Source organism: Chinchilla lanigera, unplaced genomic scaffold, assembly GCF_000276665.1.
Source record: "Chinchilla lanigera isolate Chin_1 unplaced genomic scaffold, ChiLan1.0 scaffold00130, whole genome shotgun sequence".
NCBI lineage: Eukaryota > Metazoa > Chordata > Mammalia > Rodentia > Chinchillidae > Chinchilla > Chinchilla lanigera.
In genome coordinates this window covers 2,647,006-2,719,094 of record NW_004955531.1, presented here as the reverse complement: position 1 = coordinate 2,719,094, position 72,089 = coordinate 2,647,006, and positions in this window count along the sequence as shown.

Sequence of the window (72,089 nt, the reverse complement as noted above, 5' to 3'; positions counted from 1 at the left end):
CTCTTTACAGTGTGGAGTGATCATATTCTCCTTTATCACCATCCAACCCTACAAAATGACTCATTTTCTTCACAACAACCCTGATCAGAATCTTACTTATGCCCTAGCATTATTTCTTATTGGAGTGATCTTGTCCTCATCCATTTTCTCCGTCCATTTTCCTTTTCATCTCACTTTCTCAATGGAAGTCTTCCTCCACTACATTGGGAAATAACAGGCACGTCTTCCTTCTTTAACTATACTCATATAGCATTTTTCCATTACTTTTATTGTATATTACTTAGTGTTTGACATGGTTTGGATGTGATTTTTCACCACCGAAACTTATGAAAATGGATTCTGAGACTTGGTGGGACCTTTAATAATAATTAGGTCATGGACACTCTATCCTAATGAAAGAACAAATTTAGTTATCCCAAGACAAACTTGTTATACAGTAAGCTTGGTATTTCGCCTCTTACTCAGAACTCTCTTACTTTCCTTCCTAGCAAGTGGTCACTTTTTCCACACATTCATTTTTCCTTGCACTACGTGGCTTCCGCCTGAAGCTGAGTGGGTGTTGATGCCATACCCTTGGATCTGTAGAACTCTGAGTCAAAATAAACCTTGTTTATAAATTATCTCACTCCAACTATTTTGTAATAGCAATAGAAAATACTCTTAGTACTGAAATGGTTTGTTGAATCACTGAATGTACTGAGGGAATAGGTCTTAATTTAGCTTTTTATATTCAGGGTATACTCCAAAACTAGATAGATACTATTGGCACAAAAATATAGAATTATTTAATCAATTATCTATACATTGCCTCAATCATTCTGAGTAATCATCTGCTCCTTTAAATGACAATTACTGAAAAATGTTGAATAAATTTAACTGAATGTTGATTTTCCCAAGCATTTTTTAACAATTGATGTTGTTATAATTTTTCTAACTCTGTTGGACAGCTAATGTCTCTTCAGAGTGCTACTTGAAGTGTCATTATAACTTCGGAGAACATACAAAATGATTTGGTTTAACCAATGATAAATGGTGTTAGTATAATAAATGTATGAGGCTGATAGTTGGACTTGTGCTATCAATTTAGTATTCCAGCCTTACTTACTTGCCTAAATTTGTGGTGTCAACTTTGTCTATCATGTCTACTTTTTCATAGAAGTCAGATGCAAAGAACAATACATGAGGGAAAGATAAAGCTAAGAATTTCATAGCAAATAGTGCTTAAATTAAGTTTTGCTAATGTCTAAATTCTAAATATTTTATCAAACATACCCAAGATGTAGTTTACAATCTGATCATGCTATACTGATTTCTGTCCGTATGTGATCGAGCTCTTTGACATCATGTAGTTCTAAGCGATTTACTACCAAGTAATGGCTTTTGAAAACAACACAGTATAGTAAAATAATAATGTCTTATCTTTTTATTTCAAAAAAATGAAACCACACAGAGACAAACTGTCATGAACCAAAGAGTACGTGATACCCATAGATCAGTAACTTTTCAGAGTCATTGAAATGTCATAAGGGGATCTGGTTATCTGAGTAACCACTTTGGAGATAAAAATACGTGGTACAACAGCTATTATTAATTTCCTACCATCTTGTTTTGAAATTCTGTATCTTTTTTATTGCTTTTGTGTTCTGTTTGTCTTTGTTTTTGTTGGTTTTGTTTTTTTCTCTTTAAAACAAAAAAAAATGTCATAAGGGGAAGAGGAATTATTTATTTATTTATTTATTTATTTGGTTTTTCTCCGGTACCAGGAACCGAACTCATGACCTTGCGCTTGCCAGGCAGGCGCTTTTGCCGCTGAGCTAAATCCCCAGTTCCTTATTTATTTATTTTTGAGACAGGTCTCGCTATGTGGTTCAGCCTGGCCTTGGGCTCACTTTGTCGCTCAGGCTGGCCTCGAACTTTCAACGATCCTCTTGCCTCAGCCTCCGGAGTGCTGGGATTACAGGCATGAGCCACTATGCCCAGCTTGAGGAATTATTTATAAATGCTCAAAAATCTCTTCTCTGTAGGTTTTACTGCCTAAAGAGAATTGAATCACTGCCTAAAGAGAATTTTATGGGAAGTGCATGGTCTCTGAATCTTACTCAGACTCAGAATAGCTCTCACAGATAACCTAAGGACTCTTTATGGGTAATACATACTTCATTAGAAGTCTCAAAAGACTACCCCTTGTCGGTGAATTTTGATTTCCATCCACTTGCTCCACAATCTAAACTGACAACAAAATGTTCTATTTTCCGGAATATTTAGTATGTGTCCTTATATATCATGTTTGCTTTTCTTTCCCTCCTGTTCCCTTACCGTTATAGAAATTGTCTTTAAAGGCAACGTGTCTAGTTATAAAAAAGTGATTAAGGGGATTTGACAACATTCATACATTTTTGACTAAATATTAAAAGAATATACATTATGTGTGAGAAAATATTTTTAAAGGAAATATTAAACTAGGCTTCCCTTTCATTTCCCAAGTGGAAAGTGAATTTTCAATGCATCCAATTCTGAATCATGTATTTGTAAACTATTTGTTAAGCAGAGATGCTGCCCATTCTAGAGAAATAATGGATATTTAATGAAGTTAAGCACATATTAACAATGTAAAAGTTAACTATTTTGAAATTGGTGCTCACCTAAATCCCTTCCTCATACTCAAAAGCCTGATGGAAACATGAACTCGTCATGTTTACATTCTGCTGACCATCTGAACCTGCTTACGCTGATGTAGCCTAAGTATTAGCCTTACTACAGTGTAGTTTTGAAGTCTTAATAACAAATTTACTATTTTTGGCAAAATAAAGAATATATTATATTTCATTAAATTTATGTTTTGTAAAAAAACTAGCACATACACACACTCATAAAATTCACACAACTCTGCAAGAATGGGAATCACAGACATCTAGGAATAGGGTTTGGTACATGTATATGTGACAAAAATGAACTTTTCACTGGAAGATAATGTATATTTTGTAGGAAAAGAAATGCTTAATTTCTAAAAGAGGCACATATAGTTTAAAGATTGATGCATCTTAATCTTTTATTCTTACATCTGGTAATCTGAGCAATGTAGTTGAGGATAGCGATATGTAATGTAACAACCACTGTGTATTTGCATTTTTTTGTCTTTAGACCCTGTATCACTTTGAATGTTCTTGCTCTGATTTGATTATGTTTGTGATACTGGTATGCTGCAACTGTTTTATTTATTTTTGTTTATTTGTTTCTCATTTACCTCTCTCTTTAGAATTCAAAAAATTGATGCATCTTGTACCATATGAATTTTAACACCATCTTAGATGACCAGCTTTTATTAAAAGAAGTGAGATTCAACAATTATCAAGGGATTGTTATTGCATCCTAGAGAAAGATTGGAGAATGAGGCTTTAGTTAAATTGAATTCATCACTTAACAAAAAAAAATCTCTTATCTGTTAAATGGAATAGCTTAAGGCAAGGCACCAATGCATAAGTTATTGGAACATGGACCCAAAAACACCTCATGAGTAGTTAAATATATTGCTTGCTCTCACAAGTTATTTCCTTTTAGAAATATAGCACTTACCAGCAACAAATCTTTAATATAGTGAACCATATCATCAACCACAAAGTTGAAAGTGTGGTCAAAAATCATAAACTTCAACTTATTCCCTTTGGTGTCTTAACAGACTAAGTAACCTGACCAAATCTTTCAGTGAAAACAAACAAACAAAGAATATGTTGAGTACTTTACAATATTTGAATTGCCTTCATGGGTTGCAAAATTGCTAACCAAATACTCAGAAATCAATAAAATCCATATAAACTGGAACCTAAGGGAAAAGTAAATTGACAGATGACTTTTAATCTAACAAACACCAAACATGTGAACTTGGATTTTGGTTTGCCTATCTTCTCAAGTCCCAAGGAAGAATAGGGAAAACTCAGAAGTTATCTAGGGCAGGATATCTTACAGGAAATATGCCCAACACAGTTGCAGAACCCAGAGAACTATTACTTCAAAGTAACACTACTATAAGCACTGCTTCACTTTCTCCCTACCTCCAGAATAACACAAGAAAAAAATTTCAGTCAAATTTTGACACTGCAAACAAATTTTCCTTTAAAATGAGTAGTCAAATTATAGCCTCTGCATGCATCTACACTCTGAATTCCAACTACTTGAGTACAGTAATTTGAAAAAACTCTAGCAAAGAATTTAGTGCCTTCAGTGATATATGTACACCAATGTTTATAGCAGTACAGCTTGTAATTGCTAAATCTTGAAAACCACCCAAATGCCCATCAGCCAAGGAACGGATAAAAAGATGTGTTTTTTTCTATAATGAAGTACTACTCAGCCATAAAGAAAGATAAATGTGAGACTTTTATAGGTAAATGGATGCAGCTCAAGACCATACTCATAAGTGAAATAAATCAGACCTACATGTAGAAACATCATATTGTCTCCCTAGTGTAAGAATCTGAAAGAGTAAACAAGGTCCAAAATGTACAATAGATATTGTGAATAGGGAAGAAACTCTTAAAAACAAAAAAAAGTGTGGTGGGAGAAAGGAGAAAGGAAGGAAGGAAAAAGGAAAAAAAATACATATATACATAAGACAGTTAGGACAGTTACATAGCTGGTTTCTCTTGGTTTGTTGAGGGGAAAGTTTTGTGCTAGTAATTTTCTGGACAATGTTTCATGCCTATATCTTGTACACTAAACAACTACATTGAATAGAACAATGTGCAATGTGTTTATTAGTATTACTCTTCTACTAGCCTGTTTGTAAACTCTGTTTTATTGTTATTTTTATTTTTTTCTGTTTAAAATGAAAAATAAAAAAGAATTCAGTGCTCAGAACAGGTAGAACTTCTGGGTAGATTGCTAAAGATAGTACAAATCCTCTCTGAAGAGGCTCACCTAAAACCCAGAGTACAAAGAATTCCCAGAGGCAAACTTCCCAGAAATGTGAGCTCAAACTCAAAAATCACCAAATGCAAAATAAAATCAAGTACCATGTGTACAAACCAGCAAAATCATTGTAGTATGGACTCATGTTTGCAGACACTCCACATATTTGCATTCTTAGAAAAAGAATGTAAAAATAAGTAAAGTGACAGATTTCAACAATAAAATACTGATGAAATAAGAGAAAAATAAGGAAATATCAAAAAGGAACATAGGTAGACAACCATATTCAACTTAAAAGTCGAACAAAATAATATTGGCTTTTAAGAATCAATAGGTATAGAAAACATGATGTATGCAACTTCACTCCATACTGTTAAGTGAAATAAATCAGACATACAAGCTTAAATATTGCACAGTTTCTCTTATACGGGAAACACAAAATATAAAGGAAGAACAAAATGAAGGATAGATAATAAGAAATAGGGAAGCACATCTTTCTCAAAAGGAAAGGAGAGAGACAGGGGTGAGAGGAGGAAAGGCTGTGAAAGGGGGTGAAAAAGGAACTGAGAAGTGTTATGTATGTGTACCATCTCCTGACGAGGAATATAGTCAGTATCTACTGCAAATGTAAAGTAATAAAAAATAAACATTGGAAAAAGAATGATTTCAAAAGAAGCAATAGAAGGAAACTTCTTTAATTGGATTAAAAATACCTCCACAAATCTACAATAGAAACTACAGTTAATGGGAAATATGTTTCCCACAAAATGTTCTAAGTTCAGAGATATATTACATCTAGTTTACATACTGAACTTAAAAGACAGCGCAGCATTAGAAAAATAGATCCAATGATTTAAAGGAGAGAAACAGCATCATTTTTCTTGCATGAGGTTGTATTTGAAAAATCCCATCCTACAGGTTATTACATTTCATAAGAATTATTTTTTAAATTACACAATAAAAATCAACATACGAAAGCAGTTATGCTCTAATCACGAGTTGTAAGAGGATAGAGTGTAACTTGTCAACTTGCAACTTGAATTTCAATGTGGAGCATAGACCTATATCCCCACAGGTAAACACACATTAGTGAAATGAAGAACTGCATCAGCAATACGTTAGTTACAAAGCATAAGGTGGTCAGTGCGGCTGCGCTGCCATCTCTGCTCCTCTTTGACCACAAAGACCTCCTTCCTTCTTAGTGCAGCCACAGCTCATTCGGCTTTGAGGTATGAGAATTGTCTTATTTTTACTGGTGGTTTTTAACACACGAGTTGGCCCCCAAAAGCTGTAGAATTTAGAATTGCTTGGTTTTCATCTTTACATAATTGAAGTAGTCTTTCATGTGTTGTCTCTTTCTTCATCAATAAGACAAAGAAAGTACACTTGAATAGGGGATTTAAACATAAATACTGTAATGACATAATCTTATTACTGATAAAATATAAATTAAAGCCACAGTGAGATGTCATTTCATGCTTTACATATTGGAAAATGTTTAAAAGTCAAGTATAAGCCAGGCATGATGGCCCATGCCAATGATTCTAGGACCTGGGAGGCTGTGGCAGGAGGATTGCAAATGTGAGTTCAGCCTAGGCAACTTAGTGATACCCTGTCTCAAATAAAAATTTAAAAGGGGATGTTTCTCCATGTGCATTCCCTGTGTTTAATCCCCAAAACCACAATTTTCAAAAATGAAATAAAACAGTTAAGCATATATGGGGATATGTATTAACTAAACCATTATATACTGTGGTAGGAATAAAGTTTGGAACAACCACTTAGGAAAATAAATTGGTTTTATAAACATATATATTCTATGTACCTAGTACGTGGCTCTCTGGTATATAACTTACAAAACTCTTATTTACCTAATCAGCCTAATTGTTTGTAGAACAAACCCCAGAAACAATGCAAATGGATATCAACAGCAAAATTGATACTTGAAATAATATAAGAATCACAATACAATGTATAATACTATATAAGTGCTATAAAATTGAGGAGTTAGTCAGGCATGGTGGTTCAAGTCTTTAATCTCTGCTATTCCAGAGACTGAGGCAGGAATATTGCAAGATTGAACCAGCCTGGGCATCTTAGTGAGACCCTACGAGTTCCAGTTACGAATAATGAAATGATGAATGCTATAGTCATAAGATTTTCAATACAGGTCAATTCAGGATATATTATGCAGATTTAACTGGCTTCATTAATGTAGTTTGTTACATAACTCTTTCATTTAATCAAAATTTTTGCCTACAAAGGGTGAAGATTGTGTGGTTCATCACAGACAGAAGTCATGGTAAAGGTCAGTTTCAAAGCTGACTAGTCACAGGATTTACCCAGAAATAGTTATCAGGGAAGGGAATTGAGCAAGTTCCCTCTCCAGGGAGATCCTGTAAGTTCAGAACTGAACAGACAAGAGAAGTGCAGAGAGAGAAGCAGTTGATGAGTAACATCTGAAGAAGGTAAGCTGCAGACATGGTATGTTAAAACATACTGGAAGGGAAGGCGCAACATGAATAAGGTAGTCAGTCCTGTTATTTCTAGTAAAGTTGTTTCATTACAGTGGTGGGACAACACTGGATACTGTGAATGACCTTCAAACTGTAAGATTATCCAAGTCTACTTGAGAGTTTGAGGCAAGGAGAGGAAATGGATTTTCACCCATTCATACATTGAACATTAATTTCCAGTTACTTTTAATATTTTTGAAAAATCAAATACATAATCAGTAGCATGATGGAGAAGCAATGGTATCAAACAAAGATGAGAATGCAGAGATTATATCTAGACACAGGAATATGGATCAGTGCAGTAAATGTCTGCTCAATCTTTTGATTTATTTTTAATGAAAATTTAACTACTGAGCATTCAGGTCAATTTGATTGTCTACTGGCTGACAAGGATCTCTGGACAATTCCATATTGTGCTTTTGAATGCTATGTTTGAATACACTCTCCAGAAGTCATGTTGAAATTTAATTGCCATTGTGATGGTATTGAGAGTTGGCAATCTTTAAAAGTAGATTAAATCATTAAGGGTTTTCTCCTTGTAAATAGATTAATACCATTATTATTGGAGTAAATTAGTTATAGAGAAGATATTAGCTTCTCTCTCTCCCCCCCTCCCCTGCTCCCTTACTCTTTCCCTCCTTCTCTTCCTCCCACTATTTCATACTCTGTCCATGGATACTTTGCCTCCTTGTTATGATGCAACAGTAAAGCCCTCACGGGGTGCAGCTCCTCAGTCTTGGACACCCTCACCTCCTATAACCTTCTATAGTTCATGATTTCCCTGATCAGTTATACTTTGTTATAGTAGCAGAAAACATTCAACTACTGGCTGTTAGATTACCAGCCTATAATTTTATTGTTTTGTATCCAAAACCATCTTTGCCCCTCATCACCTGCAGAAGTTTGTTTTTGTACCTTCTCATTTTCCCTCTCATTCTCGGTTCCAGACCAAAGAAGAGCCACTCAGATTTAGCATTTTGGGTCATCTCTATAAATTGATCATGGTCAGATCAAAGGACTCAAGCCCCTTCACCATAATTTATTATTAGCCTCATCCTATATAGGCAGAAAGGTATAGCAGTTCAATATCATTGTTTCTGCAAAACACAGAAAGATAAAAGACAAACATTACCCACAAATAACTTACTATATAATTTTAGGAGTGTTGAATTGGTTTTCCTAGAAATAAATGCTGGTGGGGATTCTTGAATAAATTATTTATTCTTGTGGTACTCTAGATGGAAGTAAGTTAAGGGTGCAAATACAACAGGTGAGGAAAGTTAAAAAACTTAGGATAATCTGGAGTCTTGATGAAGCCTAACCCCACAGAGCAGGTAGAGTAGGGACTGCAAAATAAAGTATAGCATTGAGACAAGGAGGCAGCTTTTAGTATGTACCTACCGCTCAGTTATTGGTCAACGGCAGGCCCTAGGAGTAGGAGGCAGAAAAGGAGAGGATAGACTTGGCAGAGATAATGAGAAAGTGTAGTCTTCCAGGCAAGATGAGAAAATGTCCCATCTAGCTCTTTCTGGAGAGGGACCAGCTATAAATGTTGACAGTGAATGTTCTTAGCAATAAGGGATACCATCACTTGCCAGTTAATGTGGATCTCGGTGTGGCACAAAAGATGATAGGCCAGAAGTTTTCAGAAATACTTGCAGTGTTTGTTAGACCATGGAACCTATATGATAAAACTTGCCTAATTTGAATTCTGTATAATATGCTGCTGGATACTTCGTATGCGTATTTCACTTTACTGGAATAAGAGACTGAAATTTTAGAATAATTTCAGCTTAAATTGAGAAAGTATCTGACTTTTAGGGCATAACTACTAATAGGATTTTACCAAGCGAAAATACTTACAAACTGAATCACTGGTAATTCTCAGCTGGAAGAAGGCATACCAATACAAATTACAACATTTTGATATAGTGGACAGAATTGTGAGGATACTGCATATTTCAAGACTTTCATACAATCTTGGAAATATAATATTTACAAAATAAAAGTAAATTGCATTTATTAGACCAAACAACAAGGAAACTTCATAAAGGGATATATTTCCCTGGAGAACTTGGAGCAGAAGCATACAGCTTTTCCTCGAAAAAAAATTTGTAAAACCAGTATTTATCGTCCATCCTAAATCAGATATAATCTTAAAAAGACCTAGTGTTAATGAGTTTTATGATCATTTATGAGCAAAAGAGAACACTGATTATCATAATTCATACCAATTAGTCTAAAGTCAATCAAGATTTTAAACTGCAGCTAAGGCTCCAGCTGCTGCCCAGTCTTTTAATACAGGGACTCTAAGTCTTAGCCATTTTCCTTTCCTCCCGCTTCATGTGTCTCTCTTTCCATGCTCCCTAAAGCGGGATCCGGAAGCATCCTGGTTCTACTATTTCTTGAGCCTTCAATGTTCCAGACACATGAAACATTGACCTATTCTGCTTCAATCCATAATATTTCTCTGTTCAAAGCAATAGTAACTTCTTTTCATGGGCAAAGTGGAGGGTACCAATATTTGATGAGTATCTTCTAGAAAACAGTAAATTTACATGTCTTTTAATGAAGCAGTAATATTCTGATCCATGATGTTGGAAATAATCTTATAAAATGTTATCTTATTTTATCTCTATGTTAACTCATATTAGGTAGAGTTAAATAACTCACCATAGGTCATACAAATAATAAATGATGGGACAGACGTTGAAGCCCAAATGTTGACCTTTAAGAAAAATCTATGTCCTTTTTACTATACCAGTTACCAAAAGATGATGCCCATACCACCGGCCTCAACATTACCTCAGAAATTCTTGAAAATACAAATTTATGTAAACTGGTAAGAACTAATTAATTAGATGATGCCAGAAGCGGACCCAAACATATGTGGTTAAATACATTCCTCATTATATTCTGATGCATTTCAAAGTTTGAGAATCTCTGTCCTGCTGATATATTGGTTTTCCATTCCAACAGAAAGAAACAGAAACTATGACACCAAAGATACTGTTGAGAGTTAAACACTTCAACAAGTATTTTCAAAGTTTTGTTGACTTTGATATTTTCGTGAGGCTGGCAAAGAGATCTGTTCTCTGGATATCACCTTCTGTCACTTTGTGCCTACTTATCCATGCATTCATCCACGGACTCTTCCATGGAACAACAATTACTTGAAAGAATTTCATGCAGCATGAATTCTGCTGGGCAAACTAATGTCCCCCAAAGATGTCCATATCCTAGTACCCTGAAAACTTATTTTTTTTATTTTAAAGATAAAAGAACAAGCATGTTAACATACACAGAGACATAAACAAACAATACAAAAAAAAATAAAAGCAATGCAGAACTCCAGGCAAGGTGATAGGAAATTAACTGTTCCTTTTCATAAAGCAATAGAAATTAGTAGTACAATTATCTTAGCTATCTTGTGTATACATATATACATATTTCCCCTTCTTTGTTTTTTTCCCTTTTCCCTCATCCCAGTTGTTCTTTCCTTTTGAGCAGTTCCTTTCCCTTTCATAATATCTATTGTACCTTTTAGATTTTATTTACTCTTTCAGACTCTTACACTATTGAGACCATATGGTATTTACACATGCAGGTCAGATTTACTTCACTTATGAGTATGAGCTCTAGTTGTGTCCATTTACCTCTAAAAGATGTGAGTTTATCTTTCTTTATAGCTGAGTAATATTGTGTAATAATACCACATCTTTTTTATCCTTTCCTCAGTTGATGGGCATTTGGGTTGCTTCCAAAATTTGGCTATTATGAATTGCACTGATATAAACATGGGTGCACATATGTTGCTGTGGTATGATGTTTTTAGTTCTGGAAAAATACCCAAAAGGGAAATAGCTGGCTTGAATGGGACCTCTAACCCTAGTTTACTGAGGAATGTCGAGACTAATTTCTAAAATGGTTTCACCAGTTTACACTCCCACCAACAGTGGAAAAGGGTTCCTTTTTCCCCACAGCCTCACCAGCATTTGTCATTGGTTGATTTCTTGATAATGGCCATTCTCATGGAATCTCAGTGTTGTTTTAATTTTCATTTCTGAAATGACTAATGATGTTGAACATTTTTTCATGTATTTATTTGCCATTTGTATTTCTTTCTGTGAGAAGTGTGAGAAGTGTGTGTTCGTCTCAGATGTGTTTTGTTACATGGGAAAAGGGGAATTAAAGTTGAATGTGGAATCTAGGTTGTTAATCAGTTGCCTCAAAAATAGTGAGATTTTCCTGGGTTATACCAGTAAATCCAATGTAATCACAAGGGTTCTTAAAAGGGAAGAGAAAAATATGATAATGGAAAACAGACCTAGCAGGACAGCAGTATAGAAAGGACTCAACTAGTTATTCCTGCCATTGATGATGGAAGAAGTGGCCATAAGCCAAGTAATGCAGGCAGGTCTGGAAGATGAGCAATGGTAAACTAACCTAGAATTTCTGGAAGGAACATGTCTATTAAAATCTTGGTGTTAGCACAGTGAGATCAGACTTTTGTTCTCCACAAATGTAAGAGTACGTAAGACTTCTAATTTCCAGAAGTGTAAGATACTATTACATTTGTATTTTTGAAAGCCATTATGTTTACATTAATTTGTAATAGAAGCAAGAGGAAACTACTATAGTTGCACACCTTATCACTGGAGATATGGAGTAAGCAAGACAGATTCAGCCCTAATGCTCAACTAAGAGAGAAATTTATATTCTAGTAAGTGAGATAAACCAAATGATTAACTATGGTATGATAAATGTTATACTAGGGATCATTTGCCTTGACGAAGGGTAATTGATACCCCGATGTGAATACTGAATAGAATAATAGCTGCTAAACATGCAAAGAGTGGTCATAGGAAATGTGCTTGTGAAACTGCATGTTCAAAGAACTGGAATGAAAATAATTCCTGTTTGAAGAAGTGTCAAATTATGTTTAACAACCCACGGAATCCAAATTAGATAGGTAGAAAAAGTATCTTCCATAATTCTTGAGAGAAATTCCAAATCATTACAGATACTTATAATTTAAATTTCTACATCAATATAATTCAAATAGTAAGCTAGTTATTCTGTAGGCCTCATCATTTTTTTTATTTTGCTATTTGCTATCATCATTCTGAAAGAATATGTAAGAGACAGGAAAGGTGAAAATAATTGAAAATATTTTATTACAACTAGTCAGGGTAATGATACATACATACAGGACCAAACTGAAGAAAAAACAGTGAAAACTGGTATTTACCCATTCTCCATTACATATCGAATTAGGATGGATAACAGAGAAAAAATAAGTTTCCAGTAAAATATCAGTTTGATCCTAGCTACAGCTGTTCTAATCCATCTGAATATCATGATGTTGCAGAAAAAATTAAATGCCACCAAATATTAAGTAGTAGAATAAAAACTATATATCGATTTTGGGCTTAGCACTTTTGAAGAGCAATAGCTCTGCTCAGAATGTATATTTGTGTGTGTGTGTGGGGGGGTACTGGGATGGAAATCAAGATCTTTCCACTGAGCTGCATTCTCACCTCATTTTTTGGACTTTTTATTTTGTGATAAAATCCTGCTAAGTTGCTAAATTATCCAGGCTGGGATCAAACTTGTGGTCCTCCTGCCTCAGCTTCCTGGAGTCCGAGAATACAGATATGTGCCATCATATTCCCAGAGCAGAATGAATATTTTTATTAAGTATAGGACATAGTTTCTTAGGGCAAGTGCCAATAAACTGTTACTGTAAAGACCCAGAGGATAAGTAGTTTTCGTTTTGTAGGTCATCCAATCTTAGATGCAACTACTACCATTGAATTGCAAAGGCAATCGTAGACAATATATGCTAATAAAACTTTATTTGTAAAAACAAGTTGCAGGCTGACAGCTTGGTAACTTCTGTGCTAAAAAATAGTCCCTTTCTTCATTTCTTCGTTCCATTACTCCTTCCTCCCTTCCTTCCCTTTCCTCCCTTCTTTTCCCTTATCCTAATAATTCCAGTATGTGATGAATTTTTTCACTAGAGGGGAAAACCATTCTTCATTAAAAGAAAAAGCTTTATTTCAAAATCAAATTTAGGTCGCTTTAATACCAGTTTCATCCTTAACATTTCTTTTGCAAATATGAGTGTGTGGGACAAGAAGCTGTTTTCCTAAATTGCTTTTTCTAGCTACAGACTTTGAAAAACATTTAAAACAGTTTCACGGTGTACTCTCCTGGATGACACCTTTCCTCTGATGCAGAGGAGTGACTTTTTAAAAGTACTTTTTAAACACTTGCTATCCGCAAGGCAAATCTGCCTCAGTCTAATATCTTCTCAGCCTCCTGACCCGTTGACTTCCTCTGTGTTTTCAAGTGTTTTATCACTCTTGATACAATTTCCCTATATTTTATTAAATGGGCTGCACTAAATGAAATATTTTATTTTCTGTCGGTGTCAAAGTAAAGATCATAAAAAAATCATGTATATCACATGACTCAATTTTTATCTGCACTTGATCTTCATTACACGTTCTAATGAACTCATGCTTTTCCGACTTTTGTTTGCTTTTTTAATAAAAAAGATGAAAAGCTTACCTTTACATGTTTGGAAGTACTGACATACAGGGGAAAGATGTGTTTGGTTCAAATGTGCAACAACTAAAACTGAAGAAAAGTAATGTTCTCTCAGCATTTCATTGTAGTATTCACAGTAGCAAGAGAGAGATTTCATTCTTACTATGTATTTTCTTCATATTTTACCAAACTTCATAATTTAACTTGAACTTTTTATGTTTAGCTAATAGTACAGAAACATAATATATGTGTATAAATTTCTTTTGAGAGAGTTCAAATCTCTTTCATAACATTTTCTTTAACCACATCAATATTCTCCTTGGCGGGCTTGGATATGTATTTTTTTTCCAATGCTACAAATGAGAAAATGATGGAGATAGTGACTCCATCATTTTTGACTGAGGATATTTGACTTGCATTCATAAGTCTGAGAAGTGGTTGAATCAAAAAAAAATTTTCAAGCTAATTATCAATTCAGCATTCATTCTTCCTAAGTTTAAAAGTAACAACTTATTCTTCAGGGTGAGATGCTTGTTCTTGTTTTGTGACTGGATTTGCCTCCCTCCATAAAATAAATTTAAAAAGACAAAAATAGGTGTTTAAAAATGGTTTACAGACACTATGTATCAAGTTGCATGAAACAGTGATCCCTAAAACAAGGGAAAAAATGATGTAAGCCTGTGATTGTCCAAGCTGAGTGTCAGAGATAGTTAGGCCTCCACATAAGGAAGAGGAGACTAAGCAAGACCTGTGGTCACCTTGCATTGAAAATATAGAGCTAAGGATCCCGAAAGTTTGCCTGAGGAAAAAGTTGCACAGAAATAACTCCATGGATATTCATGAGTCCTTCTGCTAAGGATAGGTCAATAGGTATATTTGAGGAAATTACCTGACGTCAGGGAAATAACTGTTTACAGACAAATCTCTGTCTGTGCATGTGTTAGTCCTTCAGGGCTGTGATCAAAATGCCACAGACTGGATATTCTGAACAACAGAAGTTTTTTTAATCTCACAATTCTGGAAGTTCCAATTCCAAGATCGAGGTGCCATCAGCTTTGATTTTATACTGAAACTGTTTTGCTTGGCTTACAGATGCCTGGCCTCTTTTTGTGTCCTCATACAACCTTTGCTCTGGATGAGTTTATAGAGACATCTCTTTTTTGTTCTCCCTCTTCTGATAAGAATCTCATTTCAACTTAATTACCTTTTTAAATGCCCTGTAGTCAGATTTAGAGTCACACTGAAGGTTAGAATTTAACATAAAATTTTAAAAGGACATAATTTATCCCATAATGTTCTTTCATGTTTGCATGTCTTATAAACAATCACTAACCGCTTTTGCTCTTGTAGATCCTGTCATAGATGTCTTATATTGCATTATCTGAGAACTTGGACACAGTATTCCTCTTGGATGCCAAGGATAACCCTGCTTATTGTTCAGTATAAAATTCATACATTTACTAAACTCAGAGGTTCTTTGCTGTGATACAGCTTACCCCACATGCAGAAGTTGTCTAGTCCCCTTCACATTGCCCTGTAATATTGGAGGTTTAAAAAATTGGTGAGCTCTTCTCTAGGTCTTGTGTTTCCTCTTAGCATCCATGAAGATGGGGCCAGCAATATTCTTAGCTAGTGAGTATGGCAAGAGCTCATACTCTTTATCAATCTTAAAAAAGCTTCTTCATATAAACAGAGAAAATAATAGCTAAATCATGTTCCCACCAATCAAACTGGAAAACCTTTTGAATTGCAGGGTATAGGGGAGAGTACTCATAATGACATTGTTGCTGTAATGTAGAAAATCTATCCATAGAGGAAAACCACTCTAGTCTCATCTAGCAAAACTTAAAAGCTAACCTTGAAAGAATCAAACTACTTCAGAGTAAGTTAAGAATAACCAGGGCCTGACAGCATTATTCGCAATTTCTGGCATCCAAATAAAATTACATCTTTCAAAGAAGTAGGAAAATATTGCCCAAAATACAGAAAAATAAACCAACAGGAATAGTTCAAGAAATCACAAAAAGATGTCAGAATTACTAAGTAAACCCTTAAAGCAATCATTATAACTATTCCATGTATTTAAGAAGATAAACCAAAGATTGAGTATATTACATAGAGACAAATTCAGACAATACAATGTGTTAGATAAAACCTGCATCAGATCACATTAACAGGAGATTAGCCACTGGCAGAGGGCAGGGGGAGATGTGAACATGAAGATATACCATTAAGAACTGTCTAAAATAAGGCTGCAAAAAAGGAACAAACCATCAGTGAGCTGTGAGACAACATCAAGTTGTATAATATATATGTAATTGGAGTCAAGAAATTCAAGCAAGCATGAAGGGAACATAAAACATACTTGAAGAAATACTAGATATATTTTTCCAAATTTGACACAGACAAAAACCACAAAATCCACAAAATTCAATAGCCCTCACATAGCAGAAACATAAAGAAAAACAATATACTATGGCATATCATAATCAAATCGACTGCAACTCATGTTGAAAATCTTAACAAGAACCAGAGATATAGATGCAACATACACAAGGAAATCAAAATAAGAACTAAGCAGACTTTTGTTTAGAATAAATATAAGTGAAAGGACACTGGATCTGCATCTTTCAAATGATAGTATAAAAAACCAGAACTATAAATCTCAAGTTGCATATGTAGTGAAAGTGTCTTTCATAAACAAGAAAGACTCAAAGCCTTTGTCATATAATCTGAAATAATTCATCGCTAGTAGATTTGAGTATAAAAATATTACAATATCTTCAGTTAGAATAAAAACCTCCTAGACAAAAAAATGTACATTTTCACAAAGGAATGAAGAGCACCAGAAATGGTCAAAATACAGATTTTAATTCTGTTTAGAATATAATTTTTTATTTAAACTTAAAATCACAACAATTTGGTGCATGCCTCATACGTTATATGGTGGTAGAAAGCATGATAAATAAAGCATAAGATTTTAGAGGTCAAAAGGGTAGTGTAAGTTGTCAAGTTTGTATATCGTAAGTGAAGTAATAGGATTTTACCATAAAAAAAGGATTTTACCATAAAGACAGCAATAAATTAAGATGTATACTATGAGTTCTCAAATAACCACTTAAAATGAAAACTTATAACTAGTGTGCCAACAAAACTAATGAAATGAAATTATAAAAATTCTTAGTCAAAAATGGAAATAAATAATTGATTATTTTATGAAATGCATAGCCAAAGGGTAGATTTGTCAATAGTACTGTAAATTTCAAAATAAGTAAAGAAAGCACTTATTAAGAAATCATACATTTTTGAGATGATGAATATGTTACTTTCGCAGATTTGATCATCGTACAGGGTATCTATGTTCTGAAACATAACTTTCAACCTTAGAAATATGTACAATTTTTATTCAACAACTAAAAATAAAACTAAAAAGAATTGATAAATTCAGTTATATTAACATTAATTTTAAGTGAGTTAAATGTCAAAGTAGAAAAAATGTAAAAAGTAGAGATTGTTGTATTAATTATTAAAAAAACATAAACTGAATCAAGAAATCCACTTTGGATGGGAAGACATAAGTAAGTTAAAAGAGTGAGAAAATGTATGCCATGCTCACACTCACCAAAAGAAGCCCAGAGTGGGTATACTGATAGTATGAAAAGTTCATTTCCAAAAGACAAATATTGTATAGGGTGAATTACTTTTCATAAGGTAACTCCTGAAGAGCAACAATATATTGCGAATTAATGACTCAAACTTGAATAATGGTCATTATCCATGTCCATTTTCTGATTTTCATTTTCCCCAGATATGTAATAAAGAATTTAGAATATACTATTTTTTCATCCTTGAACTTAATTAGAACCTGTTTCTTGCCTGAAAATTGTCAAACTAGTTGACAACTCATGGCTAATGATTTTTATGGTTCCAAAGAGGGATTAAAATTAATTTTGCATTTGTCAAATGTCTTGAATCACTGGAATTGTAGGGTTTTATACCCATATCAGTGAATCGATATTTTACAAAAATTACATAAGTGATTGACTAAAACGAAGATCTCACAGCTCCTCAGTGGTAGTTTTGTTGGTGGGCCCATGTGTGCCCTCACACACACACACACACACACACACACACACACACTCATTATTCCTTGAAAGTACAATTAAACATTTTTAAAAAGAGTGTTTCCTTTCCATTTTAACATTTGTAGATAGACCTAGCAGGAAATGAGGAATACCTGTTTCAGTGCTAGGCAACAGAGGGCGGATAAATATACTATCATATACCTTCAACCAAGCAGGATAAGTTGTTCAAATATATTTTTGCAGTTGGCTAAAGCAAACAGACACAAAGGAAGTGAACATATAAACAAAATAACTTCAGATGATACTATAGAGCTATGTATTTCTATACATTCCAGCCTTTAAATGTTCTCTTTAAACTTTCAGTGCATCTATTAACTGTGTCCTGGTGGCGTGCTAACCGTCAGGAACTACCAAAGAAACTGCAGCAATCTCCTGAGCGAAAGTGAAACTCAATTTGACTGAGGTCAAGTCAATTTGTAGCCAGAGGAGTGACTGTTCTTAACACTGAAAGACATATCCTACTTGACTCCTGGGATCGACTTGGCAGGCTATAAGGTTTGAAGTCACACTGAGCAACAAGGTGGCATGCTGAGAAGAATAATAGCCCAAGAGTCAGGAGACAGGTCTTGGTTCTGGCGGTAACAGTGATGGCAGTCCTGGTAAGTCACACTGCTCCATTTCTTTAGCGACACACAGGGAGAAATTCCTGCGCTATCTCACAGCTTCTTAATGGGAATCAAATCACATAAAACATAAGTATTTGGTAACATTAAATAGAGGAGAGAAAGTGAACACTAACGAAAGAACATTGTAGTATTTGTTAATTATTCTCAATGAATTTTAAATGTGCCGTCCACATGACAATTTTGACATATTTTGTTTTTATAATTTCGTATTTTATTAAAACTACTCTTTCACTTATATAAGGAAATTATTGCTGGTTTTCTAAAAAGGAAACTGACAAAGGGGTGGGAACATTTAAAACCTAATTCATAGCATATTCACTGACCAATTTTTTGAATAAGAAAAACCTTCCCGTACAATTTGAGCTTTCCAGAAAATGATACACCCTGTCTTTGAAGGTAATGAATTGCACTTCTGTGAATATTATAGAAAGGATTATTCCTACATTAAACGGAAAGAGAGAAATACATATTACATGAGCCCTGGCTGCCAAACGGATCCATGTCAAAAAAATGCCAAAGAACTCAAGGATTTAGTGATTTTCTTGCATAATGGGGCTTAGCGTTGATATGCAGGAAAGGGCTAGGTTCGAGGAGAGTGTGCGAGACAGAGGAGAGGGAGGCTTTGCATAAAGCGAATTTTTATGAGCCTAGGAAAAAAATTGCACCACCCTCTGGATTTAATATGTAAACAACCTGTATCCCAGTTGGTGATGACAGAATGTTCTGGTGTCTACTTTAAGTAGACGAAGTAAGCGGCCACTGCACTGGCACCTTCACCAAAGTAGGTGAAATTCTGGTTGTTTTCATTTGACAGTCTTAAGGTCAATCTAACATACCACACAACAGGGTGACATTTTATCAAAGTAGTAATGACTCCTATTTCAACACATTTAAAATACTAAATTATGCAATTTTAATGTCAATATGTAGCTATAATTACTACTGAAATTAAACTCTCCTATCTCTCTATATTCCAAACAATGTAGCAGACAAGGGGTTACCTACAAGGTGGTCATGTTCGTTGAAGAAGAAAATCTTTCTGCAATTACACTCTGGAAGAAAAGCAAATACTCCTGAGCAGTACAGGTCTCAATGTTTCCCTTGTTTTCGTGTAGCACTTTTAAATTTACAAATTATAAATTCACTGTCCTTCCTGCCAAGCTAATGAGAAAAATGGTACAATAATAATGACATTCATGGGCTGGTGATTTAGCTCAGCGGCAAAAGCGCCTGCCTGGCAAGCGCAAGGTTGTGAGTTCGGTTCCTGGTACTGGAGAAAAACCAAAAAAAAAAAAAAAAATAGTGACATTCATAAAGACATTAACAAGAAAGATAATAGTAATTAATTAGGCAGTTACTAAGGCTCACAAGAACCTTATTCTAGGCATTACTATTACCTCCATTTCAAAATAAGAATTTAAAATATAAGGAGATTAAAGTGTTTGCTCAAGATTACAAAAATGGATAAGCCTGGATTTAAACTAAGTCATTAAGAATTAGATCATAGCTGTATGTCAGGATCAAATGAAAAGAGCCATGGTCAAGAATTTGCATATACTCTTGTATTTAATCCTCCATAGCTGCATTAATTCAGTAATATTATGATGATCCTCTTTGTAGATGGCAAACTGAGATGAGAGAGATCTAAGGTCTTCCATTTAAGATATAATAGATCTGGATTTCTCTACAGGTGGTTGAATCCATCCTCAGCATATAATTCCTGCACTCTACTGGTTTACAAAGGAAAAGAAGTACTTAAAATGACTTGTACATAGAAATAATCTGGTTAGGTTATCCTTTTCACAGTGGAAAAGCAAAAATCCTTCCAATTCTTCAGTCTTTATTTTGTTTTTCGTTTGTTTTGAGTTACTTTCTTAAGGACATGGTATACATTAAGAATTTTAAGAACAACAACTCAGAATGCAGCGTTGGATTATGTAGCCTTACATTTTCTCAATGTGTGAGTACAATATCCTTTCAGAAAAGAAACTGTGCTGTTAAATATAGCTTCACAGTAAAAGCCTTTCATATTTACAGGGACAAAACCAACTGCTTAAAAATCTAAAAGGCAAGCAAGCAGTAGAAATGCATTTTCAAAATATTATTGACCCTTATTTCACTTTTTTCAAGAATGAGAAGTCATTTAGCAACATTTTCTGAAAACCCCAAAAGCACTTTATTTAGTTATGCCTTCTAAAAAGTGCATCTCACAAAATCACTTCTGTGGTATTTCTGTCAAAAATGTGTAACCTGAAAGTAATAATCAGGAAACATCAAACTAAGTAAAATTGGAGATATTGTACAAAATAAAGGCCCAGTATGCTTCCAAAATGTCACAGAAATAAAAGACAAAGAAGGACTGAAGAAGTGTTAAAGATTTAAAAAGACTGAAGAAACAAGACAACGAAATACAGTGTGTGATCCTGCATTGACTCAGGGACCAGAAAGAAAAATATGATTTTTCTTTTGCTAAAAGTAAGGAGCACTTTAGGATGACAGCTAAATGTGAATCAGATATGTAGATTAGCTGATGAAATACCAAAGGTAATTTCTTTATGTAGGTAATTTTACTGTGGTTATGTAAGATAATGTCTTTGTCTTATGGAAATCATTAGCAGTGGACAGACATTTTCGTGACCCTTAGTTATTTCAGAAAAGTTATGTATATCTCCTCCATCCGTGGTTTTTATGGAACTGCTTTTGGATACCTCAGCCCATGCACTCAATACATTGCCAAGAGTTGATTTATTGTTATTTGAAGCAGTGAAAAATCTGGCTTTGAATGATGACTTTGCTGTAAGCTCCGTTTGCAGTCTGAAACTCTGTTACTTACTAAAAGTTGTTTCGGCTTCTCCAAGCAACAACGTGGGAAAGGCGAGGGAGTGATGACAGCATTCAATCGACTCCATTATCCTTCTAGCTATCATCCATGTCAACCCTAAACCAGAGCTGCACTGGGTGATTTCTTAGCCAGCTCTAAGCATACTGGAAAATTTGTAAGGCACTGACCTCTGATCCCCACATGATCCCGTCTCTGTCAATTTATTAGTCTTGACATATCTGCTACCTAATTATGAGTCTCTAATTATTGAAAGCATCTAACTATGACTTCAAAGAAAATCATAACAAATTGTTTCCAGGCATATTATATCATTTCATTAAAAGAGGCACGTTCATGTTTCAAATCTTCCATGTCTGTGTCCAGTTAAAAGCTACAAAGATTCCCACTTTTACTAATTATTAACTTGTTAGAATGCCTCAAGCATCAGTATTTCAAGGATAACTCTTTCAAAGAAATATAGACATATTTGGTCAAGTTAATTACCCTTCAATTACAATATAAAACAAAAGTGTCAGCAAAGAAGTTCAGATTTTCTTATGCATGGTAAAAATAGATAGATCTTTTATGATTCTCCCTTAGGGGTAAAAAGCCTTTGTTAAAGTGATCCTCACATCTAATAACTAAGAATCTGATTCTCCATATAATGTGAATACAGATAAAAGAGAATTTTAAATATTTTTAAGCCCTGTCTTCTGGGGAAAATGCATCGTTTTACAAGATGCTACTGACTATAAAACCTTTAACTATCCTTGCTCTGAAGACAGGCATCTAAGGCATCTAAATTCTTTAAATGCTAAGAACAGTCATCTTAACTCTTGCTTGTTAAGGAAGAACAAAAAGAGGCTAAAGTAAATGATAAATATGCAAAACAAACATTAAACAAATTGTTTTACCTTAAATACATGGTGATTGCTTGCTTTAGTATAAAAATTGACTGTTTCACAAAGATTTTAAACGTGCTTTCTAAAACATAGTCCAGAAGTTTCACTCTCATGACTTCAACTTCAATGTCAGGACCCTTTACTTTTGGTTCCATCGTAGTTCCCGAGAATATTGCATCTTGTGTGCGCTCATAGCTAGTTAATTTGGATCATCGTATTTCATTGTTTTCTAATTACCTCTTTAAGTTTAATCTTTTGAATTCCTGGGCTTTGAAATTTCTTATTCATCCTTTAGTGTCAAGGTTCAAGTGTCACCTTTCCACAGACAACCTTCTCCTCCCAAGAAAAAATTTAATGTTCTCTCATGTGAATCACACAGTACTGTTACAAGTACTGACTAGGGTATTTGAAATGGCCTTCATTAATAATGTAGGGATGCAATAATTAGTTTCACATGTCAATCTGACTATGCCACACTGTATAAATTTTCTGCTAAATAATATTCTAAATGTTTTTGTGACAATAATTTTTAGATGGCATTAACACTTTCAAAACTTTTATTAGTACGTTTAGAATAAGTAATGATTACATTCATTGTAAGGAATTGGTACATGTACATAACACGTCTCAGTTCCTTTTCTTCTCCTTTTCTCCACCCCCTTTTATTTTGTCAGCATCACATTCATTGATTTATCATATGAATTATTATAAAGTTAATTACCATATATAAAGATAAACAACCAGACTGTTTTTTTATTTTTTTTTTTGGTTTTTCTCCGGTACCGGGAACCGAACTCACGACCTTGTACTTGCCAAGCAGGCGCTTTTGCCGCTGAGCTAAATCCCCAACCCCTAAACAATCAGACTAATAAGTCAAAATATATAAAACTCCTAGGACAATTATACTAAACAAAGGTAGTCTTTTAGATATATATTGTCCATGTTGGATACCAATAACTTTTTTTCTGTCTCCTTTTTTCTCATTATCTTTTATTTCATACTTTGTTTACATATTAAGTTTTTAAAATTGATATGATGCAGTATTTAAGCTTGTGTTTCTGATACTTCACTTAAAATTATGGCCTCAAAGTATGTCCATTTTCCTACAAGTTACTTATTTATTCTTCTCTATGGCAGAGTAATACTCCATTATGTATAAATACCAAATTTTCTATATCCACTTATCTGGGGGCTGGGGATTTAGCTCAGCGGCAAAGCTCCTGCCTGGCAAGCGCAAGGTCATGAGTTCGGTTCCCGGTACCAGAGAAAACCCCCCCAAAAAACCAACCAACCAAACAAACAAACACTTATCTGCTGATGTACATATAGTCTATTTCCAATATTTAGCTGTTACGAATTATGCTGCTATGAGCATGGGTATACACACATCACTGTAGTATGATGTCTTTAACTCTTTTGGGAAGATGCCAGAAGGAAAATAGCCAGGTCACATGGAATTTCTATTTTTAGCTCTTTGAGGGCTCTCCATGATTTCCACAGTGGTTATATCAGTTTACACTCCCACCAACAAATGAAGAAGAGTTGTTTTTTTCCCTACAGCCTCGCCAGCGCTTGTTATTGCTTGATTTTCTGATGGTAGTCATTCTTTCTGGAGTGAGATGGAATCTTAGTGCTGTTTTAATTTGCATTTCTAGGATGGCCAAAGAGGTTGAACTTTTTTTATGTATTTACTGACCATTTGTATTTCTTCATCTGAGAAGTCTCTTTTCACTTCAGATGCCTAGTTTTTAATTGAGTCTTTAAATTTGGAGCATATAATTTTTTGAGTTCTTTATATATTCTAAATATTAGTGCTTTGTCTGAGGAGCAGCTGACAAAAATTTTTTTCCCATTCTGTAAGTTGTCTCTTCACTCTGCCAGTGATTCCCTCTGCTGTGCAGAAGCTTTTGAATTATATATGATCCAATTTGTTGATTCTTCATATTTTTTGTGCAACCATGATTTTTTTTATAAAGACTTTGCCTACATCTATGTCTTCAAGAGTCTTACCTATCATATCTTCCAGTAGATTAAGTGTTTCTATTGTAGTGTTCAGATTTTTAATTAATTTGATTTTATTTTAGTTCATGGTGAAAATGGGAGTCTAGGTTCAGTCTACATCATGTGCATATCCAGTTCTCACAGCGGCATTTGTTAAACGGGCTGTCTTTCCTCCAGTGAAAAGATTTGGTACTTCATCAAAGATAATGTAGCTGAATGTACCTGGAGTTTTTTCTGCATCTTCTATTTTGTTCCACTGACCCACAAGCCTAGATTCTTTTGCTAATACTATGCTGTTTTTATCAATGTCACTTTGTAGTATAACTTGAAGTTTGAGACTCTGATACCCCCTGCTTGCCCTTGTTGCCCAGAATTTTTTTTTTTTTTTTGCTATTCTAGGGCTCTTCTGGTTCTATATGAATTTTAGGATTGCTTTCTGTAGTTCTGTAAGGAATGCTACTGCCATTTTAATTGGCATTGCATTAAATCTGTACAACAGTTTTATTTTATTTTAAAGAGGAAACAGATAAACAATGAAAGCAAGTTTCAAAACAGGTTAGTAGGACAGTCACAATAGTTAATACATTGCATGTTGTCTTCACAGAAGTTAATTAGAGTACAAGATATAGGTGTGATATCTTTTCTAAACAATATTAGCACAAAACACTCTTTTCAAGGAACTAAGTGAAGCTAGCTGTGAAACTATCTTAACTATCTTCTGTGTATATATATATATATATATATATATATATATTCTTTTTTCCTTTCTTCCTTTCCCCTATCGCAGTTTATCCTCTTTTGCACAGTTTTTCCCATTTCACAATATCTATTGTACAGTTTTAGAAGTATGGCCACTTTGAGTTTCTGCCTATCTAGGAAGAGGGAATATATTTCTATTTTCCTATGTCATCTTCAATCTCCTTTTTCAGAGTATTATAATTTTCACTGTAAAGAAATTTTACTTCCTTGGTTAGGTTTATTACAAGGTATTTAATTTTTCCTCATACTATTGTGAAAAGTACCTTTTCCCTCATTTTGCTATCAGTGAAATTGTTACAGGTGCACAGGAAGGCTATTAACATGTGTGTGTTGATTTTGTATCTTGCTACACTACTCAATTTGGTTATAAATTCTGGGAGTGTTTTGGTGGAGCTTTGGGGATCTTATATGTAGAGAATCATGTCATCTATAAATAGTGATAATTTAATTTTTCCTTTTTCATCCATATTACTTTTATTTCTTTGTATAATGGGTGATTTGTACCTTAGTTTGAGAAGAGATGAATACTTTATTCAGACTAGCTCTGTAGGAAAGTCAGTAGCAAAGACAGACGCTATGGTGAACTGAAGAACGCATTCCATATTTATAAATGCTAAATTTCTGTGGACTCTGGAAGGACACATTTTAAAACTTTTAAAGATATGTCAGATTTTGTTGGAAATAGAACAAATAAACTTTGTTTGAATGGTAACAAAACAAAAGAAGAAGAGAAAGACAAAGAGGAAAAGAGACAGAGAGAGAGAGAAAGAAGGAAGGAAAGAAAGAAAGAAAGAAAGAAAGAAAGAAAGAAAGAAAGAAAGAAAGAAAGAAAAGAAAGAAAAAACTATTCTATGTTTCAAACAAACTAAGCCCTGAAAACTCTAGTTTGTGCCCTGAGGCTGAAACCCTTTAAGAACCTACTTAACTTCTCCAAGAGAAATTGATTTTATCAAACCCACTGAGAATGTAATCTGTTAGGAGTGGCCCTGTACACTCCCACAAGTTGTTTAATAGGTTATGAGTTTCAGAGCCAGAATTAAAGAAATGTAATTATCCAATAACAAATCACAATATTCTTCATGGAAAGCAAGTGGTTCTAAAGTCATCCTAACTCTCTTCAACCAGTTCAAGGGATTATGCAAGACATCTCCTGCTTGCATAATTGTTAAAGCCAGTGATTTTCTAAGATATTTGGTATCACTCACCCTTGGGGGATATTTTAAGTCCTCAGAGCAATGGGAGAGAGCTACAAGAATGATATAGATAGAGGTCCAGAAATATTTCAGTTTGTGCCATACAAGGAACTATCCTGCCTCTCATGACATTCAAACATCCCTAGTGGATTTCCATGAACATTACTTTCAGCTTTATAATTATGAGGATAGTCTCATTCCATTATACACAGAAGCACATATTGCTTGTAAAGTTGTAAAATAACCTAAATTTTCTAGAAATAAATTTCCACATAAATGGGGATCAGTTGAACTTTGCTCTGTTCAGAAGGGTACCAAGAGTTGCATGCTCTTCCAGAAAATCATGTCAGTGAAATCAGTGCTCCTCAGCATATTTGAGCCTAGGCCGTGCAGCTTTGTTAGTATTCATAGCTGTCACAAGTCCAGTGACAGTGTAAGAGATTCAAGTATCTGACTATTCATTATGTCTTCTAGGATAGATATGCTTCAGGATTTACATAGTATAATATATTTTTAAAATAAAGGGGCCTGGAATATAACTCAGTAGAACAACACCTACCTGGCAAGTACAAGGTCCTGAGTTCAATTTCCAGTATAAAAAAATTAAATCAAATATGTGGGATTTATATAACCTCTATATTAAAATGATAGCATTATAGTGCCTTTAAAATTTGTTTGTAAGGAGGTTCTACTACATATAAGGTTTCTTTCAGAATACCAAATGTAGTATTAATATATTTATTATTTTAAAGGATTATTTGGTCAGCTAAATTCAGAAATACTAACTCAGAATCCATCCTGGTTAATAAGCCAAATGTATGTCCATGCCCTCAAGTTTAGAAATGCAGTATAGTCATTCCATGACTGAAATAAAATATTTTACTTCTGTGAAATTTTAGCATTATCACCATGTGGAGCATCATTGCTTAAACACGAAAACTTTCTGTTTTAAACATGCAAGGCCCTGATTTCTCACCTAATTTTTCCCTAATTGTCTAGTAGGATTAGGCATACATCTACCACTCTTCATTGCTATGTTCTGCACTATGTCAAAGAAGAAATTTTTTCAAAACCATTTAGTTTGTTCATGAAACATTTACAAAATGTGATTTACTTAATGCACATTTTACTACAGAACTTCAGTTATTAATGGTTCTCTGGAGACTTTGTCACCGTATATAGTCAGAGCTATAGTACTGTAGGCTACAGTCCAATCCTCTAGTTTTGATAATGTGTATAAAATGAGTGGCATATCAAATTTAAAGTATTAGACACTACATGAGATTTTACTAATAATCCTATTGTCGTGAAAAAGAGAAAATTTGTTATGAATGACTTAAAATAGTTTAAATTCTCTTTTAAATGACCTTGAGATCTTCTTGGCAGTTCTATCTGGAAATGACCTTCAGCTGTATGTTTATCAAAACCGGTTAAGTAAGTCATCTTCTTCAGTGATCCCTGAAATTTCAGAAAGAAAACAGGAGTAAGTATAGGATGGGGCCATCCACCTGACGTGCCAGATGAGCTAAATTAATCCTGGATAAATCAGTAGGTGAGGCAGCTATAGCTCAATTTCTTATGCCTGAAATATTTTCCCACAATGTCATTTCAATCCAACAAACCTGTTCAAATCAGGATCAGGCATTCACCACTTTGTGCTGTGAACTGGAAACCTTGAGAAGGAAGCATAATAAGCAAGCAAACCAACAGGTAAACACATGAAAATTTCTCCTCTAACTTTTTTATTCTCTTTGCCTCTGTCACGATTGCCTGTTAATTTGGCAGTCCAGCCGATGCATGTCTTCCTTACCACTTCACGTTGCATCTACACCATCGCTGCTTCTATTACTCATTTAAACAATACTGCTCTACCCCTTCCACTCTTAATACTTATCCTCCCAGTTTTTCTAATAAAATCTCACATTGTGCCACTTTTCAATGGCTACAAAGTCAAAATCTCTGAATCTGACAGTATTGAACAATCCAGACTCGGTGGTTTAATAACATTTCCTAAAACAGCTTTAACTCCCTTTGCCTTGCTTTTACAGGTTTATTGCATTAAAAGTCACATGCCATGAAGTTCATCAAAAGTATTTACAGTTCAACTGAAAACAGATCTTGTATCCCTAAGTAGTCAGTTCCAGTCTCTACCCCCAAACTTAATCAATGTTAACCTATATTTTTTTTCCAGAACTAAGGATTGAACCCTGGGCCTCACACATGCTGACGATGACTCTACCCCTGAGCTGTAGCTCCATCCTCTTTTACAAATTTTTTTTTTTTTCTTTTGGTTTTTCTCCGGTACCGGGAACCAAACTCACGACCTTGCACTTGCCAGGCAGGCGCTTTGCCGCTGAGCTAAATCCCCAGCCCCCTCTTTTACAAATTTTACTTTGAGACACGGTCTCACTAAATTGCACAGACCTGCTTTGAATTCATCATCCTTCAGCCTTAGCCTCCCAAATAGCTGGGATTACAGGTGTGCGCCACGATACCTGGCAATGCTAATTCAACTTCTCTACAAATTTACCTATTCCTGACATCTCCTATAAGTGCAGCCATATGATATGTGATCTTTTATGACTGAATTATTTTACTTATTGTAATGTCCTCCAGATTCATCTATGTTTTAGCAGTATTAACATTTCATTCATTTTTATAGATAAATTGTATTCTATTGCATTCATGTGCCACCATTTGTGTACCCACTCATCAACTGATGGACATTTGAATTGTTCCTATTTTAGATTCTTATAAATAAAACTGTTAGATAATCCGTATAAAAGTTTTGCATGATCATCTGTTTTCATTTCTCTGAGGCATATGCCTAAGATATATTGCACACTCACGTGACAATTCAATGTTTAACATTTAGAAAAACTGCCCAAAAGTTTCAAAATAGTACCATGATTTTGCATTCTCACAACTAAGTTGTCCATATCCACACCAAATTTGGTTATTGTCTGTCCATTTTCTTATAGACATCCAAGTCAAGTGTGAAATTGTATCTCATTTTGGTTGTGATTTGCATTTTCTAATGACTAAAGATATTGAGCGTGTTTTGTGTACCTATTGTTCATTTGTACATCTTATTTAGAGAAATATCTATTTATAATCTCACACAGGATAGAGAAGTTGTAACAACAAATATAGTATTACTCAGAAGGTGCTAACCATGGTGTGTCATCAGGTTTTCCCTTCACTAAATTTAGGGTTTCCACTTTGTCTAATACAGCTATTTCTGTAATATGGAACTTAATAATGGCCATTAAGTTCTACATGCTTTACTAGTCACATAAGATGATTGTACATAATGATTAGGAGGAATCATTAGATATTTACATTACATTAAATATGTCGTCATTTGGATTTTAATTTTCTCATTACTAAAAATGCTAGTATAATAGGGATCTTAAATGGTTATAATAGAGAATAAGTATTAAAATGCATGTGAAGTGCTCAGAATAGAATTTGGGACGTGGTAACCATAATACGTTTCTTTAACAATAATAACTTTCTTATTTATCATCATCATCATCATCACTATATCATTTAAACTACTGAGCAAACTTTCCTCCTGCCAGGTTGCATCAAGACCTTGTCAGGAAAACAGCATTTCAGTAGAGGTAGCTTGAAAAAGGGAATAAGTGAAGAAGTATTGTAGAGGCTGACAAAAGGGGAAGTTGAGGTAATTGAAAGAATAAAACTTGTGTACATCCCTACAGTATTAGTGAGCTTTTTCACTGCAGGGACACAACACTCAACACCCACAATTTAAAAGAGACTTTTAATTTGTCTTGTGATTTCAAGGGGATTCAGTCCGTGGTGGGCAGGCTCTGAGTCAGAAACAACATGGAAGAACAGATAAATGGATAAAAAATAGTATGTCATATATAAATAATGGAATTTTCCTCAGTTATAAAAAAGAATGAATTCCTGTCATTTGCAAAGAAATAGGTGGGCCTGGAGGCCATTTTATTAAATGAAATAAACCAGACACAGACAAATTTCATACGTACATGGAAACTAAAATGTTGCTCTGAAAACCAAATGGATAGGCAGATTCTGGGAAGGGTTGCGGGGAGGGAGGACAGGGAGTTTGGGGAATGGGTACCAAAATTAAGTTGGAGAGGAGGGATGATTTGTAGTGTTCTTCAGCATAATAGGATGAATAGAGCACACAGCAAATCAGTATGTATTTTAAAATGCACTACAAGAGAGGAGCTTGAAGTCTCTAAACATGAAGAAAGGATAAGGAGGTAGAAATGATAATTACCCTGATTCCATTAGTATGCTTTCTATATTTGCATTGAAATATCATATAGTGCCAAATAAATAGGTACTATCATGTGTTAATTAAAATGAAGAATAAAATAAAATTATTAATAATGTTGCAATGAACATGAGAGTGATGGCATATCTTCAAGCACTTGATTTCAATTACTTTGAATACATACCTAGAAGTAGGATGTGTAGATCGTGTAGTAGTTCTATTTTCAACTACTTCAAAAACAGCTATACTATTTCCATAGCTGCTGCAGCATCTGGCATTCCCAGTGATGTATAATTTCTCCATTTCTTTATGAGCGCTTGTTTTCATTTTGTTTTCAATAACCACTCCAGTAGGTGTGTGGTGGTGTCTCATTGTAGCTTTGATTTGCATTTCCCTGATAAAAATATTGAACATATTTTCATGTACATGTTGGTCATTTGCATGTCTTCAGAAATATCTATTCAAATCAACCACACATTTTAATTAGGTTATTTGGGTTTTTGTTACTGACTTACAGGAGCTCCTCATATATTTTGGAAATTAATCTCTTGAGTATGTGATTTGAAAATATTTTAGCCTATTCCATAGATACATCATATGGAATGGTGAAAAATTAAAAGAATTTTTCTAAGATCAGAAACAATACAAGGATGTCTGTTCAAGATCCTTCTTTTCAACATAGTAATGGATGTCATAGTCAGAGAAAGTAGACAAGAGAAAGCATTGTCATTCAAACTGAAAAGGAAACTATATAATCATCTGGCTTACATGAAAAAAAACTTAAAGATTGTGCAAGAAAAACTGCTACAATTTAAACAAATTAGGAGATTTGCAGGTTATTAATAAACTAAAATCATTTGTGTTTCTGGACACTAACAATGATTTATTAAAAATACAATTTAACAACAGATTCAAAAAGAATAAAATACTTAGAAATAAGCCTAAGTTGGTGAAATACTCATAAACTAAAAACAAATGAAAAACTGATAAAATAAGGAACACAAATAAGTGGAAAGACATTACATGTTTATGGATTTAAAGACTTGATATTGTAAAAAATATTCATACTAACCATAGCAATCTACAAATTTGATGTGTACATGTATTTGAATGCATATAAAATATGTATTACTTCTCATTGTATTTGTTAATCTTTGTTACTAACCATGATCATTACTTTTAAGATATGCACATTTTACTTATTGTGCATCCAATCTGTTGCTTCTAACAGCTTATAACCTTTCGAGTTGAACATTTACCACATCTTACCTGAACACTAACACAGGGATAGATATGCAGTCTGTCTCCATTTCCCAGGCATACCGTCAATACTAAACAAACATTATTGAACATACACCCTAATGCATCTTTATGAAAATTTCTCTGGATCATAAACTCAGGCTCAAAATTGCTAAAGCTTAGGTATGTATGCATTTAATTTTATTAAATACTGTAGTTTGCTCTCCTGAATAGTTGTACTGATTGGCAGTTCCAAAAGCAATGACAAGGAGTTTCAGGTTTCCAAATTTCTGAACACATTGGGCCCCATGTAGCTTTCTAATCATTCCAAGGCTAAAATATGTGGAGTGATTTACCCTGATTAATGATCATTTGAAGAGTCTTACATGCATGCTGCCTTTTTGGTTTTCTTTTCATTAAGTTGCTTGTATATACTGTTGATCCATTTTTCTTGTAATTAGGTCTTTTACCTAAGAGATAAGTTGCATCTTTATGTCAGATGTTAGAAATATATTTTCTGATTTTTAACTACAAATTTTAAATAGACACTCATATTTTTATATAATTAAATTCATAAAATGTTTCTCCTGTGACTTTTTTTGAGGCAGAGTCTTACTATGTACTTCAGCCAGGACTTGAACTCACTATGTATCCCAGGCTGGCCTTGAAGTCATGGCAATCCTCTTGCCTCAGCCTCCTGAGTCCTGGTATTATATGCATGCACCACCATGCCTGGCCTGTGATTGGTATCTTTCAAATTTTAAGAAATTTTGCTCTATGAATCATGATTTTCTATATTTTCTCCTATTCATGTTATTGTCTCACTATCAAGTGTTAGCCTGAACATTCTATGTAGTGGTAGATAATAAACCAGTTTTATTTCAACCCATATAGTGATCCAGTTTTCTTAGCACCATTAGATAATCCATATGCACATTGATGTGTGTGTGTCATACTTGTGTTATTTTCTCATCTGTGTTTTTCTCTGACCACCCTTTAGTGTTTGACCTGTCCGACTTTTCTTGCTTTAATGACACAGTCTTTATTTCTGTGACTTTGTTCTATGTTGGTGTATCTGACAGTCTTCTATCTTTATTCTTCTTTTTAATTACTAACCTAGCTATTCTTGTATGTTGTTCATCTATAAAATTTCAACATTAACTTATCAAGTGCCTTAAACAACTTCTTGTAATTTAGAATATGAAATATATGAATTAATATGTGGGAAATAGATATTTTACTGTGTCATGTTACTTCAATTGAGAACATAGGTTTCCCATTGGTATTTATTAGAATTTAATTCCCTTATAAAATGTGATGTTATCTTGCTTAAGTTAACTCCTACATTACAAATGGCACGCTATTGTTTTGTTATGCATTCTAGTTGGTTATTGACATTCTTATTGGATGATGCTGTTTTCAGTAACACAGCTGCTTAATTTATTTTTATTAATTCTGAGAATTTCTATCAGCATCAGATTTTCTAAGAAAAGAATTATTTCATCAGCAAAAATTCAATTTTATCACCTTACCTTCTAATTCTTATATGTTTTTCTTTCTTTAATCTAGGCTGGGTCTTTGTTTCCTAAGTTAAAATGTAACAGTGATAGTAAATCACATCTCCTTGTTCCACATCACAAAGAAAATGCATTAAAGTTGCTCCAATAAGTGTACTATTTGCTGTGAGATGTTAGCATACAACTTTAGCAATATAAGGTAGTTGCTTAATTTTTCTAGTCTGAAAGAAGCTTTAAATTTAAACTGATATAGAGCTGAATCAAATCTTTATTCTGTATTGTTAAGGTAATTATATAAACTGTCCTTTAATCTATATATATGAAAAATAATATTGTTAGCTTTTCTCATATTGGAACACCTGTACTGATATGATAGCATTACTTGATTATTTTGTATTATTTAATACACTTGAATTTGGTTGGTAATATTTTATTCAAGATGCTAGCATTTATGCTTATAAGTATAATTACATTATTTAAAATGGTCCTTATTGGATTTTGGAATGAAGAGTGGACTCTTCTCGACAACTGAGCTGGACAAATGTGCTCCTCTCCAAATTTTGGTCCATGAGATAAAAGAAAAAATAACTTCTCTTCCAAACTCTCATGTAAAACAAAAAATCCTGTTTTAATGCGTTTTGATAAAAGAGGACTTAACAGTTATTTCATTTGATTTGACACTATTGAATTTCTCTGTATCTTCTTGCATGAATATAGATATTTTGCATTTTTCTGGGTGATAATATATATTAACGATATTTTCAACTATGTTAGTATATATTTCCACACATTGTTATTTCTAAGTTATTTGTTGCATACCAAGTTTTCTTCAGTCTAATTCTGTATTTTCTTTATTTTATATTCTTTTTTCTCAAGTACATTCTCAAAAGATTACTTGGTCTATCTTTGTTAAGATATAAGTATTAACTATCTCAAGGTATTTGATAATTTCATTATGGTTTATGGATCAATTTCTTCCCAATCTTCTCTGACATATTTTCAGTCAATAAAGTTAGGTGCAGATATGTTTGTGATGAAACATAGACTCGTTTCATCATTTTCCTTTTTTTCCAGTACAGAATTCCTCCTTAAACTTTTAAATCATACTAGGTTTAAATTTATTTTGTTTGTAAATGGGTCATTACTTTTTTGGGGGTTGACATATTTTGAAAAGATCCAATTTTCCATGACACTTTAGATTAAGTTTTTCTTTTGTAGATTATTTGAGTAGGTAGTTTTTTAAAAAAATACACTGATATTGTATTTTAGAACGCATTACTTTCCTTAGTTTATATTTTTTCTTTGATATTCTAATTTACTTTTATTCCCTTTCTTGCTTTCCAATGGCTAGCTTAAAAATGTAATGTCTTGATTTTAAATTTACCTACTCTAATTTGTCATACCATTAATTTTCCTTAAAATGTGATATATATGTATTTTTTTAGCCCACTGGTGTATAAGGTATACTAGTTGTTACAGCATATTAACACACATTTTTTCCTTTGGTCTTCCACTCTAATGTTATTATATCTAACATTTTCATTGTTGTTATTTTTTGGTAACAGCATAATTTTACCACAATTTGATTTATCCAGAGTTATTATATATCTTGCATTTTCTCTTGGATGTATTTTTCATAAATTACAACCAGGTGTTTAAATACCAATTTGTTCATGTAACTCATAGTAATCAACAGTTTTGCTTTTAAAAAGTTAAAGAGAATAGACTTTCAAGCAAAACAAATTATGAAAGAGAAACATAAAATCATTTTTTGTTTTTAGATTTCTTATGCTACAAGGAAGAGAAATAAAAATGTTAAATTCTGCCTTCCAAAATTCTTAATTTTAAATCTTTTTGAGTATTTTTAAAAGGGTAAAGTATTCTCTACTTTTTCCTCCTCCTTTCTCCTCCCTTAACCCCTCCTCTGCTCCTTATTTACAAAAGTTTTGTTTCCATTTTGTCCTTCTAGTCCCTTTTTCTCTTTTCCCTTCCTTCACCACCCTCCTCCTTTGTTCTCCTTCCTATTTGAACATTTTCTTCCCATTTCCCAAAATCTACTATACATTTTGCTGCTCATTTACACTTTCAGTTTCTCACAATGATAAACAATGCAATATTGAATGTGTGTGTCAGATATATTTCACTTAAGGGTATGGTTTCATGGTGCATCCATTTACCTACAAATGCCTCAAATTTTCGGAATCTCTTGGAGAATGTTTTTGGGTCTTCTATGAAGATGATCACATCTTCAGCAAATAATGATAATTTAACTTCTTCCTTCCCTATCCATATCCCTTTTATTTCTTTCTCTTGTCTTATTGCACTAGTTAATGTTTTTAGAAATATATTAAAGAGAAGTAGTGATGATAATGGACATCCTAGTCTTGTTCCTGATTTTATGGGTGAAAACTTTCAGCTTCTCTCCATTAAGTATGATATTGGTCATTGGTTTTTCATAGATGGATTTTATTTTCTTGAGATAAAGACCTTCTAATCCTATTTTGTCCAGTTTTTGTTTTTTATTATCAGTAGATGTTGTCAAATGCTTTTTTTTGCATGTATGGAGATGATCATGTGGTTTTTGTCCTTGCTTCTATTTATGTGGTCTATTACATGTATTGATTTGTGTAATTTGAACTATCTCTGCATCTCTGGAATGAATTCCACTTGATCATGATGTATGATTTTTCTAATGATTCATTGCATTCTGTTTGTCAGTATCTTATTGAGTTATTCAAAATCTCTGTTCATTAAAGAGATTGGTCTGCAGTTCTATTTTTTAGTTGGTTCCTTTTCTGATTTTGGTGTCAGGGTAAGGCTTGACTCCAAGAAATACTTTGGGAGTAATATTTCCCTTTTGATCTCATTAAAGTGTATGAAGAGTACTGGCATTATATCTTCTATAAAATTCTTATAGAACTCAGCAGTGAATCCTTCAGGACCTGGGCTTTTCTTAGTAGTTTCTAAAATTATCTCTTCAATTTCACTGACTAATATTCGTTTATTTAGGGGTTTTATATCTCTTGGATCAAGTTTGGTAATTCTTATTTTTTAGGAATTTTCCTATCTTTTCTAAATTTTCTATTTAGTACAGTGTAGGTTCTCAAAGTCATTACTAACAATCTGCTGGATTTCAGTAGAATCCTTTGTGATTTCATCTTTTTCATCTCTGTGATTTTTCTTTCCTTATTTTGGTAAGATTGACTAAGGATTTTTTATTTTGGTTAACCTTTCAAAGAACCAACACTTTTTTGTTTTTTTTTTTTTTTAGTCTCAATTTCATTAATTTCTGCCCTGATCTTTATAAATTCCTTCTTACATTAGCTTTGAGTTTCAATTATTTTTATTTCTCTAGAACCTTGATATTCATCAGTAGGTTATTTATTTGAGCTCATTCTGTTTTTCTGATGTGGGAATTTTACTGCTATGAAATTACCTCTTAGGACTACTTTCATCATATCTGATAGGTTCTGCAAGGTCATACTTGCATTACCATTTCATTGTAAAACTATAATCTATTCTTTAATTTCATCTGGGACTCATTGATTATTCAAAAGGGCATTGTTTAATTTTGATGTTTTTGTATAGTTTCTGTGACTTGTTTGTCACTGATTTCTAGTTTCATTGCACTATGATTGTTAATATGCATTGGATAATTTCATTCCTTCTGCATTTAGTTAAGCATGATTTATTGGCTAGTATATTGTTTATTTTGGAGAAAGTCCCTTGTGCTTATGAGAAGAATATGTATTCTGTTGTTGGATGGAACATTCTGTAGATATATATTAAGTTCTTTTTTCTTTAAGGTTTGGTTCAAATCTGATAATTTTTTGTTGATCTTTAGTTTATTGATCTGTCCATTTGTTACAGTGGGTTATTGAGATTCCTTGTTACTATTGTATTGATGCTTTTTTGATTTATCATATCCATTAGTGTTTATTTTATGAAGTTTTGTGGGCCAGTATTTGTTGTGTAGATGTTTATAATTGCTAACTCCTAGTGTTTTATTGTTCCTTTAACTAAAATATAGTGAACTTCTTTGTCTTTTTTGATTATTCTTAGCTTGAAATCATTTTTTCTGAAGTTAGGATAGCAACTCTTGCTTTTTTTCTGTGTTCCCATTATGTGGAATATTTTTCTCCATCTTTTGATTTTTAATCTGTGAGTGTTTTTCTGAAGTAAATGTTTCTTGTATGTTGCACATAGTTGTGGTTTCTTCCTTGATCCATTATGCAAAACAGTGTATTTTGTATGGGAAATTGAGACCATTCACATTGAGAGATATTACTGAGATGTATTGATTTATTCCTATCATTGCTTTATTTTTCTCTTGCTGACTTTCTCATTTTTTCCCTTCTGCTTAGCAGCCCATCCTGCCATGTGTATTAATTTTCTAGGTATTTACACTATTGGCTTCATTGTCTCTTTCAATAACATTCTTGAGAATTTTTGTAATGCTTTTTTGTTGGGCATGAGTTTCTTGAGGGGCTCCTTGGTATGAAAAATTCCTGTTTCTCCGACAATTTTAAAGGAAGGTTTGCAGGTTACGTAACTCCAAGTCAGAAGTTATTACATTTTAGGGCTTGAGACGCCTCACTCCAAGTATTCCCAGCCCTTACATTTTGTGTAGAGAAGTCTGCTGTGATGATAATGGGTTTGCATTTGTGTGTGGTTGCCTTTCTGTAACATATTTTAAGATTTTTGTCCCTGTGATGGACTTTGGGATTTTCAGTACAATGTGGCATGGAGAGTTTCTCTTCTGGTCATGGCTATTTGGTGTTCTATACACCTCCCTTATATGCGTGTTTATTTATTTCCCTCAATTTTGGAAGTTTTCTGCCATTATTTCTGTGAGAAGATGTTTTTATAGCATTTGTATTGTTTTCTGATATTTCACCTATTCCATTTATTAATAGACTAGTCTTCTTGCATCATCTAGCAATTGTTGGGTCAATTTTCATTTTATTTCATTATTTTAAGGTGTATTTCAGTAATTTGTCTTTGAGTGAATTATTGCCTTCTAGTTCTGAAATTCTGTCCTCATAGTTGTTCATCCTGCTGCCTATACTTTACATATGATTTTTAAACTCCTGGATTTCTGATTGAAACCAGTCATGGATGTTAATTCTTTGATTAATTGGTCATTCATGTTCTGTATCATTTTGTTTAGCTCATTTAACTTTCTGTTAGTGTCTTTAAAAGTTCTCGTGCCTTTTGGGGTATTACTTCCATTATGTGTTTAGTTATATCTAGTTATCTCTTCCTTAATCCTGCTGAGTATCACTTTGATCTATTTTCTAAGCTCTTATGCTATGCTTTCAAATAATTCAGGTGTACGGCTTATGGTATTTCACCCTTTCCTGTCCCCTAGATTAGCTTTAGTGCAGTTAGGGGTTGGGGGAGCCATTTTGTTACCATTTCTTCCTATGTTTTTATTGCTTTTGTGTGTTTTGTTCTGTGCTAAGTTTTGTGGATGATTATAGTCTGAAGACTTTGTTGCTAGTATAAAGATCTCTTTAGTTGCTTTTCAGTGATATACTTTGGGAATGGCTAACTATAATCCTTTGCTATAGCCCCAAGAATCAATCACTTTAGTTTTTTTGAGAAGGGAGGATGCAATGCAGTTATCCCAGAAACCGAGTTCTCTGGGGATGTACTCTAGTACTGTTAGTGTCACATAGTCAATCTGAGTGTTGGCTTACAGAGAAATGACAACAATTATGTGACCTTGTTAATATCAGGTGAAACAGCTACAGTAGTAAGAAATTATATATAAACATACAATAAAAACCAGTTAAGTGTGACTCTTAATCTCAGAGAAAAAATCATGAATTATGATGTAAACTTTAAGGCAACCCAGATATTGATTTACAGCTAGTATGTACTAAATGTGACAACAACAACCCTGCTAATAGTATAAAAGAATTCAACAGTAATTTTACAGAGTTAACTATCAAATGATTAACAAAGCTTCATGGCTATACTATTGAAAATTTAGGGTTTGGTACTTGGGAGATGCAAAAGGAAAGCTTTAAACCTTAAAACTCTATGATATGAGGAGAAGAGAGAGGTGCCACAATGGATCTTATTGAGGAGCATAAAGCTATTTATAGAATTAGGTAAATGTAGGACTAAACTGGCAAGAGATAGAAGATAAAATATAAAGAGGAAGAAAAAGAAAATAAATTAAATAGACAGTAAAAAATAAGAGACTAGTAATCAAGGGGAGAAAATTTAAAAGGGGAAAAAAGAGAAATACAGAAAGTTAAGAGGAAGAAGAGATTAGAAGCAAGGCTTAAGGATGGAGGAAGACTACCCAAGCCCCAGGAAACTAGTAAAGTATACAGGAGGGAAGGAAAGAAGAAAAAATCAAGAATAAGAATAAAACAAAACAAAAATCCCCAAAACAATATTTACACTTACAATAAACCAAAAACAAATAATAAAAACCCAGTCCAAATAAAATATTAATAACAACAAATGAGAGAAACTTCTCTATGCTTTCAAGCCTATGGTTATTTTCTAGGTACTACAGTTTTATCGCAGGGTCCAATTCAATGTGTGATTCTGCTGTCACTGCTAGACAAAGGAGTCAGTCAAAGCTCAGGTCTACGCTAAATAACCACCAGTAACCTGGCAGTAGGATTAAGGCAGGGTTCTATGGCTTCAAATAATAATACAGGATGAGCCTCACCTCTGGTGGTGAGGGGAGTCTAAATCTTTTAACACTCTGGCTGTTTCATGCTAGCCTCATCATGGCTCCCTGACCATGGGTGTCTCCCATGTTTATCCCTCCCCCAGTCACTGTGGGAGTTTAACACTGGGAGCCCTGAGATGAAGCCAACCCATGACTGCTCTAAGTCCCAGGTTCAGTTGACCCCTCACTTAAAAGGCATCAAACCAAGCACTCTGTCCAGTGGATATGGCAGTTGCTTCTACTGGAGTCATTTACCAGCTATTTTAGTGGACGGCATCCACGGATCTCTTCCACCGGTCCATTTCTCCTTGAAGGCCTCTTGAGTTGCCCATTTTCACTATGTCTCTGTACATTCGATTTTTAGGAGTCAGGGAGAAAGAGAAGATTACCCTTCCCTTCCCTGCATTGTGATCTGTCTCTTTAATTTCTGTGTAAGCTTCAATTTTCCCATTAGATCCTCCCTGCATCCCAGGGATCCACTTCCATCCTTCTTTCCTTCTCCACGTTGGTATTTTCCAGTGTCTGTATTCCAAATCTTGGAGAGGCTGATTTATTGTTAGTTTTCAATCTGCTATCTCCCCAGAAGTCAGAACTAAAGATATCTTTTGAAAGTTGTCATTATTCACTTTTGACAAAAGATTACAACAAAGAAATTTAACAGTTCTTTCACTGATCTGTACATACAAGAATACTTCTCCTTTAAAATGGAATTGCTAGTGTAACAATGAGTATGAACAGATTAATGAATACATGCTTATTCATAGCATAGTTATTACTAATTATACAAAAATTACTCTGGAGAATGCTAGGCAAACTGCAAAGGTCATAAAAGATATTTGCAACTAGTTAAAAATGTAGGTAGAATGTAGGTAGAAATTTAAAGCAAAAGTATTCAGTACCACTAGGTATTTCAGCATTTATGACTTTCTTAAATTAAAATCTATAACTTTCAGATATTCAAGTTCTCTTAATATACAATAGCTTTAAATAATATCAATTTTATTAACAAAATTTACTATTATTGTCAGTTACTTTTCTGTCATTGCTGAGAAAAAATTTTCAACACCCACAAGTTAAGGGAGGAAAGGTTTATTTAGCTAACAGTTTGTAGAGTTTTCAGTCTATAATCATCTGACTCAAGGCAAGATGGTTTTGCAGAGGAGAAAGAGTTCATGGTAGAAAAAAGGTAGCAAAAGCAACAAAGGAGAAAAGATGAGCCTCTTTTTGTCCCTTATATTGTATCCAGGATACTGGGATTGGGGGTACTGATATTGTAATCACACACTCAACCTTAGCAACCTTAATCCAACCATTGCACCGTGAATCAGTCACACACTCTAGATCCAGCCACCTCTGTAAAAGCCCCACCTATGACTTCATGAGGTTTTGGGGGTACATTTAGGCACAAGCCATAACAAATATCAATGCAGGTCCTATCCAATTTAAGCATATGTGCTTATATTTATTTGGTCAGTAATCCTTTGTAATCAATGCCATTATAATGTACATATTCAATATTTAACAAATGGCATGCTATCAACCCTAAGGAAAAACAAGTCATGGCTTTTAATCCTCTCCCTGATCTGCAATCTAGGCATTCCCCATCATCAGGGAGTTTCTGGTGCTGGAATCTGACCGTACTATTTATTTGCAGTACAACCCAGAGCAAAGTTACTTAACTCTGAGTTTACTTTACTGTTAGTAGTAGCTGACAGTGAACTTGTTTTATGGACCAATTATATACTTATAAGAATTCCATAGGAAAGACATGTATCTCTTTAGTATAAACTTGTGAGGACTTTTTAAATTGGATTTATTTTTCCCAAAATGCAGAAATTATTTGTGTGTAATGGGTAGTATTGTTTCTATAATGGGCCATGTCTGGCAGAGACTTTTTTCATGTCTGATTTTGAACGAGGACCTTCATCCTATTAGTATATAAACTGAATGAAAAGTGGCATGGTGCCAGGTGTAGTGGCTCATGCCTCTAATCTCAGCACTCAGGAGGCTGAGGCAGGAGGACTGCCACTAGTCTGAAGCTACTGGAACCAGTGAAACCCTTACTCAAAAAGAAAAACAACATGACTTCTAGACTAGCTGAATAATTATAAAAATTATGTGTCCTGAAAATTACGATTGTGTATTTTTTATTCAGTATTTATCTTTAAATCAGTTCTAAATACTTTAGAAATTTTTATAAAATTAATGTTTACACTAAATATGCATGACTCCTCAGCAGCTTTTGTTATGAAATTTAAGCTATAAGAAAGTGAGAATAATATATATAAGAAAATGTAGCTATTTCTATTCTGGACAATGAACAGTAAATATTAAAATCATTTGGAATCAATAAAAAAAAATCTCTGAGCAGTGTGAAGAGAGGCAAGAATGACCCATGGACTGACCAAAGCCATATGCCACTGCATCCCACATCTAGCATTTGTGTCCATGGCCACCATGCCCAAGAAAAAGGCTGAAGGATACACTAAGGTAGATAAAGCCAAGGGGAAGGATGAACCACAGAGAAGATTCCCAACGTTGTCTTCCATAGCTCTTTCAAAAGGCAGAGCCCAAGCCTAAAAAGGCCCCTCCAAAGAAGTGATAGAAGGTGCTCAAAGGGAAGAAGGGGAAAACTGATGCCAAGGATGGGATAGTCCTGCTAAAAATGGAGAGGTTCAGACAGACCAAATGCAGAATGTGGAAGGGCTGGAAATGCCAAGTGAGGTGAGTGCATTTTTCAAAACTGTATTTCTGGTGACTGTCTAGTTCAAAATACTATTTTTATCAAGTTTTATAAAAAAAGTAGAACTTTTTAAAATGTAGAATTTTTAAAAATGTAAAATTTTTTAAAATGTAGAATTTTTATAAAATTTGATAAAAATAGTATTTTGAACTGGACAGTCACCAGAAGTACAGTTTTCAAAAATGCACCCACCTCACTTTCTGTAAGTATGTATATACAGGATAGCTAACATAGTGTACTACTTACTGTCTTCTATTGCTCTACAGAAAGGAACAGTTAATGATTATCTGTTTGATCAATCTTGTATGTCTCTATTTGTTTTCCTGAGAAACTTTGAAGCTATCAATGGGTAATAAAATAACCATGGTTAATTTCCTACAACTTTGTCTGTAACTCTGTTTTGTTTGTATTGCTCTCATGCTATTTTGTAAATGGATGTCTGTTTGTTAATATACTTTCCTTCTTTTATTTTTTAAAGTAAAAAAATGTAGAATTTTCAAAAATTGCATTTTAAAGAGAAAAAGCAAACACAAAGTCAAAACAAAACAACAACAAAAAATAAAAAAGATACAGAATTTCAAAACAAGGTGATAGGAAATTAACAATGGTTGTTGTATTACATATTTTTATCTTCAAAGTAGTTGCTCAGATCACCAGAAATAGGCATGCAAGATCAATATATCAAGTAAGCACTAACTGTTCCTTTCAACAAACTAATAGAAATCGGTAGTACAATTATCCCAGTTATCTTGTGTGTATGTATGTATATATATATATATTTTTTCCCTCTCCTTCTTTTCTCCCGTCCGCCATCCTAGCTGTTCCTTCCTTTTTAAAAAAATATAAGCATAGAAATGAAACCGAGTTTCAAAACAGTCTATTAGGATAGCTACAATGGTTGATACACTGTGTATTGTTTTCTTCCTAGTAGTAATTCAAATTAGAGGATATAGGCAAGATATCTTTTCTATACAATATTAGCACAAACTTTCTTTTTAATGAACAAAGAGAAACTAGCTTTCTAACAGTCTTAACTATCTTATATATACATTATATATATATATATGTATATTAATTTTGGGAAGTTATGCTGTTAGCACACAGAATGCTTCACTGTTGTTTGGGGAAAGGAACGTAAATCACTAGTGCAATGTCTGCAAAGCTGTATTGATGCGGGGGAAGCACTTTTCCATGGTAGTTTGGAGAGCCTCTGGTGGCTCCCAGGAGGAGGGATTCCTGGAAGTTAACACACGGGGCCACCTTGGCATAAAGGACTTGCAGTATGGGAAAACTCCCAGTTCATTGTTTTCCTCCTTTTCTTCCATGCCATCAGCATAAACTTAACTCCTTTAAGCCCAGAGACCTGCTGAGACCTGACTCTCAAAAATTGATGTTACCACTGTGTCAGACAATCTCGACACTGATGAGGTGGTGCCCCACAAGAGCAATGATTTCCTTTTCTACATTATGGCACTTTAGCTTGATAATTCTGCCGTTTTCATTTCCTAAAATTCAGGGTTGGCTTGTGAAAAGTGCTCAAACAGCACACTAAGTGTGAAACGTCAGCTCTCATTCTAAACTTTCCCTACTCAGAGTATCAAATGAAGACTTCAGTGAATTTTATAGTGGCTTTCTGATTTTTGGTAGCCCATCCAAGAAAGGGATTTGGATATTGTTGTGTACAGTTAATGACTGTGGGACATGTCCTGCCTGAAATACCTGCCTGAAATACTTTTATGAAAAGTATCTTAATAAAGTTCAATACTGTTTGGTTTGGAAAAATCTCTGCAGTTATATAAAACTGAGCTTTCTATAAAGAAGATTTTGGAGCTTAAATATGAGGAACGTGAGGATTAACCTATAGTTTTGACTTATCTGTCTATCAGAGACATCCTCATAAATGAGAATTCACACCCTTTATTTAGAAATCTAGTGCCATGTGGAATTCTCTACGTCATCAAGCTTATTTCTAACTTGCTTTTAAATACATTATAAAAACTAATGCCAAAGTAAAGAAAAGGGATACATGGACAATAACACATCATTACAGCATTCCAGGTAATCAAGTGATGACAATAATAAGATGCAAGAATAACAATAAGAAATAAATTTAGCTTATATTTTCTCTGTATAAATCAGAAAAATATTCACAGAAATACACACATTCCATGAATACTCAGTGGTATAGCAAAATACATAAGGTTAAATCCACTTATTTACTACATCAAGCCAGGTGCTTTTATTTTTAATCAAACCCTTCTATTTCTACAAAGACAAAAGTAATATACATACTTTCAAATAATTTTAGATAATAAATATTTCACCAATGTTCAAGAATTAGTTGATACAAAACTGTAATGAATTAGCAGCCAAGAGTGATAATTTTCCTTGGACCTTCTACAGTGCCTACCATATCACTTTTCACCTACTATTTGCAGCCATTCTTTATATTGCTGTTTAGGTTTATTATTCATTCTTGTACAGGGAAATATCATCTACTGCCATGACCTATAGCCAGTCTAGATTGACACTCCTTATAGACAAAGACTGAGTGTACTATTTCTTAATATCCTCTACTTCCTCAAAACCCAATGCAGCATGCATGGCAAACCGTCAGTACTATCAGTTGAATGATTGCCGGAAACTTGCTAAGCACTGCTGTTCAGTTGACGGAAAGACTAAACTGATGCACTGTTCCTTCTGTAGTATATAAGAGGTACTCCACATTCACAATTGCGTGCACAAATGGATAATATCAATTCTTCTTTTTTTTGGACTTTCTTCTGATATTGTTCTTAAAGCCGCTGAAATTTACCTTAGAAATTTACAGATTAAAAAATTACTTCTAACAGACTGATAGAAGAATAACAAAATTTCTAGTTGACCTCAAGGCAATTTAGAAAGCTGAATAGTTTTCTTGAGACCTGAATTTATGCATCTTTGCTAAATTTTAATTAAAATTTCATGTCAATTTAATATGCAATTCTTTCTAGTGAGGTAGTCTAGAATCATTTCACACATGTCTATTAACAAAATGTATTAAATAATTTTTGTATGAAAACAATCTTCTAATCTTTGTGTAAGTCAGAAAGTCTCTAAGAAGAAACAAAAATTGTAAAATTGTAGAGCTTCTATATTGCATAACACAAATCAACTAAGTAAAATTTTAGGAACATAAATTCCAATGGATATACTAAGATAATGTGAAATTTAGCAATTTCCTCTTTGTGTACTTGTAGTTCTTTTTGATTTTGTAATACATAAAATTCATGTGTAGACATTTAATACCAATATTGAGATATTTTTCAACTTTGCAACCATAAACATGAATTATTTAAATATTTTATCAAATTATTGTAATATATTATTTGTCTCCTTGTCTAATTGAAATATACAATCTACCAAAAGTAAGCATATATCTTTCACTTCTTTGAGTTCCACAGTACATTGCATCTGTTGATCTGATTTTGATCACAGAAGAAAATAATCCCTAATTTATACTTCTCTGCTTTATGGGAATCTAAAACTTTCCTAAATGAATTCATTAGAAGAGGTGTCATTAAATAATGAAATAGGTTTTTATTTTTTAAATTTTCTAGATTACTCTTCAGACCATTTTGACAAACTATTATTGAACAATGTAATTATGACATTTCCATTCAGAATGATGTGAAATTCTAAACGGAATAAACATAGTATTCTGAAAGCATTGTGCTTAATTCTAGCTGTTGTCATATGTGGAAGATGTCAGTCACATTGACAATAAATCTCGATGGCTGTTGTGAACAGCCAAGGAAAACAAAGAAGCAAAGAGATTTACATTTTTTGGCATGATAAAAGGCATCTTTTTTTTTTTTTTTTTTGGTTTTTCTCCGGTACCGGGAACCGAACTCACGACCTTGCGCTTGCCAGGCAGGCGCTTTTGCCGCTGAGCTAAATCCCCAGCCCCGATAAAAGGCATCTTTACCTCCACATATTCAAGGGCAATCAAAATTTGGCACATGATACTGTGTCTTCACAAGTATTTGTGCTGCAGTTAGAGGTGTGTATTTATTCCCTCTCATGGGGCTTTGGCTTTCACCACTAATTGATTATTACTTAAAAGATGAACACATAACAAAGGCATCTTTGAAATAATAAGAAACAAAGATTCACACAGAGAATCAGGAATAAATAACAACCCAGAAATACAACAAAACGTTTAATGGTAGGGTACAAATATACCATTGGCTTGTAAACATTGCTAGGACAACTCCTTTAAACTTAAAATACTGAAGACTGGATAAATATTTGTTGAATAAATTGGATGTATTAATAGCTTCCTTCTTTTCTGCTGGTTTTTTACAGGAACAAGGATAAAACTATTTCTGATTCATGTCCTTTTCAATGCCTACTGCAAGAAACTTTTATTTTAGTTATAAATAAATGTCACTAAATATATGCCATACACACACTTTCCCACTATATTCTATAAGAGTAAATCAATACTTACAAATGCAAGAAAAAGTCAGCATTCAAAAATATTTCGTGTGAGAAATATTGTCTTATGATGTGAGCAGAGATATTAAATTGCCTACTTACTTAAAAGCCTACATTTAACTCTTATGTATCATTTGACACTTTGCACATCCATTAAAGCTGAGATTTACTTAAGTGAAGATCTTTCATGATATGTATTCCAGTGGAATAAAGTTTCAGAAAAATTAACAAAAATATATCTTTAAAAGGCTATTTCAAGATATCAATCTATTTTGTAGGAAATAATTTGAGGCATAAACATTTTTCTAGGTGTGGGGAAATTTTTTAATGTATTAAATTTAGTAATATCCAAGGGTAGATTCTATCCCAAGGAGACTTTAGCAAAAGGTAAAAATTTATCTGTGCTCAGCCTAGTTCTCACTCTTATACAGTTATGCAACACTAAACATATTTTAAAATGCTAGAACTTATTTTTTCATCTATAAAATAGATACATTCATAACCTCTCTGGTTCCTATTTATTCTCAAACTCTGTTAGTTTAGGAACTAGATTAAACTTTCATTAAATATGAGGGACAAAAGGATGTTGGTTTCTCAGGATAATTTTTTATCATTTTTCTTACATGTGATGGCAGTTTTTCATCTAGCTTTCCTTACAAGAACTTTATTTCCCTGAATGCTACACTCATGAAAACACTAAAACAATGTACAATTCGTTTGCACAAAACAAAGCAAGGCACCACTCGCTTTTCCTCATTTGGAACATTGTCACCACCCACATACTCCCACTAGACCCATGGGTAAGTCTGTCCAGTTCTCTCTCCTCATGTGTGTAATAATTACTTCTTAATTTTTCTGTATGATTTTACTAAACAAAAGTGAATCTCTAGATTTCTTTATTTCACCATTTATAGCTATACAGTTACCTATCATGTAACTTTCATGTACCTTTTTACATTCAGCATTATAAATGTGACTTTCAGGGAAGCTGTTTATGTTTCTCCCAATGTTTGCAGCTCTTCACGTTGTTCTATAACATTCCATTGGATAAACATACAAAGTTTGTATTTACTTATTCTACTGATGAATATATTTGTTGCTTCCGGTGGTTGAGTAACGGGTATGCATGTTCATGCACATGTACTGGTGTGGGTGCACATGAATCACTGTTAATTATGGTTATAGAGACGAATTACTGAGTAAAAATTTTAAAGCACCTTCCAAAGTGGCAAATATCAATGGCTGCTTATTTCTTTTCTCATAATTTTATTAATCTTTTCATTTATTTTTATTAGTACATGTTTGTAGTATACAATGATTATGTGCTTTATGCATAGTTGTTGTGGGTTCATAGCACATTTTAATTGCTTTTTATAATCCATTTTCCAGACCCTCCTTTTCCCTCCCTCCATCCCTTGATCCTTTTTCCACTTGCAGAAGCTCTATATCCCTATTTCCTGTTATCTACTTTTCTTTTACTTTTTATTTATAATTTGGATTTCTCATATAAAGGAAAGCATGTGACATTTAACCTTGCGTGTCTGATGTATTTCACTTAACATTATGGTCTCAAAGTTCAGCTCTTTCACTACAAATGACTGAAGTTTTTCTTTATGGCTGTGTAGGACTCCACTGTGTATAAATACCATATTGTCTTTATCCATTCATCTGTTTGTAGACATATAGGCCGCTTCCAATATCTAGCTATCATGAATCATGCTGCTATAAACATGGGTATGCATGTATCACTGTAATGTGTCTTTAACTCTTTGGGGAAGATATTTCTACTGTCTAGGATCTAGCATCTCCTTCTAGGGGAACAGCTGGGTCAAATGGAATTTCTAATTTGAATTTTTTGAGGAATCTCCATACTGACTTCCATAGTGGTTGTATCAGGTGACATTCCAAACAACAATTTCCCCGCAGGTTCACTGGCATTTGCTACTGTTTGATTTCTTGGTGATGGTCATTCTTTATGTTTTATTGTCAGTAATTTTGATATTGGTTATCCCATGAATGCAGAAATACTTTATATTTCATTATCAATTTTATTGATGACTAAATGAACTCAAATCACAAGTAAAAAGTTTATTAAACATTGGAATATCTTTTTATATTACATTTAAAATTTTTTCTAATTAAGCTTCCTGTAATGAATAAAAACACCAAAGGTTAGTATCTTTGAACTACCATTCTTTAGCCAGATATTTCTGACATTCAAGAAGACATTTTCAGTATTTTTTCTCTTGTATTATTAGGCATATTCTGATTACTAACTATTGGTGGGTTAATTTTAGTACCTACTTCTCCAATTGTAGAAAACAACTGTATCATTTTCTATGTAGTGATACTCTCACAAAAGCTATCCTGGGAACATACATCTACACTTTTCCATGTGAAGCCACAAACACAAACCTACTTTTGAAGGTCATCTTTATTTTTCTTATTAGAAGGTCTGTTTTTCTGTACTCATAATCATGGAATTCCAAGACATTAATTTTTCTTCAATATTTGGTGTCATTAAGACCAATCAAGAGTACAAAGGAGGGTTAAAGTAGAAAGTTTTCTAGAATTAGTCTCCTATCAAAGTTTCTGCTCTCTGAATCAGTTGTTCTTCCTTGTCCATGCCTGATTACTCTTGGCTTTTATTTATTTGATGAGTTCACCCTACTCTGCTTAGCTTAGGCTTCTCAGCCCATGTGTGCAGTTTTATCCTTCCCTTGATTGTCTACAAATTCCTTAAAAGCATCACTTCTTCCATACATTGCACTTAGTTTTGCTCTTTGAGTTTCCCTCAGTCTCACTGATCAATGAGACTCATTCTTATTCAATCTACTCAACAATTGCCAAGTGCTGAGATAACATTTGAATACTTACCAACCCATGGTAGTCTTTCATTATTGTCCAATTTTCATACAGCTTTTACAAGTTCTTTCTATTTTTCGTTTCATTGTTCTTTCTTTTCTCTTACCCAAAACTATGCTGCTCTCTACATCAACAACCTTGGAAAGCAAAGCAAAAACACAACTATTTCCCTAATTATTTTTCTACTGACTGCTTAAACCTGCCTGTTTAGGTTAGATTTCCACCAATTTCTCTAGCTGTCAATGGGTCACAAAATTAAATCTATCTCCTAACTCTGTGTTGCATTTCTGAAATCAATATTTTGAAATGGCACCAGTGTTTTCACTGTGAGTCAAATTAGTAATTAGAAGGATATTTTGAGGGTGTTTTGATATTTTAGTTTTGATTTTTTATTTTAAAGAGTATAAAAATAAGAAAAAAGCAATAAAAATGATATAGAATTTCAAAATAAGATGATAGGATATTAACAATGCTTGTGATATTGTATATTGCTATCTTCAGGGTAGTTCCACAGATTACCAGATATAGGCATGTAAAATTAATCAATTAAACATTAACTATTCCTTTCAATAAACCAATAGAAATTAGTAGTACATTTATCTTAGCTATCTTGTATAAATTGTCTTATATATCTTGTATATATTTATATTTTTCTTTTACTTTCCATCCTCATTACAGAAGTATAGATCTGGGCTTTTTATTCAAAAGCTAGCACTTTACAGGTTCATGATACAGAATACATAAATCCACAGAAAATAATGATAATTGTATATATACCAATTTGAATTTATAAAGAAAGAGCATAAGCATTTATTAGTTTCTCAAATATTAAGGATAATCTTCAGATTTTCATCACCTTATACCACTATGTCTGTGATATCTTTTGGGTTTAATAGATTTACTTTAAATTTGGCTTTTCTTGGAAATAAATTTTTAAACAGTCTTTTCCTCTCTAATATTAACTCATTAATTTAACAAATATTTGTTGAATATCTACTTGCCAAATAATATTGTAAGTTCTTCAGTCATATCAGTAAACAAAATAGAAAGTCCTTGCTGTCCTTATCTTTTAGTGAATTAATAAAAATCAAGTAATAATGAGCAAGGAATCAAGGAAATATCAATTAGTTGTATTTATTTTAATGTAATTAAATGGTGAAATTTCACTCTTAATGGGTATCTATTTCAAAATTGGTGAGCAAAGAAGAGCTCTTTTGGAAACATGTCAGCTCTAAATAAGATACAGGGCACTACAAGGGAGCCAGGGAAAATCATTTTGGACAAGTGCACACTAATGCAAAAGCAGGAATGACCTTGGTATTTTAATGGAACAAAATCCAGCAAAAGATAGTGGCTAATGCATAGCGAACAAGATGGGAAAGTCAAAGTTTTATGTAGAGAATATCACTGAGCACTTTGGGAACTAGAATGAGAGATTAGAATTAAGCCTTAAATACAGTGAAAAGCTTGAGGAACAGAGTCAGAATCTGGTTATTTGAAGCATAAATGCATCTCAACAAAGGCAGGAAAGAGGGGCAATAACAGAAATCCAGTGGTAGATTATGGTGGTAAAGTTGTTTGTCTTTGTAACGTTTAGCTTATTTTCCTCACAAATTATCAGTCTGGTCATGCCCACCTTTTTTATATTCTTTATCTATCTTAACCTGTTAAATCACTAAGTTGCCCATGTTGGCCTCGAACTTGAGATCCTTTTGCTTCAGCCTCTAGAGTACTGAGTTTACAAGGCACCTACATTTTTTCTTCAGTATCATCTTTCTTTCACATTTTTTTCGTCATGTGCTATCTTATTCCTTGTTATCCCCTGTTTTCTAAACATCTGTATGCATGCATTTTTAAAAGTATTTTATCTATAGGCAAAATTTAATGTTTTGTGACTTTCAGGCACATTAAATACTTTAAAAACTAAAAAGGAAGAAAGCAGCATAGAACTTTCACACTGTATTGATTCCTAGCAAATCATTACGGCATTTGCAAATCAAAAATAAAAGTCCATCAAGTACATTTCCATTTTTTTACATTCAATTTCTAGTTAATCTTCTTTACAAAGAAACAAAAAAGAGTATAATCCTATAATCCTGTCTTACTTTTCTTATTGCTGAGAAAAAATATCCAACATCCAAAGTTAATATAAGGGACAGAAAGAAAGTTTCTGTGGTCACTTACTGCTCATTGATTTTGCTGTCTTCTGGCTGCTGTGGACTTTTTTTTCCATCCCTATTCCTTCTTGGCAACCAAGTTATCCTATGCTCTATCTTTGTAGTCCACAATTTCACTGGTGCTTCCTGTCTAGCCAAACTCAGAATGTTTTAAATCATTCTGCTGGGCTCTTTGCTCTTGATTCTTGACATAGTTCTGTTTGAAAACCCTCAACAGTAGCCACGCCACTGCCTCAACATTTGACTGCCTTGAAATTTCTTTTTTTGTTTGTTTTTTTTTTTTTGGTTTTTTTTTGTTTTTTTTTTTTTCTCCGGTACCGGGAACCGAACTCACAACCTTGCGCTTGCCAGGCAGGCGCTTTGCCGCTGAGCTAAATCCCCAGCCCCTGAAATTTCTTCTCAAGGTCAACTAGTCCACCACGCTTAATCTCAGTGTCAGGCAGTCTCTGAAGACGGGAAAAATTCAGACAAACTTTTTGCCAAGCCATAGCACACTGGAGTACAACAGCCAATGCAGCCCTTCTTAGAAGAGAATTCCTCAGTCTGGTCTTTATTGGCAGTGTTTCAATCAGTATTCTTGAATTCTGAGTTCTGACAAGCATCTCCCATTAAGTATAGTTTATGGCACTCCAGGGCTGCTTCTTCAGCCAGCATCTTCAAATCTTTCTAAACTCTTTCCACCAGCCAATTCCAAGGGCTCCTGAACCACATGGTCAGCTACAGTCACAGCAATGATCCCACATCTCTGCTACCATATTCTATTTTAGTTACTTTTCTCACTGATGAGACCCAAATTTAAAAGAGGAGAAGTTTGTTTAGCTCACAGTCTGTAGAGGTTTTAGTAAGGCACAGTGATCTGGAAGAGGGTCATCTCAGGAGAGAAAAAAACAGTTCATTACAGGCGGAAGGCAACAAAAGCAGCAAGCAGCAAGCAGCAAGCAGCAAGCAGCAAGCAGCAAGTGAACACAGCAGCCCTCTTTCTCTCCCTTATATTATATTTCACACCCAGGGAGGGCCTTCCCATTATGCACACTCAGAACTCTGCCAAATCAATCAGTGAACTAATTAATTAATTGCACACCCTTAATCTCAGCATCACATATAGATCCATCCACCTCTGAAAAAGCACCACCTATGACCACATAAGGCTTTGGCGGGAAATCTAGACAAAAGTCATAAAAAATCCCCTGGAAAATTAAGACTTAGAATACCCCTAAGGGTTTTGTCAGGCATACAAGTTAGTGTTATGTAGGTAACATTCAGAAATTATCTTGAGTATACAGAAAAAAGGTCCTAGAAAAACTAAGAATTCCACCAAAATATCATCCAAATCCTTGATTCCTACACTAAAGCCAACAGTCTTAGATAAAATTCAAATGAGTTCAGAGGTATATTGAACTTGTAATTGTAAAACAATGCCAAAGCTGTACCAGTAAAACATTATTTTTTTCTCATTCCCTTTCTGAATTCTTAAAAGTTAATTAGACCTACACACAATATTAACTATTCCCATAACTATTTCCTACAGCACATTGTTTTGATATTACTTTTTACTTATTTTATTTTATCTGATATTGTAAATAGTTACTGGATCATATGTTTAATTTTCTAATCATGTGAAAAGCTTCATCCATTATATTTTCTCTCAATCCTCATAACATCTCTGAGAGAGAAATAATTGGGATCAACATTATCAATCAAAAAACATAAGGCTCCTTCAACCACTTGTAAAGTTTATACTTGAAAGGGAAATCTATTCTTCCCAATTATAAAGCCATGGTATATTCACTATTCCATTGTGTTATCCAGTCCATCTGTTCAGAACTCCTATCCCAGGTGGAGGAATGGGCTTGATTTTAATAAGAAGTTCCTTAATAACCTTAATCAAAGTTCCCCAACGTCATCATTGCAAGTCATCTAAGTTTCAAAAAGAAATCAGTAATGTAATCCTTGATATTGAATATGGAAAGAAATAAATACATGTAACTTCCAGGTGTTCCAGATTTTAAATATCCCAAAAGGCTCACATGGTGGTACAATATGTGGAAGGTGAGTGTTAGTGACAGAGAGTTAAGTCTTTGGAACAATCCTTGGGACCCCATGGAACCTCAGCCCCTTCCTCTCTGTTTCCTGGCTTCTGTGAGATAAGTAGGCTTCCTCTCCACACACTTCTGCTACCAGGAGGTACTATGGTACCGCAGGCTCCAAGCAAGTGAGCTAAGTGACCAGTGACTCAAATTTCTGAAAGTATGTGCTAAAATAAATCTTTCCTCCTTATAAGATTTTATCTCAGGTATCTTATTACAACAATGGAAATCTGACTAACACATTTCCCCAGTTATCATCAGTCTAAAAAGTTGCTTCAACTGCTTTTTAAACCGCATTTGTGATGAGTGTAATGACAAATGAATTAAATACAAAAAGAAAATTCTCAAGTAAATAAATTCAAACTGAACAAGAAAATTTCAATTATGTCAATTCATAGGAACATTTATTAAAATATTATCATATACTGTGCTAAATGCAAAGTTGTTTTCAGCCAACTTCTTTATAAAGATTAACTGTCAAGATATTATTTCTCCCTTAAAAGCTACTAGTGCATTCATTTATACAAATCTAAAGTACTGATGATTCTTAGACAATATTAATCAATGTCATTTGTTTGAAGAATGCAACTGATGCACATCGTGACCGTGGTTATGAATTTATGTAAACTGCCTTTGGTTAATAAACTAAAAGAATTAAAATGAAAATATTCTGAGTGTCAGCTGGATCAATGCAAACTAATTTGTATGGATTTAAATTATATATCTACCTCAGGCAATCATCAATTTCTTTAATAACTGTGTTGGAAAGTACTTTTGAGCAATTACCGCTCAACTGCTATCAAATAGCTTAGATTTTAAAATGACTTTTAAAAATTACATCCTTGAACATTTAGAAGAAATTAAACTCCTGTTTATTTCTGATTACTTTTCATACAGGTCACTGAACATCTCAGTTTAATTTCAATAGCTTCATTTGTTATTTTCTAACATTCTTCTTATTTCTTAGTTTTAAGAGTGGGATTTGAAATAAAACACACCTTTGATATAAAATCATATAAACAATTTAATTTTTCTCAAATAAAAAATTTACCAGCCCATATATTTATTCTTTACTTAGAAACTCTTGAGTTTAAATGAAAGAATTAATTTGACTAAGAAAAGTTCAAATTAATTTTTTTCTCCAAACATCTGGGAAAGTCTAAAGGGTATACACCATGCCAAAAATAAGAGGAAAAATATTGTGCTCAGATTTACTGTGTCCTCCACTGCAATCAATTTGGTTTCAGGAAAAAAAAATCACTTACATCTCTTCCATCTTTACTCAAGTAAGCATTAAGACTCAAATGATTTGAAGAATTTAAGTTCAAATTTCCTTTAAAAAAAATCCCTCTGAATTCCCTACCTTCCTTTTTCAGAGTCAGTGTTCTCATGCCTCAGTTAGAGAGGATGATTAGTAAGATACACCCTCCTTCCTTGTGAATCCATAAAGAGATAGCGGAGCCAAACCCCTGAGACATGGTTCCTGACAGTTTCTCACAATCTGCAGTAAGGACATTCCCTAAAATTTTGATTTTTATCTGAAGAAATTTCTTATTGAATATAAAATGTTGGAAGCAATGTTGTTGAGACTGGCTTCTGGAAATGGCATACTAGGGAATAACCAATTTGTTCTTTCTGAACAAGAAAATAGGTTTCAATGTATGAAAAACATGAACTAGATAACAAGATAGGAAAATCTAGGAATAACTGAAAACCTAAAAGTTAAACTGAGCTTCAAAGCCACTCAAATATGAAGGCACTTTCTGTTCTGAAAGAAATGGTTGAGAGAAAGAATGATGCAGTTCTTTTGTCTTCAAAGGGCAATAATGAAAAACCAAGTCCATACCCTTATTAATATAGTGAATCTCTTAAACCACTCATTGAGAATTGAATTATATCTTGCTTCTCTGGGATGTGAGCAAACTAGATTTAGTGCAAGTCTGAGTTGTGACACCTGAATAAATGGTCTCAGACTAGTAGTACTCATACATTCCTGGCAGAAGTAAACAATGATCCTCTTGGAAAGGAATCACCAGGAATCAACATTTTCTTCCTACAGAACTTTCCTAACAAAAGTAAATATTGAGATCTGGTTGTAATATATAAGGAATTCAGGGACTGGGGATTTAGCTCAGCGGCACAGCGCCTGCCTTGCAAGCAGGAGGTCGTGAGTTTGATTCCCGGTACCAGAAGAACAAAAGAAAAGAAAAGAAAAGAAAAAAAGAAAAGAAAAGAAAAGAAAAGAAAAGAAAAGAAAAGAAAAGAAAAGAAAAAAATATAAGGAACTCAGATATTTTCTCTCTCAATAAGAAAAGATTAAAAGTAGAATGAACTGAAAAATTGGCAACTCTTCTTAGGTTCATCACAGAAATGAGGAACAAGGCCACCCACTGCCCTAAGGGAGGCAGGTGGATATGGAGAATCATAGCTTATCAGAAGAGAAATCCATGAGCAGAAGTCACTGTGAGAGCTAGTAGTGCACAAGAAGCACACATTGAACAGACTGAGCAAGCATCACAATCAGAGGCATTTAGGGCAGAAGTATTGCAAGTATCAGATGGGGAACTGGGAAGAAAGCCCATTAACAATGTTAAGGGCTGTAATGGAGAGGTATAACATATATGATGACAAATAGATACTGTCACAGAGAAATGGAAACTTTATGACTCAAAAAGAGATATAGAGATAAAAACACTACAAAAAGGGAAGTATGTCCTTGATTTACTAATTTGTACACTGGAGATAACTAAGGAGATAATCTCTGATCCTGAAGATATGGCAATAGAAACTTTTAAAATATAACAACAAAAAAAAAACCTAAGAATTTGAACAGGTTAGCCAAAAACAATGATGCAACTATAAAAGATACAGCATGTACAATAGATATACCAAAAGAATAATAAAAAGAGAAAAGTACAGAAGCAATATATAAAATAATAATATAATAATGCCTGAGAATTTTTTACAAGTGAATGTCAGGCCCTAAACCACAGATCCAGGAACCTTGGAGAACACCAAGAAGAGTAAGTGGGAAAAAATATACAGAGGAGCAAAGAGGAGAATTATGTTTGATTTATGAAAAACTATGCACCCAAGGAGAGAATGGAATGAAGGAATAAAAGTGTTGAAAGAAAACAATAACCTAGAATACTATAGCATGAGAAAGTGAAGGAGAAATGACTTTCTCAGAAAAACCAAAATTAAGAAAATATTTTACCTGTAGATGTGCCTTGAAAGAAATATTTTTAAAAGTTTTTCAAAGAAAAATAAAATTATACGTCAGAAATTCATATCTACACAAAGGAACACCACTGTTAAGTCAGTGAAAATTAATTAAATACTTTGTTTTTCTTGTTATAAATTGACCTAACAGTAACAGTTTCCTCAAAATAACAATGGCAAGGTTATCTTGGATTGTAGAACTGAACACATACAATATGTGCATGCGTTGGAACTAAATTATATCAAAGGTAAGAGGGACAGAAGGGAAGGATGAAGAATATTTTGTTGTTATAAGGTACACACTACCTGTGAAGCAGTATAGGATTATTTATGAATGGACTTTGCTTAGTTATAAATGTATAGTGTAAACTATAGGACTACCACTTAAAATATTTTTTTAAAAAAATTAGTATGCTAGAGAACAGGAGAAAGTGGACTCATAATATGCAAAATTAAAACCAGAGAAGGCAAACAGGTGTGGAAGACTTACAGAGGAAGAAAGAAAAATGTCAGCAAATATAAAACAGTAACCAATATATTAGATGGTGATATAACTATATCCATTATGACTTTAAAATCATTGGTTTAAATATACTAAAGCAAAGACAGAGATTTCATAAATGGATCAAACAATAAGACAAAACTATATCTTGTTTAGATCAATTTCAGCTTGTCTATGTCATATATAGATTAAAAGTAAATGAATGGAGAAAGATATATCATGATAATCAGAAGAAAGTGGGAAGAATTATATTGATTTCACACAGGGTATATATGGGGGTGAGGAAAATTATCACAGATAAAAAGAATCATTGCAAAGTGATAAGTTGGTCGGTGTTTCAAGAAGACATAATAACTTCTAATGTATAGTCACTTAAAAACAGGGAATCAAAATAAATGCATTAAAACCTGAATGAACTGCAAAGAGCAATAGATGAATCTGCTGTTTACATTAAAAGACTTTAACATCCTTCTGTTCATCAGTAACAAAATCTGTAAGGACATAGTTTAGCTCAACAGCACCATCAATCTACTACATAGGATAGACATTTTGAGATTTTTTCACCCAACAGTAATAGATTATGGATTCTTTTCAAGGTTAAATGGAACATTACTGAGATAGCCACATTCTCAAATTTATGACACATCTAAATAATTGAAATTACTATGAATCATACAATGTCTTCTCTGAGATCACAATGGAATTAAAATAGAAATCAATAGCATAAAGATAAATGGAACAATGACAAAATACATAAAATCAACATACTTCCTAATGGCATGTGTCAAAGAATTCTTCAGAGAAAATTAAAAATGCTTTCAATTAAGTGAGAAATGATTATGAAACGTAAAAAAGTTTTGGGGTACAATGAAATTGATCCTTAGAGGAAAATTTATAGCACTGAATTAATATATTGGAAATTGAGAATGATCTAAAGCCAATTATCTTAACCCCTACCTGAAGAAACTAGAAAAAGAAGAACAAATTAAATTAAACTAATTTAACCCATTATATGAACAGGATACAGAAGAAAAGTCACGTATCATATCTGTAGATTCAGAAAAAAGCATTAAATACACATTCACGGTCATAGCTTTCATCAAACTAGGTGTAGTAGGGAAACTTCCTCAGCCTGATAGAGAACATCTCCAAAAAGCCTATAGTTAAAAGTAGTGTTCTGCCTATGATAAAGTACATGAAAAGTATATGTCCTTTCACCTCTAATTTTCAACATTGTAATAGCAGTTATGATGAATGCAATAAGCCAAGAAAAGGAAAGAAAAAAACTATACAGATCAGGAATACAGAAATGAAACTATTTTTCTTTAACATGACATAAACATCTATGTACAAAATCCAAAAGAATTAATGAAAACTTCTGGAATTAAGAAGTTATTATAGAAAGCTTTCATAATACAAGGTTGATGTACAAAGTAAATTACTTTTCTCTATACCAGCAATGAACAAGTGGACTTGAAATCAAGTACATATTACTATTTATATTAATGTCATGTAATGTGAAACATTTAGATATAAATCTAATGAATATATGTACAGGATCTAGATGAGAAAAACTAAAGAATTTAAATTAAAATGATCAGAGAACTAAATAAATGAAGAGGTATTTAAGTACAAGAATAGCAGGAATGAGTCTTGCCGTGATTTCAACTCTTCTCAATTTGTTTTTTTCTTTTTTCTTTTTTGGTCTTGGTTTTTCTCCGGTACCGGGAACCGAACTCATGACCTTGCGCTTGCCAGGCAGGCGCTTTGTCGCTGATCTAAATCCCCAGCCCCTAACTCTTCTCAATTTGCTACACAGATTCAATGCAACCTGATCAAAATCATCGTAAACTATTTTTGTCAACACACTGATTCTAAAGTTTGTATACAGAGGATTGACCTAGAGCAGATGACAAGGCATTGAAGAAAACCAAACTTGGAAGAATAATACTGTCTAATTTCCAGACTTAAAATTTCCAGTGATCAAAACACTATGGTATTGGTGACGTAACAGCAGTTAGGACAACAAAGGAGAGAACCCAGAGTTAGCCCCATGTAAATATTGCAAATTGAACATTTTCATTATTATTAAGCTTATTATTAACATTTATATGCACATAATGATCACATTCGTCATAGGAAATTTGTACCTATACATGATGTATTCCCTCCCCTCCCTTCAAAATATGGAAGCAATCAAAATGTCTTAGAAAACAGGGGAATAGACTGTGGTATATTTGGAGAGTGGAATAGTGTTTAACACTGAAAAATGAGCTACAAAGATATGAAAAGACAAGGAAGATTATTAGATGCATGAAGTAAGTGAAAGGAGCCAATCAGAATATGCTATATATGGCCTGATTCCAACTACATGACATTAGAGCAAAGGCAAAACTGGGATAAGGAGTGGAATGGGGAGGTTATGCATGTGGGGCACACAGAGCATCGATGGGAAAATTTGGTACTGTGTGCTCTATTTTTCTGTGATCCTAAAATTGATCCAGAGAATAAAAAGTTTTGAAATAGATTATATGAGAAAAATGATAATATGAGAGTAAACATTTCTGAAGCTTTTGTCCTGTGCTTAGAACTAGATAATAAATGATCCAACCATTTCCTTGCAAATTTGCATGCATAACTTGTATCCATATTTTTAAAAAGCCAATGTACATATGAACTGATTTTATGGCTATAGTTGAAGTGAGCTGTATTTTGATAAAATTCACTTATTCTGTATTTGTTTTAATCTCTAGCAAAAAGAATAATACAAAGCTTTCTTTTTCACATCAATGCGTAGAAGACACACATTATATGACACAAGGGAGGATAAATAGAATCGACAACACACACAACACTTTATAATTTCCAGCCACTGAATTAATGGAAACAGAGTACAAAAGAGCTGCATATTTACTGATTTGAGTGATTATGTGGGTCAACGTGGGTTCATATGTTGTAACAAATGTAGCGCTGTGCTGGGCCTGTTGGAAATGGAGGAGGCTGGGCCAGTGGAGAGATACTGAGTATATGGAGAAACCTCTGTACTTTCTTCTCATTTTTTCTTTGAAATAAAAATTGCTCCATACAATAAAGTCATCAAGAAAAGAAAAAGAGGTATAGATCTGCAAAAGAAATACAATAGAATCTGACCCAGCTATTCCCCTTCTGCATATTTTCTCAGAAGAGCTGAAAACCTCATATCACAGCTACATATGTGCACCCATGTTCATAGCAGCACAATTTGCAATTGCGAAATTGTGGAAGCAACCCAAATGTCCATCCACTGGGGATTGGATAAGAAAACTGTGGTACTTTATATAATGGAATATTACTCAGCTATAAAGAAAGATAAACTTGAGGTCTTTATAGGTAAATGGTCACAACTAGAAACCATACTCATAAGTGAAATAAATCAGACCTGCATGTGTAAGCAACATATTGTCTCATTAGAACTTGAAAGAGTGAATAAAAACTAGGAGGTATGATAGACATTGTGAAATGAAAGGAAAATGCTCAAAAGTAAAGAGCAACTGGGATAAGGGAAAAGAGAAAAGAAAGAAGGGTAAAATTATGTATATATTTATACACAGGAAAGCTAGCATAGTTGTACTCCTGACTTCTATCACTTTATTGAAAGGATCAGTTAATGATTAATTATTTTGATCAATCTTTCATATCTCTATTGTTTTCCTGAGTAACCACTTTGAAGTTTTCAATATGTAATACAACAAACATTGCTAATTCCCTGTCACCTTGTTTGTAATTCAGTATTGCTTGTACTATTCTTGTGCTACTTTGTACATGGCTGTCTGTCTTGTAAAAAAAATAGAGTCTGGAAAATACATATGGCAAAGGAGGAATGCTAAAAAGTGGAGAAGCATGTTTAAGAACTAAGACAGTACTCCAGACCATAAAATATAATGAATGAATTTTTCAGATTTAAAATAGGTATACTGAAGAGATATTTCAATACAAGAAAAAATATTCACAATTCAACAAAAAGGATAAAAGAGAAGAAAAGTGTAGGAATAACCTCTGCTCCTTCTCTCTCTCTCTCTCTCTCTCTCTTTCTCTCTGAGTCTCTCCTCCCCTATTTATTTATTCATCCATTTATTTCTAACAGGCTCAAACAAAAAACACAACAAATGTCCATGAGACATAGGATGCCTAAATAAATGGCAATATACACATTTATATCATATTACAGAGAAACCCTGTATCATTTTTATTGTTTTTGCTTTGTTTTGTTTTCTTCTCTGTTGTTGGTATTTTGCTCTTGTTCTTTTTTATTATTCTCTTTAAAAAAAATAAAAAATAAGAATGAACACATTTCTGGTTCAACTAATATTAAGAACCTTGTGAACACAATAAAAAACCCAAGATAAATTGGAATTAAAATGATAAAATATCATCACATTTAAGTTCAAACAATTTAATTCTATGCATGACCCAAAATTACAAAGACCAGCCAGTAGGTGCTGAGCTATCAATGAGGGGTCAATTTGCCCTCCTAGTGCTCCATTCTTACCCCTGTCCATAGCCACAGCCACATTCTCTGACTTTGTCTTCTGCCTCCTCTTGCAATTTTAGGTATCCATCTTATTATACTGAACTGAGCTTGATAATCCAGGGTAATGTGTTTGTTTTAAAGTCCTCTGTCTAGTAACCTCAATTCCATCTGGAACATTCATGCACCTTTGCCATATAACATGTACCCAGTGATTTCAGGAATTGGAATTTAGCATATTTGGAATAGTTGTTATTCTACTGGTTATACCCTTGATGGAAGTTTTAAGTTGCATTTTCATGACACAAGATTGTATTGTGCTCTCTTAAAGTCACTTTCTGAAGAGAAATTCATATTGAAAATTGTTTTGAATTGAAATGTCAGATTTCACTGGTATTCCTCCAGTGGTTTTCCCCCGACTTCCTTAATTTTTATTTTTCCCGTGCTCTACATTCACAAAATATCTGGATTCCACAAACACCAATCTGCAGCCACGGAAGCTAACTTTAGAAGTGACAATTACTATGCCAATATGGAAATTAAGTTGAATAATTCTCTCATCTATCTCAAAGATAAGTATGAAATGAAAAAAAATGTAGAATTTTTAATAAAAATATATTGCAACTCTGGCATAGTTATTGGCATTGTCAGCACTCCTTGACTATCAAATTGGAATATAGACAGAACTTGTAACAAATCGCAGCTATTGGTAAATGCAGTTCTGAGAAATAAAAAGTTTACCATATATAGAAGTGTTAGTTTTGAGTTTTACCATAAGGAATGAAAGAAATGAGAGATATGTATGTGTAATATTTCTATATAATATATTTGAAATATATGCAAACTATGATATATTATATAATATTTATTATAATTATATGCACATAGTAAAATGCATAACATTCTGTGAAATGTTTGGCTTCAAGTCTTCATACATGTGTTATTCACAATTAGCTGCAGCTCCTATCTTCCTGGTAAGGTGGGCTAGAAAGTAATTGCATTCTTACCACACAAGACTTCCTCAGTTTAGCACCAGGCTATTTTCTGTGTATGCAATAAATAAAATTTTCTATCTATTCTTCCACACAGCAATGAATACTGGCAATGAAGCAGCTAAAACATTTACTCTATTGAATATCATTTTGAACTTCACATTATGGAAGGTCTCTCTGTACTTTTAAGGGGTGGAAAGTGACATCCAATATAACCCTTTCATGTTTTTAATAAGTCACTTGAAATATAGTGAAATTTATTTCTGCAATCAAAGACTTTTTGACAGAACGTGAGTTAAAATTCAACAATCCAAACACACTCAGCCAACTTACCTTTGGTAAAGGGGCCAAACATGTTTACTAGAAGAAAGATAGTCTCTTTCATAAATGGTGCTGGAAAAACTGGCTTTCCACATGCTGAAGTTTAAAACTAGACCCATGTCTCTCACCATGCACTAAACCAAAATTGAAATAGATCAAAGATCTAAGTACGAAAACAGAGACACTAAATCTGCTGGAAGAGAGAATAGGTAGAACTATTGAAGACATAGGTGTAGGCAAAGACTTTATGAACAAAATCCTGACTGTACAGGAAACATAACCAAGAATCAATAACTGGGTTCCCGTCCTGTTAAAAAGCCTTTGCACAGCAAAAGAAATCATCCATAGAGTGAAGAGACAACCTAGAATGGGAAAAAATGTTGCCAGCTGTCCCTCAAACAAAGGACCAATTTCTAGAATACATAAAGAACTTAAAAAAAAGGCTTCCCCAAATTTAAAAACACTATCCAAAATTTAAAGACCCATCTGAAATGAAGAGACACTTCTCAGATGAAGAATTAGAAATAGAAAACAAATATATGAAAAAAATGTTCATCATCACTTGTCGTTCAAGAAATTCAAATTAAAACACTGAGATTCCATCTCACCCCAGAACGAATGGCCATTATCAAGAAATGAGCCAATAACAAATGCTGCCTAGGCTATGGGGAAAAGGAACCCTTCTCCATTGTTGGTGGGAATATAGACTGTGGAAATCAACGTGGAAGTTCCTCAAAAAAACTAGGACTAGTGGTCCCATTTGACCCAGCTGTTCCCTTTCTTGGTATCCTCTTGAAAGAATAAAGAACATCATACCACAACAATATACGCACACTCATGTTTATAGCAGCACAGTTTTTAATAGCTTAACCTTGGAGAAAGTGCTGTTGCCCATCAATGAATGAAGATAAGTATGTGGGTTTTTTTTACACAATGGAGTACTACTCAGCATAAAGAAGGATAAACTTGGGACATTTCTAGGTAGATGTTGCACCATGAGACCATTCTCTTAAGTGAAATAAGTTGGACACATGTTTAAATGTCACATGGTTTCTCTGGTGGGAGAAATCAAAAGAGTAAATAAGAACCAACATGTATAATATTGTGAAATAAGGAGACAATGTTTAAATGAGAAGGAAAACTAGGAAGGGTGGAGGAAAGAAGGGAAAAGAAGAAAAGGAATAGAAGGAAAAAATAGAAACAAAATTTTGTAAATAAGGAGGGGAAGAATGGTTGAAGGGAGGGGAAGGAAATGGGAAAAAAGAGTAAAGTTATACCATGTACAGTTACAAATTCTCTACGATGATTGGTATTATTATATATATATCTAAAATATACCAACAATATTAACTTTAAGAGAATTTAGTCTAGGGCACTGAATCCATAGAAACTGTGCTAGGCCTTTGGTCACCTCATAGTGCTTAAGCAAAAGAAATGATGAAGGTAAGTCCCTCTAAACTGAGGATAGCAACCCATATATCTAATATAACCCCTCTTTGCCGTGCTTCTACCATCCACCCATCCTCCCATCCATCCTCTCAACCATCTGTCCATCCTCCTTCATTATGTAGCATAAGAGCATGTACCACAATTGAATCAACTGTTAATTAATAACAGTTGTTATTAATTACTTCTCTTCCCCCTCTTTGCTGTGCTTGCTACCATCCACCCATCCTCCCATTCATCCTGTCAACCATCTGTCCATCCTCTTTCATTACGTAGCATAAGAGCATGTACCACAATTGAATCAACTGTTAATTAATAATACGTACACTTGAAACCTCCATAGAAGGAGGTTCATTTAAATTAATATTTCAAATTTTGGAGGAAATAATAAAAAAAGCACACTCCTTAGACATCTAATATTACTCTTTACTGCAAAAACATAATTTTATAAAGTAACTATTCTATAGTCATAATTCCACACTGTAGGAATATCTCAAGTGTTTTAAAATTATATACTAGGAATGACTTTAATACTTGGTGACTTATTCATTTGTTCAATAAATATTAATTGAGCACCTACTACATAAAATCACTAAAATTTGATTTTAAAATACAATCATCATCAGAGCACTCAACATATTATTTCATTTGATTGTTCCAATCAAATATAATTTGCCTAAAGACTTTTTCACATAGTTTATAATTTTTCCAAAGAAGATGAATGGCGTCTCTGATTACTAGAGAGATCTGCCTAATGTTACCCTGAATTTCTAACTAAATATCTATTAATAAACATAATCTTAAATTTGAAATTCCTTATATCACCAATGCCTTGATTAGCATTTTGATATCCCTTTTTCATACCCATATCTCTCATTTAAAATTTTATCACCTTTCAAATAAAGAATTTTTGTTTGTAAGTGACTTAGAATTATAACTTGGTAACATTTTTTCATCTAGATTATCAATTTCTTTGTCTGAATTTTGCATAAAAGGAAATAATTAAGCTTTCAGTATAAAGATCAGAGTTTAATATCTTAAATATACATTTTGTGGTGAAAACTTACATTTCTAGGTCTCATACGTAAGTGCTGTTCCTGCTTTAGTATTACATACAGAGTGTGGTAACATAGAAGCATGTGGTACATTCTGCCTGCAATGAGTAGTTTCCAGGTCTGCCATATTTTCATGTAATATGACTTGAGTACACTTCCATCTAATTCTATAGCAACTTGACTGATAGTTAGCAAATGTTTAACATAGTTATGATGCATTGCAATTTGTATCCCAAACAAAGTATCTGTTTCCTAAGACAAACAAGTAAAAGAAATAAGCACAGGAGAGAAGCCTGAAGACCTGGGATATCCTAGGTCAGTGATGCTCAGCTGATACCACTGGTCTTGAAGATAAGGATCTATGTTAGGAAGGAATAAACTAGAATTTCACCAGATATAAAAAGTCTTCATATATGTTGTCTGAAGGCCAGATCAAAATATTTTCTCTGTAAGGATGAGGAATATTTTAGCTATCATATGCAAAAACCACAGGGACCCCATTTGGAACAGTGGTCTCAATAAAGACCTAATTGAATATGTTGTTTTTGAACGTGGTAGAGATTGAGGTTTCAAGTTTGGTTTTTTTGTTGTTTGTTTGTTTTTGTTTTGGTATCGGGAATCGAACTCAGGACCTTGCACTTGCCCGGCATGTGCTTGCACTGCTGAGCTATATCCCCGGCCCCTTGAGGTTTCAAGTTTAGAATATGAAGTGGACAACTTAGTGGGCTCATAGGCCTCAGCCATAACCTTTACAGTATTTTATAGTTGAAACAAAAATAGCGAGGGAAGTGGAAATATTTCCAAAGATAATACATTTATTTTATCCTTAGGAGGGTTGTGACGTGATGTGTTTTGTCTACCAATCACCAAAGCCTGAAGACAACCAATACTGTCTCCATGAGGAACCTAGAGGATAATCTTTTCCATTAAGTACATCTCTAGGAGAGAGAGAATTGAACCCTGAGGCACTGGTTGATATTTTCACGAACAGTTTTCCTGACTGCTATGGTGGGGCTGGAGGGAATGTGGTGGTGTACATTCTGACAGCCACTCAGCTACACTTGAACTCCATAAGGAGGCACTGTTGAGCTGTGCAAGCACTCTACTTTTCATGGAAGTGAGAATGTGAACATGAGAAGTTTTATGTTGGGAAAACAGGAAGAATTATTAGAAACAACAAGCTGCCCTTCCAAGATAAAAATCAGCAAATCAATGGCTCTTGGAATCCTAGTGCATTGCTCTACATACACTGAATCCCTCAGCAAACCTTTATTGAGCACTCACTATATGCTAAGCATTGTCCTAGGTAACAGAAATCTGTCTAAAAAATATATACAAATTCTTGTTCTTGTGAAACATCCATTTGTCAAAACAAAACTTTGCACATAGAAACATTGTTTTAAGAAAAAAAATAAATCAAGACTCATTGGAATTTAAGCAGTGGATTCCAGGGTTTAAACTCAGGTTAAAAACTCAGGGTTTGAAACTGTGGTGGAGCTGGGCCACAGCTGCAGGGCAGAGAACAGAAGGGTATGAGGACATTGAGTTAGGAACAGAAAACATGCAGACTCTCAGAAGCATCAAGTTCTGAGGCATGAACCCATAAATAAGAACCAGATTTTAAAAAGCAAAAGCTACCTATACAATGTAGCCATGCTAGATGCATCTAACACACTCAAATGACAGAGGTCAGATAGTACCTGACAGAATACATAAGAAGATAATGTTTTATTCAATAGCTATGGCTTCATCCTGAGCAGATATAATGCCATTTATGAAGAGCATTAAGCTCCTTTACACAAACATAAATTTTGTGACTTAATTTTGTGTTAATACTGATCAGCTATACAAAAAAAAAAAAAAAAAAAAAAAGCTTAGGACTCTGTTTTTGGAAATATTTTCAGAACAAGTTCTATCCTTAAGTGCCCAGCTTTATTTGCTGTATTTTAATTGAATTGCTACGTAGATATGAAGAATCTGCACCTTCTTGTCAAGAGTCTGACTATAGTGTTCCCTTGTCAGCCTCCTTTACTAAATTATAAGAAAAAAACCTACTTTGGTGTCATTATCATTATATTCATGGACCTATCATAGTGCCTCATTTCATATTGGGCAGGGCCACCTTACATAACTGTGCAGGTTGTACAGTTCTACGAGTATCGGATCCATAAATAGGATGTGAAAGGCACTTTTCTTCTTGTGGCACTGGAGATTGAACCCAAGGCCTTTACACTGAGCCATGTCTCTGGCTCTTTTTAAAATTTCTTTTTGAGACAGAGTCTCACTAAATAAAAAAATTGCAAAGCTGACCTTGAAGCTGTGACCCTCCTGCATCAACCTTCAAGGGGGTTGGGATTACAGGAGTGCACCGCCATGTTTGGCAAATGGCATTCTTGAAGATGCACAGGGAGCCACCTCACAAATATTGGTAATGGGCCTGGAAAAAATCAGAGTTTGCTGAGATATGCAAAATATTTTTTACTGCTAATGATTTGTTGTCACATAACATAAATATTGCCAATTTGTGATTCACAAAGGAGTACATGGTAAGAACAATAGCATAATAGGATAAATAAAATTCATTTTATTTTAATCTTATACTAAAAGAGATGACTTTGAGAATTCATGTTGATTACCTACAGAGGTGACAAAACAAATATAACTTTTCAAATAAAGATAAAACTGATAGCTGTAGAATAAGAGGATTCTAGTTTTCCATGAAATGCATTGTTTTAAAAATTGGAATTTTTAATAAAGTTGACTTAGCAAATTGTGAGATTCCCTTATGTGATTAAACCAAAAGCCTTGGGGATTAAAATGTGCATGTAAACAGAAGTTAATCTATCCAAAATATTATCACAAAGTAATCTTAACACATATGTTGTGACAAGGTAAAATATGTACACTACAGACCTTTAAAAGTAAGTTAGAATATTTTCCTCATATTAATTTCAAATTAATTTCAAATCCCCTATAACAGATACAATATAACAGGTCAAAGTGGTAAAGTGCTATGCATAAACTTATGAATACTTAGCTTATGTGAAGTGGCTAAAAGCTTAGACAGTTTCTTTTTTAAGCTAAATCAAAACTATATATATATATATATATGGGAGGAATCGAACTCACGACCTTGTGCTTGCCAGGCTGGTGCTTCTGCCACTGAACTATATCCTTGGTCCCCAAAAAATATTTTAAACTTTTTTATTAGTGTATATTTGTAGTACAAAATATTTACATTTATCTTAGAAAGTAGTTACATGTACTGAATGTATCTTGATTCTTTGTATTTATCTTCCCTTCCTTTCTCTCTTCCCTCCCTCAGTCTCTAGATTTGCTGCCCACATTTTCGTTTCTTTTTTAGTTCATGTTTGTCACACATAATGATTACATTCACGGCGAGTAGTTGCTACCTGTCCCTGACACTCATTAAATGTCTTTAAGTCTCCTTCCACTCCCTCCTCACCACACTCTCCATAACTTATTCCCCTTTTCGTTTGCAAAAGATCTATCTCCCTATTTTCCTTTTAGCAACGTTTTATATTGCTCCTTACTTATATGTACTTTGAATTTCTCAAACTATGCAGTATTGAAGCTTATGTGCCTGATTTATTTTACTTAACATTATGCTTTCAAGGAGCATCCATTTTCCTACAATGACTCAAATATAACCTTTATGGCAGAATAGTGCTACATTTTGCACGAATACCACATTTTACTTATCTATTCATCTGCTGATGGAAATATAGGCTGCGCCAAGATTTAGCTACTATGAATTGTGTTGCTATAAACATTGAAATGCATTATCCCTATAATATGACGCCTTCAATTCTTTGGAGAAGATAGCTAGATAGCTGGGTCAAATGGAATTTCTATTTTTAGGTTTTAAGAAATCTCCAGACATATTTCCATAATAGTTATACAAGTTTGCCCAACCAACAATGTCAGAATATTTCTTTTCAACTGCAGCCTCGCTGCCATTTGCTATTGATTTCTGTATGATCGCTGTTCTTTCTGGAATAAGATGAAATCTGTGTTGTTTTAATTTGCCTGAGTCTTTTATTTTATGGCATCTAATTGTTTTAGTTCTCTATATATGCTAGATCCCCCCATGGGCAACTGAAATGAATAGACATTTCTCAGAAGAAGAAATGCAAATGGCCAATAAATGCATGAAAAAGCATTCAATTTTCCTGGACATTAGAAAAATCTAAACTAAAACAACACAGATCTTTTTCCATTCTATGTTTTCCCTTTACTGTATTTGTTGTTTTCTTTGTTATATAGAATATTTTACATTTGCTATAATCCTATTTGTTGACTCCTGCTATTATTTCTTACACAACTGGAGTTCTATTCCACTTTACCAACTGTGTCCTCATTAGGTTAAGTGTTTTTGTTTTAATATTTAGATCTTTTATCTATATTTATTTTAGTTTAGTACATGGTAAGAAATATGGGTCTAGCTTCAATCCTCTGCATGTGGATATCCAGCCAGTTTTCCCAGAACCCTTTGTTAAAGAGGCTATCTTTCCTCCAGGGCATGCTTTTGGCCCCTTTGTGAAAGATCAAGTAACGGATTATGTCTGAGACTGTTTCTGTACCCTCTATTCTATTTCATTAACCCATATGTTGATTTTTGTGTCAATAGCATGCTATTTTTCAAAATCACTGTAGCTTTGCAATGTAACTTGAAGTCAGATATTATGATGCCTACTGCTTTGCCTAGGATTGCTTTTGCTCTTCTGTGTCTTTGGTTCCATATGAATTTTAGGATTGTTTCTTCTTGTCCTGTGAGGAATTCTGTAGGTATTGTGATTGGGATTGTGTTAAATCTATGTATCAGTTTTGGAAATAAGGTCGTTTTGATTGTATTGTTTTGGCCTATTCTGGAATAGGAGATATATTTCCATTTTGTGATGTCCTTCCATTTCAATCTTCTTTTTCAGAATACTGTAGCTTTTACTGTAGAGGTTTTTCATGTTCTGGGTTAGGTTAACTCCTAAGTATTTAATTTTTCTTGATGCTATTGGGAAAAGTATTGTTTTCCTAATATCTTTCTCATTAAGTTCATTATTCTTGTACACGAATGCTACTGACTTTTGCATGTTGATTTTATAACCTTCTACATTGCTCACTTTGGTTATTAATTTGAGAAGTATTTGTTGGAATTTTTTGGTATTTTTATAAAAGAACATGTTATCTTCAAATAGTGATAATTTGATTTCTTTCTATCCTATATGTATCTTTCATATGTCCTCCTCTTGCCTCATATCTCTGGCTAATATTTCAAGTACTCTATTGAACAGAAGTAGTGGACAATCTTCTCTTGTTCTTGATTTTAGAGGAAAATCTTTCAGATTCTCCATTTTATATGGTGTTGGCCATTGGTTTGCCATAAATGGCTTGCATAAGATTGAGGGAATGTCTTTCTGTACCTATTTCCTTCAGATTTTTTTAAAAATCAGTAATGGGTATTGGATTCTGTGAAAAGATTTTTGCATCTACTGGTAAAATCATGTGGTTTTTGGTCTTGCTTCTGCT